Raw genomic sequence first — 54,098 nt, 5'->3', positions numbered from 1 at the left:
TATTCATTAGCTCAACTCATTAAAAAACTATGCTGATATGTTGTAGAATGTAGTTTCTGACCTTTTAACTAGTATAAATCAGTGTATAATTTCACATTGCTTGAATTTTGAGAATTGGGCATAGTTGAAATTTAATAATTTCACATTTGACACTATCTCTCACGTTAGGGGAAAGGTAAACTAATGTATCGATTTTCTAGCAAACGAAGATTACAAATATACAAACATACTTACAAGTAAATCCTTACCATATATGACACTTCAAAAACAATTATTTAGCACAACCCGATAAGATCAAAAGCTTACGTGCGATGGTCATTGCAAGACTCACATCAAAATGCAGCTAGTCAACACAAGATTCAAAAAGATCATTCAAAAGTGCAACTTCATCGATTTCTTCCTGCAACACAAACACTAAACACAATAATCTTCATGACTACTATTCAACAAATTCATATTGAATACAATCGATCCTTAAATTATTATCAATGAAAACTCAAGCATTTCACGATTTCCCAAACTCATGGAAAAATTAAAAATTGAAAGAGATAAAATGAGCCAAACCAACCAGACTACTATAGTAAAACCAAAAAAATACTATAATCATCCAAAAATAAAATTGAAAGTAACAAATTACAATCAAAAGAGAAATATTGGCACAAGTTCCCTTACCCCACCAAAATAGAAATAACATTGTCCTCAATGGGAAATAAAACAAATGAGTATGAGAGGAGAGGTAAAAGTCCCTTTGACAGGCTATGCTTGGGGAGTGCTCTCATCAGGAGTCTAAGGAGGAGTGGCATCATCCTGGGCATTAGTGCTCAACAAAGTGATTACTAGGGCATTAGTGCTGACACATCAACAAGAGGAATGGTGGAGTCTGAAGAGACTCCACTAGTGCCAACTACGGAGTCTACTCAAGGGATTTCTTCATCGTAGCCTGGACCATCGTCTTCTTTATATCCTGCAGCTTTGTCAGTGTCACTACAATCCGATGTTCATCCTCTACTCTCTTAATCTTCTCAACCAAATCAACGTCGACCCTCTCCTTCTCTCTATCAACACCATTATCAACAACTATAGCATCACTCACAGTCAGGTCATCTCCACTTGGCTACACGACCACACTCTGAGGAAGTTCACCACTAGGCATAGACGGAGGTACTAACTCGGGGACATCATGCAAAGAAACATTTCCCCAAATCATAGATATATTAGTAGACCTCAGCAGGTCTACATCAACCCTCATAGCAGCTATATCATCACTCATAAAAGATAGAACGTCTAAACTACCCTCAACCTTCTTCTCGGTTCTCAAACCTATCAATGAGGTCATCTAATTACACATCATTTGCCTCAATAGTAGGCTCGCACTGAGCCAACCTATCTCTCAAAAGGGCTAAATTAGACATAATTTCCTAATTAATCACTCTAGGCATCTCTGCCTCAACCCCGACGGCCCTCAAATCTACAGACCGAGCAAGATTATCCATTTGATAATTAAGGCATAGGTCAAGGGGGGATGGGAGATAGGAGCGGGGGCAAGTGCAGTAATAGCAAAAGTGGAAGTAGAGACTCGGTATTTCCAAAACCTCAAGTCAACTCTACGACTTCCTTTCTATGGATCGTAGATCTTCAAACGGTCCGCAGATTGGACTCGTAGACCACAACTTCACTGCCAAAACTAAACTTTTCCTTGTGAGTCCAACTTTTAAATTTTTGAGGTGTTACAATATATTTTTATGAATATCTGTTTTAAAGACTGATTTAGAAAGAGATTTGAACATTTGATTTTAGAAAGAAAAATTTTGAGTTTTGTCTCATAGATTTAAGCTTAGTCTCACGCTTTATTAAGATAGACATATAATTTATCTTCTATTTTTTTTTTATAAAAGGGTCCAAAATGGACCCCAAGAGTTTATTAGAGACGATTAAAAAGACAATAACAAAACTTATGGATTTAAGCCCACAAGCCCTAACACTTTAGCAAAGAAACTAAAAAGGAACTAAACAAAAAGAAAAGAAAAGACCAAATTAGAAATAGGAAATCAAAGATAAAAAGAAAATGATACTTCAGACCGAGGTCCACAATGGAGGTGAAGACCAAATGTTATGCATGAAGCCGTCGTAGCTCATCAGATTTAATCATTGGCAGATTTGCGGCAACAACAAGGTAATAATTGTGGTATCTCTCCAAATTTTCAGTTTGACAGTCATCAAGTAAATCAATATTTTTATAGCTAATCTCTTAAGTATATGATTCATTATTAGTATGTCATCTAGATATGTCATCAATGTTTATGTAGTATGACTTCTCAAATCATCAATGATCAGATCACAATATGACTTTAGATACAGTTTTTATGATATACTATGAGCATATATAAACTATTTTTTAAGGATTATTTAGCACCGGGAGAATGTGGGTTTAGAATATTCAAATCCAATAACTACATGCCACCGTTACATTTGAGTGTGCAACTTTGTCGGTCAACTTCCTTAGCCCTTTGAGGCTCAATTAGTGGATTCACATCAGAAAAATAAGGTATATACCTTGGTAAGGTATAGGGTAGTCTTCCCAACTGGTTAGCTGTTGGACGTCATGAGCTCATATGATGTATATCGATTGTAAGAAACTCCCCAAGAAAAGTAAAGTTATCTTATTTTCAGTACATTCTATGATTGCATGTATTCAGTTTTAAAGTTTTGTTTTTAAAGCACAATTGCATGTTTTACTATTCAATTGACTTTGTTTCATTCTATTTTAAGAATTCTTCAATTAGCTCAGTATGTTCAGTTTTACTAAATTGTTACATTCCATGTACTAACGTTATTCGACATTGCATCATATTATGATGCAGATTCAAGTGTTCAGAATCCTAGTATGGCAGATCAGTGAGCCAGAAGGTGATGAGTAGTTCTCTTTATTCGAGGACTCAAGTCAGTTGTATTCAATCTACTAATTAGTCTCAGTTTATTTCATAGTTATGCTTCCACTAAATCATTTTAGCTCTCATTTATGTCTATTTTTAGCTGATCATGACTTATGTCAGTACTAAGGGTGACTCTAAGTACCGTGTTACGACTAAGGGGTAGTCTCCAATCGTGACAATTAAATTTGTACCATAAAAAAATTTGTGATAACTATATTCGAATAACATGAGCATAAATTTTAGAGTGTAACCTACAAAATTTGCATGTCCTTAGTATCAATCGTCCCTCACATATTAATATATTGTTAGTACCTGTTACAAACTTAAAATCAAATCACATTTGGAATAAAAAAAAATATAATGTAGACTATCAATCATGCTTTTCATTTTAAGGTTCATTTATATGAAAATTTTATTATTTAGTAGTCTTAAAGCAAACTTGTATGCCATTGAGATAAGCTAAGATGTTAATATCTAAGATACATCTTCTATGTTGTTAAGAACCCATACATACAAATCTATTAACTAAGTTTTAAGTTATCAAATACGTCGTATACCTAAAAATTTGAATCATTAGTGGACTTTTTGTATTGACTTCTTTTAGGTGTTTCTAAGCATTTTATAAGCAATTTTGTAGTGTTTGGATTAAATGAAAAAAGTATTTTAAACATTTGTATTTTAGTTCAAGCAATAAAAATAAGCCAAAAATTATAATTCCATCTAAACAGGCTCTAAATTTACACTTGAATTAACAACCAAGGATAGTACTTTGAGACTAAAAATATTTAGCCATCAACAAAATTTTCATTTAATCTGAACACTAAAATTATTTCTGCCACCGGCTTCTTCTCTTCTTCGTGTCTTCCCCACCCCCATTTCTCTCTCTTCCTCATATCTCTCCCCCACCCCACCTCTCTCATCTTCTCCACACCCTTACACTTCCTCAAGCAATCAAGAATTAAATTTTATCCCTCCGTTTCTATCAAAGAAAATCAAATAGAATTTAAAATAAAAATTTAGAAAATCCAACTAAAGAACTAATAGCGATAATCTCTTAATTGGAGTAATTCTTAAATAAAATTTGTATTCCTTTGTTCCTTTTAAAAAGGAATCTAATTTTTGGTGTATATTTTACTTGTAAAAATATAATTTACAAAGAAAATAGGTGATGAAGTGGGATTTGGGTATTTTGAGTGTTGTTATGAATTTATAGTGGTTGTGTTTTATTTTTACTAAGAAGAGAGGAATAAATAGAAAAAATAGACAAGAATTTGCCAGCAAAAATGGTTGTGGCTATGGCGGAAGTAGAAGCGTAGATGCCTTCTTTGTTACTTTAGGAAATGGAAAGAAGAGGGGGTGCTTTTTCTATTTTCATTTAATTTTTACCTTCTCTTCTCTTTTCCTTTTTTGAAATTTTTTTCATTAATTTTAGTTAATTTTAAATGAAAATATATCAGCCCAATCTCTCAATATGCGTGATTCTTACGCACTTTGTCCAACTCAACATTTTATTGCCGCATGAAATTCGCCAATGGTCAGAGGGGTTTAAAATATAGTGTTTTAATAAGTTTAAGGGTTCAGTTGATAAAGTGATAAGTATGAGGGTTCAACTGACAAACGGAGCCAAGTACATGAGTTTCATATGTCATTCGGCGTTTATTGAAATATTGTTTTAAAATCTTTAAAACATTTTACATTTGATTTCTTATTAGACTGTATGTGTGAGTAGTTAACATTTTCTTCCACCAGGATTAGTGTGGGTGCCACTGACAGCCGGTCAGGGTCATGATAATAATTCTGTCTATTCTACATTTGAACTTGTAGATTAAATCTTTTAGTATTCTTTCCATTTTATTTCCTCTACTTTGGTCCATTCTACAATCAATATTTCTCGGTTGTTCGTATTCATAACACCATGTCTAAGAATTGAAATTAGAATATTATTTTTCTTTAAATTTACCTTGTCTTTTTGTTGGTCTTTGTCAAGGAAGTACAAAGATTATCCACTTAGTAAACTCATCGATATGATGAATTCACATATTACATATATTATGTGCTTTAGAAAGCTAAATTTATTTGACCCAATTATGAAAATTATTAAGAAAGAGTAAAAAAGGAAAAGAGAAAGATTAGTGAGTAGTTAAGGCTTAAATTTTAGCTAAGAGCAATGTGATTTTGATAGATACGACACATGTAGAAAAGATGAGACACATAAACCTCACGAAAAAATAAATTCTCTTTCCTCACAACTTTTTGCGAAAGAACATAATGTAGAGATAGATGACGTAATATAATAGGTGATGATGTCAAGACTAGACCTAGATGAAGAGGTTAATGATCAATGACTCCTATCTTGTTGAAAACTAAAGAGGAATCGACAGAGGCATATAAGGTATTTTACCACTTCTTTATTTGTGTTTTCGTAAGTATTTACCTGTTCAACAATACTGATTCTTCTTTCCTATATAATAATTTCATTAAAAAATATTTTTTTTTAAAATGCCACAAAGATTAAAGTTTACTTAAGATTGTAGTACGATAAACTACTTGTTTGAATGTCGTGTGTGGTTTTCTTCTTCTCTATTATCTTTATGAATATTATTTTGGAAAGAAAGTAGTAAAAAAGGTCTAGTACCTCAAATTCAAATTAAAATAAATATACACATCAAGAATTGTTATACCCTCTGAGTAACATTAGTATTGTTAGTTCCATGCTGGAATTGAAGGGTCTGGCTTAAGGTCACGATTTCGATAATGAATGAAGGTGAAATTACTAAATCGATAAGGGATGGTGGTAGCCTTAAAGTGATATGCCCCGGGCTACCCCCTAGACGTAACATGGTGCTTAGTGTCAAAAGTGACCCCATGCTAACTTATGACATGACATATCTATACAAGTTCAATTAAAACATGCACTGTGCGGAAGCTAAAAATAGTTTAATATCTGAAATAAGGAAATGCACAAAATATTTGAATATATAAAAATATATGAAGAGTATAGTCATGACTGAAAACAACACTAACAACTCAAGCTAAATCTAATCTATTCCTAAAAACCATTAACTTATCTGAGTTGTTGGAGAATGCTCCTAGCTAACTCTACCAAGTCTGAAACTGAAAAGTAAATACTGAAGAATAAGGCATGTCTATCATCCTTGAACTATGAGGACTCGCCACTAAAGCTACTGAGTACAAATTGGAAGTCGAGCTAAGCGCGGTCTGGATGTTGAGCGTCTGAACCTACATCATACAACGATGTAGCACAAAAGTATGTGTCAGTACTTGAGATGTACTAAGCATGCGAGATATGTGCTAAGTTGAACAATATAGAAACTTAACATCGAAATAGATATACTGAAGCATAACTGAAAGCTAAACTAAATTCAATAACCAAATACTAATCATGAAGATATAACATGTTAAACTGAATATTGAATACATAGTCAATGCAACATGAATCTCACTGTGGGAAATACAATTAACCGACATACCCCAAGTTGAGCTAACTATGAGGTCAACCTGTAACCCTGGATGGAAGGGTGTTCATACCTTGCCAAGAGTACAAACAAGTCTTACGTGGATCCACTAACTGATGTTCACAAGGGACAAGGGTGTCAAGCCTAATCTAATGGGTAACCCCTTTAGAACCCATGATGGTGTCGTAGTTCTAAGACTAAGGGATTTCTAATAAAGGTCTCAGCCTAAACTGACGGGTGAGCCATCATCCCTTAGTCTACTCGGTGCTAAGTTTATTACCAACTGAATATAAATCTAACAATGCAATTGTAATATTGGATATCTCAAAATACTGATAATTATTTGAGAATGAATCATACATATACTGAAAGATATGGCATTCGAATTCTGAAGCATGATTGTCTGACTAATCTGCCTAGCAAGTACAATTCATGAAATACGTATGAGTAACACAAGATAGGGTTTCTGAGTTTTATACATGGGACTATACTAATTCTTCACTAGACATGTCATTAATTTCATAGAAACTATAGCAACTCAATTACAATGAATCCCTAAGATTTAGGAACCCTATGTCTGAACAATTAATGGAAAAGCTGAAGAACTGACTAAATTCTATAGACCTAATAGGTGAAAGGAACCCACTAATGAAATCCCACATACCTGGTGAAGAAAACTACAGAGAAATCCTTTAGGCTATGGGGCTGAACTTGAAGGAGAGCTCGACTTGTTCTTAAGAGAAAATTGTCGCTTCATTCTCTTATTTTCTTTCTAAGTCTGATGATTTTAGGATTTTGAATAATTAATTAGACTTAGACAAAGTAAAACAACGTAGTTTAAGTACCAAATGCATAGGGGAAAAGACCAATACGACCCTGACTAAAAGCTAACAAGGTGATTGAGAAGAAGGGTTGCACGGGCCGTCTAAAGCATTATGACAAGTATAGTGGGTCATGGTGTTACCTTACCCGACAGGGCTTCACTAACACGAGCATAAGCTTTTACTCCGAGCTCAAAATTAGGCAAACTTGGTGGTGTTGGGAAGAGGACTCAAAAACCTTTAATTTTATAGGTCATGAGTCACCTAATTCATTTTGTTCTGAAAATATGATTGTTTAAAGTTGACCCAAAACTCAAAACCTGATAATTCCCTTTTTCTGACGACTTCACGGTCTGTGTGAAGCTTCATGGACCGTCTAGGCGTCTGTTATCCCTCACAGTAGCTTGGATGACTTTCTGTGTTGTAGAGTCCACTCACCTACAGATTAGTATAACAATATATGGTAAGAGTAAATGCAGTAAGTAAAAGACTCAAAGAGTTTTTATACTGGTTCGGAACACCAATGTGGTTCCTACTTCCAGTCTCCTTGGGTCTACAAGGGTTTTCTTAAGAGCTTGTTGAGAACCTGAGTGTTACAGAGTGTTACAATTGAGAGCCTTGTCTGATATGCAAATCAAATCTTCTTCTTTGACACAACCTCTACTTGGATAACCTACACTCAAATCTTACTTTCTCTTTTCTTTTCAATTGCTCACTGAAGTGTTTACAAAGTTTTATGAAAGATAAAAGAAAATTACAATATAAGCTCAAGTGAAGTGCGTACTGCAGAACTAAGTCTGAGAGAGGTTTAAATAGTCAATAGGAGTGTTCTGTTAAGGAAAACCCAAGGTGTTTTCTTTCAATCAAGGATTTGAGAGATTCCTTAATTGAGGTGGTTGTCTTAGTCGTGTCCATATTAGATATGTGCATGACCAAATCGCAATCCTTCCTTCAGTGATCTTGAGGCGATTTGCTAAGTCATGTCCAAATTAGATATGTGCATGATTGAATCACAATCCTCTATTCTGATATCTTCTCGATCTTTGGTTCTTGATTTTCTTTAGTAATGATTGGATAAGTTCTCCTTTGATTAAGTATCTTCTATTGATTTTGTACATCCTAGGCAGATGCTAGGATTAATGCATGGTCTTAGATATTTCTTGATTGATATGTTCCTTGCATGCTGGAATCTTGATTTAGATTTATTTGTTTTCCTTCTGTGAGTCGTACAGCACGTTGTTTTCCCTCTTGATGTAGTGTGTTTTGACTTCTTTCATTTTTTATTTCTTTGCCTTGATTGATGAACAGATTGTTATCCTAACCAGGTTCTAAGATTTTTGGCTATCTTGAATATATTATGTATCCCTTGATTTATGAAAATATTGTCTCTTTCCTTATTTAGGTGTTGTATGCTTGACTCATCTCCTTCTTTCTTTACCTGCAATAAGTCACAAGTCGGCTAAGTGTTTCATTATTAAAATTACCCGATCCTATGGGGCTAGCAATCTCCCCCTTTTTGATAATGACAACTAATTCACAATTTGTATAGACTTAAAGAGATAGTGAAACTTCCCTAATATATTTTATTCGTGTTTTTGTAGCTCCCCTTGCCTTTAAGCTATATAGCTCCCCCGGACTTGATTGCTTCATGTTTAAGAGACTTAGGACTATCCTCCCCCTTTGGCATAATCAAAAAGAAAGAGCAAGAGAGAACATAACAGAACAAGCAGTACCAATAAGGAAAAGAAATCAAATTAATTAAAAAGAGGTAATACCGACACAATTTCAGAGAAAACAAAATCTTTCTTCAAGCAAAGGTTTTGTAAAAATGTTAGCCAATTGATTTTCAGAATCAACAAATTCTAAAGAAAAATCTCCATTTTCAACATGATCTCGAATAAAAAATGATACTTAATATCAATATGTTTAGCCCTAGAATGATGCACAGTATATTTAGATAACCTAATAGCACTGGCATTATCGCAAAAAATAGGAACAACTTCATAAGAAAGATAATAATCAAGCAATTGATGCATCATCCATAATAATTGGGTACCACAGCTTCCAACAGCTAGATACTCGGACTCTGCAATAGATAGTGCAGTAGATAGTGCAGCTGAAGTTTGCTTCTTACTGTGCCAGGAGATCAAGGATTGTCCTAGAATTTGGCACGTTCCACTAGTACTTTTTCAATCATTTTTATCCAATTAAATCAAAATGAGATGAGTGAGGGTACCATAATCCCAATTTTGTAGTTCCGATAAGATAACGAATGATCCGTTTTACAGCAGTGAGATGAGATTCTTTTGGGGTCGATTGAAAGTGTTCACATTTACATACGCTATACATAATGTCTGGTCGATTGGCAGTTAGATAAAGTAGGGATCCGACTATCCCTCGATACATTTTTTCATCCACATTTTTTCCTAATGCATCTGTTTCGAGACAAGTGGATGGACTCATGGGAGTTCCGAACGCTTTTCCTTTTTCTAGTCCGAACCTCTTTATGAGTTCCTTCGTGTATTTGGTTTGACTGAAAAATGTTCCGTTTGTTGACTGTCTAATTTGTAATCCAAGAAAGAATGTGAGTTCTCCCATTAAGCTTATTTCGAATTCTCCCTTCATAAGATTAGTTAGGCTCTCACATAGAGAGGGGTCAGAACTTCCAAATATAATATCATCAACATAAATTTGAATAATGAGAATAAAAGAGCCAGATCTTTGTATAAAAAGAGTTGTATCAATTTTTCCTCTTTGAAAATTGTTATTGAGCAAAAAGTGTTTAATCTCTCATACCAAGCTTTGGGTGCTTGCTTGAGACCATAAAGCACTTTAGAAAGTTTGTAAACATAATAAGGACAGGAAGAGTTTTCAAAACCTGGGGGTTATTTGACGAAAACTTCTTCTTTGATAAAACCATTTAGAAAAGCACTTTTCACAACTATTTGATATAGTTTAAAACTCTTAAAAGATGCATATGCGAGAAAAATTCGAATAGATTCTAACCTTGCTATCGGAGCAAAAGTTTCATCATAAGCAATACCTTATTGTTGGGAGTATCCTTGAGCAACCAATCTTGCTTTGTTACGAATGACTTTTCCATTTTCATTTAGCTTATTTCAAAAGACCCACTTGGTTCCAATAATGGAACAATTTTTTTGCCTTTCAATGAGAGTCCATACCCGGTTTCTTTCAAACTGATCAAGTTCTTATTTTCATTGCTTGTTTCCATGATTCGTCTTCCATCACCTCATTTATATGTTTAGGTTCAATTTGAGAGACGAGTGCCATGGATGCTTGTTTTCTCAACAAAGCTCTGGTCTATATTGAGTAGGTTGGCTTGCCCGTGATGAAGTAATTTGGATAATTGGCGTTGTGTCTCCATTCTCTGGGAATGCCTGTCTTTTCGGCTGGACTAGTCAACTTCGGTTCTGGAGTAGTCGACTTCTCTATTGTAATTTTCTCAGAAAAGTTTGAGAATTTCTCAATGCTCAATAGAGAAGTAGATTCATCCTCTGTAGATTCTATTTCCTGCATCCTTGGGTTAGTGTTATCAAAAATGACATGAACAAATTCTTCAACACTTAAGGTTTGTTTATTAAAGACTCAAAATGCACGACTGACTAGTGCATAACCTAAGAATATATCTTCATCACTTCTTGGATCAAACTTACCCAAATTTGTCTTACCATTGTTCTGAATGAAGTATTTGCATCCGAAAGGATGAAAATAGCTAATATTTTACTTCTTACCTCTCCATAGCTCATATGGAGTTTTCTTTAAAATCGATCTGATAAGGCATCTGTTCAGAATATGGCATTTAGTACTTACTACTTCAGCCCAAAAGTGATCAGGAAGATTTCGATCAAGAAGCATGGTTCTGGCGGTGTCTTGTAACGAACGACTTTTCCTTTCTACCATGCCATTTTGCTGAGGTGATCTAGGAGATGAAAAAAATTGAGTGTAACCATTTTTATTACAGAATTCCTCAACAGTTTTATTTTCAAATTCTCCACCATGATCGCTATGAACTATGGAGATGAAGTATCCAGCTTCTCTTTGTACTTTTCTACAAAACACTTCAAAGTTAAAGAAAGCTTCATGTTTATGATATAAGAATATTACCCAAGTGAATCTTGAAAAGTCATCAACAATGACGAAAACGTATTTCATACCACCAATGCTAGAAGTTCGAGTGGGACCAAAAAGATGCATATGAAGAAGTTACAAAGGTTTAGTGGTACTTACGGTATCCTTGATCTTGAATGAAGAACAAGTTTGCTTACCAAGTTGACAAGCGTCACATATATGGTCCTTTTTCAAATTTTAATTTTGGAAGTCCAATGACTAGTTCAAGTCTGGACAATTTTTCTAAGGCATGCATGCTTGTGTGACCAAGTTTTCTCTGCCATAGCCAAGAATCATTTGATACTGAAGTTAGACATATAAGTGTTGGTAAGTCTACGTTGTTTAGAACATAGATATTATCAACATGATCTTCAACGATTGTGATGTCCTTAGTCGCATGTCTGATTGTGAAAGTTGTAGCATTGAATAAGACTTTAAATCTAACATCACATAGTTGACTGATGTTAAGCAGGTTATGTTTAAGTCCCTTCACCAGGTATACTTCTCATAGATCACATGTTGAGCTAAGAGTGATTTATCCAACTCCTACTACTTCTCTTTTTGCATTGTCACCGAACCGTACACATCCTCCATCGATTTTGTTCCGAGTTTTGAAATTTTCTTCCTTTCCACACATATGTCTGGAGCATCCACTGTCTATTACCCACATTCCCTTTTTGTAGGTTCTTTTGATTTGCTCCTGCAAAACAAGTAGATTAATTTCTTTTAGGTACCCAAGTATTTTTGGGTCCTTGAGGGTTAGAATTAACAATTTTTGGTCTCCAAATCCATTTTCCAGAAGAAAATTTCCTGCAGATAAAAAAATTTGTGACCAATGTCACCAAAAGTATAACAAGAGAAGTTAATAGAAGTTTCGGCATGATGAACTGGGGGGAAAGGTCTGTTAGATCCAATAGAGCCATGGTTAGGGGAATTTCTGAGGAGGTTAGATATGTTAGATCTAACTTCGCAATGACTAGGAGATTTTCTGATGCTATTCAGTTGCATCTTTACTTCCTCTAGTTCCTCTTCTAGAAAGTCGACTTCAATTTGACATGCTCCTAGAAGTATTTGCCAGTCCTTCTTTTCTTGAGCGATTTTGTTGTATTCATTGATTACTTTCTACAATTCGTCAGTACCCATATCCAGCGAGTTTTGTAAGTCATTACATTTTGAACAATTGAAAGTTATTGACTCACTTGTTTCGCCTAGTGCCATGAAACACATGTTGGCAATTTCATCATGATCATCTTCGGATGTTTCTCCTTGGATCCAAGCTCTGAGACATTTTGGATCTTCATTTCTCTGATTTTTTCTCCTTCTTCGTTCAGGGCAGTTCTATTTGATATGTCCTGGTTTTACACAATAGTAGCATCTATCATTATTTCTTTGATATTCAGTGTTCTTAATTATACTCCGATTGGGGCCTCTGCCTTCTTTATCTAAGCATTTGTCTAACTCCTCTATTTATAAAAGCCATTACTTCACTTTGATATTCATCAGCTTCTTCCTGGACTTCAGTTGTTCAGCAGTAAAGGTAACCATTTTCTTTTTGTCATCTTTATTGTATCTGTTAATATGAATCTGCTCGTATGCCATCAAGTTTCCACGAAGTTCATCATAGATCATTTTTGCAGATCTTCATCTTCAAGAATAGTTGCTTTAGTTTCCCAAGCCTTGGGAAGAATCCTGATGAGTTTATTGACTTGTAATCTGTTAGAGTATACCATTCCAAGAGATTTGAGTTCGCAAATAATTTTGCAGAACCTTGAGAACACGTCTTCCACATTCTCATTTTTTGCCATTTTGAATAAATCATATTCGTTGACTAGTGAACTGATCTGAGCTTCCTTAACTTTGTTGGCTCCTTCATACGTTACTTCAAGTTTGTCCAACATTTCTTTTGCAGTTTTGCATGTTGAGATTTTGTCATATTCTGCTCCACTAACTGCACAATACAACAAATTTATAGCTCTAGTGTTAGTTTGAATTACCTCTTGTTGTTCCTTTGTAACATCGAAAGATTATGGATCGAAAGGTTTGTCAGTAATGTCTTTTCCAGTGAGTCCGGGAATAGGCGTTGGACCCTTCTTTATTACGATACATGCATGTAGATCATTTGAAGTTATGAAGATTATGAACCTATCTTTTTAGTGAGAGTAATATTGACCATTGAAGTAGGGTGGGTGGTTTGAAGAATGTTAGTCTTGAAGTAGAGTGCCAGGAATTTGATAGTTTGCCATGTATCTTTGCTCACGTATGGTTAAACACTTTTTATTTGTGAGACCTTCTCTGATACCAATTGAAAGTCAAGAGGGGGGTGAATTAAAAAATTCCTTCAGTCGACTTTTTGTGCGTTGTAGAGTCGACTCACCTGCAAATTAGTATAACAATATATAGTAAAAGTAACTGCAATAAGTAAAAGACTTAGAGAGTTTTTATACTAGTTTGGAACACCAATGTGGTGCCTACATCCAGTCCCCTTAGGTTACAAGGGTTTCCTTAAGATCTTGTCGAGAACTTGGGTGTTATAGAGTGATACAATTGAGAGACTTGTCTGATATGCAAATCATATCTTCTTCTTTGACACAACCTCTACTTGTATAACCTACGCTTAGATTTTTCATTCTTTTTTCTTTTCAATTGTTCACTCAAGTGTGTACATAGTTTTATGAAAGATAAAAAAAAATTACAATATAAGCTCAAGTGAGGTGCGTACTGCACAACTAAGGTTGAGAGAGGTTTAAATAGTCAATAAGAGTGTTCTGTTAAGGAAAGCCCAAGGGTGTTTTCTTTCAATCAAGGATTTGAGAGGCTCCTTTATTGAGGCGATTGTCTTAGTTATGTCCATATTAGATATGTGTATGACCAAATCACAATCCTTCCTTCAGTGATCTTGAGACGATTTGTTGAGTCATGTCCATATTAGATATGTGCATGATTGAATTGCAATCCTTTATTCTGAGATCTTCTCGATCTTTGGTTCTTGATTTTATTTAGTCTTGATTGGATAAGTTTTCCTTTGATTTCGTATCTTACGTTGATTTGCTACATCCTAGGTAGATGCTAGGATTTATTCTTGGTCTTGGATATTTCTTGATTGATATGTTCCTTGAATGCTGGAATCTTGATTTAGATTTATTTGCTTTCCTTCTATGCGTTGTACAACACATTGCTTTCCCTCTTGATGTAGTGTGTTTTTACTTTTTTCCTTTTTGATTTCTTTGCTTTGATTGATGAACAAATTGTTATCCTAGTCAGGTGCTAGGATTTTAGCTATCTTTGAATATATTTTGTATCCCTTGATTTATGAAAACATTGTCTCTTTCCTTCTTTAGGTGTTGTATGCTTGGCTCATCTCTTTCCTTCTTTGCCTGCAATAAGTCACAAGTCGGTTAAGTGTTTCATTATTAAAATTACCCAATCCTATGGAGCTAACAAATTGGACTAATTTTTCGGTAAAACAAAAGGCTGAATTGCCACTTTGCATAATTTTCCGTAAAATGTTTAAACCGCTTCGTGAAAATATAAATATAACCAATGAAATAATAAAAGATCTTTTCTTCTCTTTGAATATATATATATATACACTATTCGAGTATTCAAGTCTTAGGTGATGAAAAGCTCGAGTAAAACAAAGAATTAATCAAAAAATATATCAAGACTTTGAATCAAATATTTGTGTTTTAGGATTGAAAATATATTATAATTGGCCTTTGGATAAACTACTCTTACAATTTAGTGTATGCACTCGAAAACATGGATATTACCGAATGATCATGGGTAATTTTATTGTGATAGTTCACACAGTTAATTTACCTAGTATATATATGTAAAAGATAATCCCTCATAGGAGGAATTCACTTTTTATCCACTTTATCTATTCATTTTGAACCCTCACACCTTCTCTTTGCCGTTCGTAGGAAACACCTATGACTTATACTGTTCTCAAGCCATGTCTTTGAAGTTGTACACCATGCAAGTCCGAAATCATACAACCTATTGCCCTTCTGATTTCTCTTGACCTACAATTGAAGTTGTTTAACACACCGTTTGAAATTCCTATGAACTCCCCAGTTATTTTGATTTACCAAAGAGCGGTTACCACTTGTAGGCTCCTTCACCAACTAGGCCAGGACATGACTTTAACGAGTGCATGAGCAGAGGCGGAGATAGAGTTGCCCCCTCTTTCGATCATGCCTATTTAATCTTTTGATTCCGACAATTCTTGCGCCCTATCTAAGGAACGATACAAAATGCCAGTGCAAATTCCTACTAAATATCCGAACTCCTCCTTAATCTCCCCTTTTTCTTTCCAACATCTTCCCTTAAACAAATGTTTCAGAGACAATAATAGAAGCTTGGTCACAAATGATGGAAATTCCAGATAAAAAACTAACATAAGTTTGGTATCGACCACTTCCGTAGAACAATATCCTTTTAAGAAAACCTCGCCATTTGAATTATTTTCCTATGAACAAATCTTATTAACCATACTGAAATCATGTGATGTTCGGATATCCTATAGTTGATGCACATGAAGAAGGAGATTAACCACGCATGTTTCAGAGAAAGATATAGAAATCGGGTCACAAATGATAGTAATCCTTGATTAAAAAAAAAAGGGGGTCATGAGAACTAGGATAATGAAAGTGGTGATGTGAAACTTAACCATTCAGAGGGTAAATATGAGCTCAAAATTAGATGATAGTAGCAAATATAACCAAAAAATATAATGAAACACAAATATAATCTCTTTCTAAAAATACAAGAACAAATATAACATTTTATTGTATTATATTAGAGAGAAGCCCTAAAATAGTCTCTCATCTTTGGGTTAAGACTCAAAGTCATCCTTGAGTTTTCACATGGAACACTAATTGTTCCTCATGTTTGCAATATTGGTGCACTTTTGGTCCTCCCCTAAACTTTTGCCTATTTTTTAACATTAATTTTGTTCATAATTTTATGTAAGGAATGTCCATCGTCTTTTTATATAGGAAAAACTACAAGATATGGCAAACATCAATATACATTTAAGAAAAGTAGTTATATTTGTTTTTTTTCATGTTATATGGTTATACTTACACAATAAATAGCAAAGTTACTTATAGACAAATAAACAGTTTTTTTTATTTAATATAAATAAATGTTAAATAGGAAAGTTATTATTACATGCCTAATTAATTATGTCATCCATGTTTTACGTGACCTTTTCCCATGTTTATCATCATCAATATTTTCTTTTTCATCAATATCTTTGTATCACATATTTTCTGATTTTATTCCCCCAAATTTCTTCCAATTCAAGATTTTTTGCATCATTCTAGGAGCGATTTTTGTGATTTGTATCCATCAAGTATCTTTTAATTACATTTTTATCTCATTCTTATGAATATTATATATCTATACATCTATATTTTCATAGGGTTTTGATTGAAGAATTTATTTTTCCATTACAATGGCTGAAATTTGTATTCCGAAGAGGGCTACGAGAGGTATACATTGATTTGATAAATTGTTGGATGAACTACCTTCTTTTGATTTGTGTATTACTCAACAACAAGCCAAAATTACAGGCTCTATTGCTGCAATAATGGAGAATGAAAGAAGAACAAAGAAGGTTAATGACCTTATAATTTTGAATTTACTTGAAAAATCCAAACATGCAAAATCAGTAAAGATGAAAGAAGGTTCAAAACCATAAAAAGTGAAAACTAATCTTTAAAAATGAAGAGAAGTCAACAATCTTGATTCAGTGGCGGAGTCAGGAATTTTGCCAAGGGTGTTCAAACTTTAAAAGAGTTGATAAAAATTTTTTTAGCGGAGTGGGTGCACAAATCATTTTTTTTTACTGATGAGTGAGTGCACCCAAATTTTAAAATTAAACTACATATCACTTAATAACTAAATCATACGGAAACTTAAAATTATAAAACTATCAATGGTATAAATCTAAACTAATGGACAAAAAAAAAAAATTTAAAAAAATTTAGCTACTAGATGAATATACTCCCTCTAGTTCATATTAAATGAATTGTTGAGACTTTTTCTGTGTTTCAAATAACTGAATGTTTCAAAGTTTGAGAGAATTATCAAAACTTTTTTCCATATTTACCTTTTGTTTTAGTAAGATTCTTAACTATTTTACATTTTCTAAAAAAATAGTTTAGAAATAATCAAAAGTATAATAATGGATAATAATCTTTAATTTTTTTTTTCTTGAGAGTGTGTGTACCTAATAATTCACTTAATACATGTCGAAAATATATAGAAAACAATAAAATCTTAATTATTAGATTAATCAATTTAAGGCTAGAAACATAAAGAAGATACGGGGTAGCTATTTCTTTTTTTTTTGTTTAAAAAGAGATTGTTAAAAAAACGCCGCAAGTGAGGATCTGTTTTTTTTTTCGTTTTAAAAGAGAGTGTGTTTAAAAAAACGCTGAACGTGAGGATCGAACTGCATACCTCTTACACATAAATGAGAAGAGTGTGTTTAAAAAAAAGGCTACAAGTGAGTATTGAACCGCAAACCTCTTACTCATAAATGAACACGCTTACCACTAGACCACTAGCCTTTGTCGTGTCTTAGATTGTTCAATTAATTATATATTCAGTTATTAGACAGTATTTTACCTATATACTTGGAATAATTTTCCGGTAAAGGGTGTTCGGCTGACCACCCTTTCATACCTGTAGCTCCGCCCCTGTCTTTATTCAAGTGGGAATGAAAAAAGAGTAATCTAGCAGGAACATGAGGCAAATGAGATTAAGATTTGTTTGCTTTATTTTTTAGTTTAAAATCATATATATACTTATATATCTTGGTACTTGTATTGTGTGACCTTGTCATTATGGATTTTCCTCTTGTATTGGAATAGTTAAACAAATTGAATTCGTATGTATATAGTTGTAAAAAATAAGTACATGAAGAACATGAGCAAAAAGAGATTGAGGGTTGTGTAATTGCCAATTGCGTATATAGTAGAATATTCATATGCATAGATACTCGTAATATAATATTGACAAAAGTTGAAGTGGTAATTTGTGAATACAAGTGTGTGTATATATATATATATATATAGTTGTAAAAAAAGTAGTACACAAGGAATATGAGGGAAAACAGATTGAGGTTTGTGTGATTAGCAATTCTGTATATACTAGAATATTTTTCTATGTAGGTACTTGTATTTTGTTATATAAACACAAATTGAAATGTTGATTTGTGAATACAATTATATCTGGATACATAAGTACTCTATCCAATTTAAAAGATTGATTAGGGAATACAAGTAAAGTTGGATATATTAATACTCTATTTTTATAATAAAATAAACACCAAATCTCAAGTATTACAGGAAAAAATTGACCAAAAAGAGATTGACATTTGTTGATTTTTCATTTTTTATATAGTTATTTACTTATAGAGTTTGATATCCATACATTGTGTTAATTTTCATTTTTCTTGCTTTTGAGTTGTCCAATGTATCCATCTTTTGTTTAACAACAATGTATTCATATGTATACTATATTGATGTATTCATTTTTATTTAACAACAGTGTATCCATTTTTTTAAATTGTTGTGATCTTTTGTTAAATTTCTATACTTTACATTGTTTGATATATTAATACATTAAGTTTTAATAAATACTTGTACGTTGGATATATTAAAACTTTAATTTTATATGCTAATTGTACAAAATACATTCTTCATTTGTAGGGAATCAAATTCTATGTGTTAGATCGTCCGATTGAAGCCCCACATATGCAGGTATACAAAAACCATAACATAGTTCATGATTTGAACGAGAAGCTTTCACATGTGTAGTTTAATAAATTTAAGAATACATGTTTTGATGTGAATACTCGTATGCATGAGTGTTGTGTTCAAAATCAAATCTTTAGGTGCTTAATGGTTTGCGAGTTGGAAGATAGTTCATCAGATACTTTGTTCATTTGTATAAATTAGACCATATTTCAATTCGGTATTCAAGAATTTGCCATCATATCTTACAAAAATGATATGAATACAACATTGATGGAGTTCACCTATTTAAAAATCAAAATACTTACATTCATTCACAAATACAATAAATTGCTCACATACAGTAACTCGAGTTAAGAAAACAAAAATTTACGAATACATTTATGATGCCTCAATAAGAAATATGAAGACAACAAGAAAATGGAGTATGATGCACCACAATTTCTGTTAAACTAATTAGAATATGATCGGATATTCCTTCATATAAGTAATTATTAGTTGTTAAGTTAATAATGGGAAATTGCTCATTTTATGGACATAATATAAAGACAATGTGTTATGTTACAAACAATTCCTTATTTAGTTCGTTGTAATTAAAGTTGTATAAATAGAAAAATAAAAACGTATACAAAAATATAGCTACAAAAAGATATAAATTGTAGTCATTTTTTGTAAATAGCATACTTATAGCTATTGAACTTCAATACCCTATAAATATAGTCATTTTTGTAAGTTGCTCTTTTATATATTTAGTAGAAATAATAACTCTATGTGAGAGAAGGTGAGAAGAAGAACATCTTGTTCTATTTAGTATAAATATTACTGCAGCTAAACTAAAAGCATTTTAACATATGACATTGCAAGAAAAGAAAAAGTTGTACTATTGCATGTGAAATCGTCGTGATGAACCTTTCGACTTTACCTGCAATACGATTTCTACTAAACAAAACAAGGTATTTTTCTTCTAACAATCTCTCACATGGAGTTATTATTTCTATTAAATATATAAAATGACGATTAAACATTTCATACATAAATTATGAATAAAATTAATGTTAACAAATAGGCAAAATTTTGAAGGGGGATCAAAAGTGCATCAATATTGCAAACATGAGGGACTATTAATGCTCAATGCAAAAACTCAAGGATAACTTTGAGTGTTAATCCAAAAATGAATAACTATTTTGGGCCTTTTCTCTATTATTTTCCATAAACATCTTAAAGAAAAAAAAAACGTTTCAAGGAAAATGTGGCAAAAGGGCAAAGAGCAGGTGGTCAATTAAGCAGGCTTCGAGAAAAAGCGAAGGACTCCTCCATAATCCGTAACTCACCGCCTTACTCCACTCTGCAGCCTCCCTATAACATTTCTTCTCTCTTCCGCCGCCATAATAGCAGGAGAAAAATGTTCAAGAAGGCAGTGGACGCCAAGTCTCACCAGCGACTTTCTGGCGCCGACCGGAAAAAGCTCCGTCGCACTATCAGAGACCGTTTCTCCAATGCCTCTGATGCTCTTCTCGACCTTATACTTCCTCCCAAAGTACCCCTTTTTTTCTTCAATTGTTTCGCTACATTATTCCTCATTTTAAACTTTATGTTTTGATTGAATTGCACTTAACAAAGTGTATTCTGTGGAGTTACTTAACTTTATCCTTGTGTATTGATGGGATCATACAGGCGGAGTTATCTGTTTCGAAATACCCAAATCGGGTACTCGTTTATGGCTTGGAGGGCGAATGTCCTATGTTCTTTGACGTAGATGGGCGAGGTCGTGATATTTTCCCTACAGGTACCATATATCTTTACTTATTCCTAACTATTTTTGGTCTGTTCGATAACTTTATCACTCGGTTACAACCAATTCTCAACCTTTAAATGGCCTACTTGTTGAGGCATGAGAGTAAAACTTAATAGCTACTACATGTTGTTTTTATTAGTGGATGCTGTTTCTTGTATTTTCATTTCTTTTCTCTTGATAAGTAAGTGATTTGCGATAGTTAATCCAAGCTCTATTGATGTTATTTAGAGTTTAGAGTTAGAAAAACAAACTATTTTATTGATAAATAGAACCGTTACAACTTTAATATGATAACAACATAGATGAAACTAAGGGCATCGAGATATCAAATGGGGATAATCCTAAACTTCAAGCTCTTCTATGGCGTTTATTTGAAGAATTCCGACATAATGAACCTGCAAAAAAAAGAAAGACAACAAATAAATTCCTAAACTTCATTTTATCATAACTTGGCCTAGATTAATTTATTGTGATCACTTTGACAAATAATATGCAGTTTTTTTGTGGGTGTTGGAACCCTCTATACGAGGGGATGATTACTAATTTTTTGGATTGACCCCGAGGGTCAAACTACTTAAGATTAATGCATATATGACTTAAATTTTATAAGATTTAGGTAGATACGGACTAAGGATATCCTTATGTGAGAAGGTACGTGGTCCCATAGTAGTAAGACTATCCGCTCCACAACGTTTATGCCAACTCTCTAAATTAGGGTTTTGAAGAGAATTTCGTGAAAAGTGCAAAGGTACATCACTGTACAGTGAGTGAGTGAGTGAGTGAGAGATTTCTAATTGGGGGAAGTATGAACAAATGTCAATTATGAAAAACAGTAATAATTGGCATGTAATGAAAAATGGTAATACGTAGGATAGTTTATGGAGAACTATTAGTAATAAAAGTAAATAAATGCGATAAAAATAAAACATATATATAAATATAGAAAATGCAGTTTTTCTATATAATGATATAGGAGGTAGCTTGCTTCCAAGACGGGCCCGACTGCGAGAAATCAAGAGATCTTTGCCGGTACTGACTTGGATCTCGGGTGACAGAATAAGGCGGCCAGGAGTAGACAATTATTGACACTAAACATATAAAGGATAGGGGGAAAGAATTTGGCATGTAGGCAATTAATTTAATGCAATGAAGTAAAGGGGAAAACGTAACATATGATAAACATGGCGAAAGAAAACTCAAGCTATAAGGCAGTTAAAGTAGAGGATATAATCATGGAGCTACAAATCTAAAAATCTAAGGAAACAAAATAAAGGGAAATAGGAAAGAGATTAAACATGGAATACGTAAATAAATAAACAAATAAAGCCACACACACAAAGAAAAAGTCGATCCCACACAAAACACGTTATGGTTAAAGCCTAAATTCTCTAGCAGATTCGCCATGTTGCCGCACTCAGTTTTTCAACGGGATTCAACCGTACTCATGGTATTGTTTACTCCTTTGTTTGGTAGGATTTTCAGCCTACGTTATTAGTTGAAGTTATACACCTACTCAGTATTATATGGTGTATAACTTCTTCTTTTTATCAAGGGTATTGTTGTATTCATTAGTATTAAGGACATACTGGAGACCTCCAAAAATTGAGTTACATCATTTCAAACAACAATAAACATCTGCTAGATTACCCCAAGGCCTAGCTTGAGTGGCAAAAGGTGGAGGATTTGTGACTTAGGTCGCAGGTTCAAGCCCCACACCATGCAAAGCGAAGCCCGGTATTTAAGTGGAGAAGGGTAGACGGGCGGGCCCATTATCTGCCGAGTTTAGAAGGTTGTGATTGGTCCAAAGGGCAGCGGGTCACAGACGGATTTCTCGGTTATCAAAAAAAAACCATCTACTATAATACATGTTTCCCATAAAGTTTGTAATTTGTGCATTTGATTCCATTTCATCTTCTTCACACCAACAATAAAAAGGTTGCCATACACAACAATTTGACCTTCTCAATAGGATTAGCCTTGTTTTCGAAGCCCCTACTGTTTCTCTCCTTCCATATAGACCACGACCACCATATACATGATGGTGTTATACTCCACCATTTTTTCTGAGTTTTACTTTCCCTTTCTAATTCAACAATTGTGTAAGTCTGCTGTGTATAACTAATACATAGCAAATTATGATATTACCAATACAACAATTTAAGGGCTATCATTACATGGATAAGCATGGCTAAAGGCAAAATTGTCATTAATACACCAAATCAAATAGTGGATAAGAAATTATCATAGCAAAACTAATTCCAACATTACTAATACATTCTATTAAGTATTATTCTTATGCACTCTACCCAACGACCCCTTAATGAGATGATCTATAATCACACAAAATCTAATGTTGGTTTTAGAATACTAGTTTCAAAAGCATTTCTTTCGTTAACTCCGATCCCGTTGGAGTAACACAATATGATGGATGCAAATGATTCATATAAGTGATTTGCCGACTAGTTGTGATCAATTGTTGTTGCACTTAAACTCATTCTGGTGTTTGCCGAGAGTCATTTTGGTGTATTAGAAACATTTGTATGTTAGTCTATGGGTAAGTGTTAGATTTTGAGAGCCTTTACTTTGAGACACCCTATTATCTCTTAGAAGACATCTTATTTTATTGTTGGGATCAAATTAGTTGGAATATAGTGGACTAAGGGGTTGTTTGGTGTGAGGGATAAGAATAAATAGTCCTGGGATGAAAAATTGGTGTCTTGTTTGGTTGCCATGTTTGGGATAACTTATCCCACCATTTATACCATAGTGATGGGATTAGTTATCCCATATACATGTTGGGATAAGTTATCCAGGATAACTAATTCCGCGATAACTTGTTCCCAACCAATCGACCCCTAACAGTATAGCAGATCCTAACCAGGTTGGTTTGAGTTGTAGTTTATTGATTAATTAATTGATCCTTAAAAACTACTCAATTGTGTTTGCTTTTTTTGCCAAGGGAGAGTGCCTTTGATTTTTTCAATTTTGAGTTTTAGTTTTATGAAGCAGTGATTTGGTACTCTCCCTTTTGCAGTATATTGGCTGCTTATAACTAGCTGGTGATTTGACATTTTCAAAAGTTTTAAGTAGGAAGGGCCTGTTAGGCATGTTTTCTATGCAGTAACTATGTGATTGATTGCTTCTTTGACAAGACAGAATTTTGTAAATTACCATCTTCCTTAATTAGACGTGCTTTTCATTTTGTTTCTTCTCCCTTCTGTGTGGTGAGTACAGTGTATGCTCTGTGGAGAGTCCCAGAACTTTTGCCTGCTTTTGTGCTGAAAGGGGGTGACGTTTCTCGTTTTATGCTCGGAGGGGCAGATTTAATGTTCCCTGGTATCAGGATACCTACTGAAGGGTTACCCTCATTTTCTTCTGGGGAGCCATGGGCAGTGAAGGTTCCTGGAAATCCTGCCGCAATAGCTGTAAGCTTATGGGACCTCAAGGTTTTATCTCTTAATTTAGATGACTAATCAGTTTGAACTATGCTGATTTTTTTTCCTCAGGTGGGGACAACTACCATGAGTAGTACAGAAGCTTTAAAAGCTGGTCTACGTGGAAAGGCCTTAAAAATATGTCATTACTATCGAGACACCCTTTGGTAGGAACTAAGGAGCCTTTTGCACATAAATTTTTTATTTCAGAACATTGCTTGGTTATGGAATGTAATGAGTTTTTGAAAATGAGCTTTTCAAAACTTGTGTAACTTCTTTTCAAGTGAAATGTGTGTCCAAATACAACATCAACTTCCAAATACTATTTTTCAACATCAACTTCATAAACTATTTTTTTTCAAATTTCAACTAATGCCATGTCCAAAGGCCTACTAAGAAAGTTAATGACGTTAGTTTAATCTGTACAACTTGTAGATGTCATCTTTTTCTGGATTTTTGGTCAGGGAATCTGCTGAAAATTGTCATGTACCAAATGCTGGTTTTCTAGAAGACGTCGTGTTTGAAGATCCTGCTCTTTTCTTGAGTGGTAGGGCATCTGATTCAAGTGAAGTTGATCCTTCAGTTGACCCAGGAAATATGATTAGCAATGAAGACATGAGAGAAGTGATTGATGCTGATACAGCTTCATCAGGTGTTGGTCAGCCTTCTACTACACAGAATGATGGAGCAGATGATATTACTGTGCAGCTTACTAATGATCTAAGTGAGTTGAAGGTTGCAGAAACTTCTGTAGATGAATCAAATATTGAGGGACAACATTCCTTGTGTGTTGAAGAGGTAGATGCACTCTTGGACAAGTGCCTTCTACAAGCATTACATACGACAATTAAAGAGAAAGACCTGCCCATCCCTGGAAGTACATTTTGGTACGATAGCTACCAAACTTTTATTGAAATCTACCTATCTGATACTAAAATAATTTGGTTTCATGTAATAAAATTAAAGAAAAAAGAGAATTTATTTTTTCAGGCAGTGAACTCAGAGTGATGCACTTCATTCTTCACCAGTTGGTACTAAATGTATTTACTTCGCGGATTTTTCAGCATGCTAAATTTCAAAAGAGTCTTTCTAATATTTCCAGTATTCTTGTCAATGGAAAAGCTTACAGTTACATGTTTGATGCAGATTCTTTTTTTCTATCAATACAATAAACAATTATTTTTTTAGGCGTATTTAACTAAACCATTGGACAGTATGCCTGATGTTATATTGAAGTGAGCTTGTGCAGAAAAAATGGAGATAACACTATTAGAATTTGTGAATGGTATTTTACATAAGGCTTCCATTGATTGCTCCCTTAGTTCCATTTTATGTGACACTTCTATCTTTTTAGTATATTCCAAAAAAATTGCACCTTTCTATACTTGGAAACAGTAACTTTAAACTTACAATTTTAGCCTTAATGACATGTTTTTATAGCCTCGAAATGTCATGTCATGTTTAAGACCACAAGTTTCAAAAGTCCCCTTTCTTTCTTGAACTCCATGCCCAGTTGAACAGTGCCAGATAAAATGAAACGAAGGAAGTACTAATGCTGAAAAAGCATAGAGATGTAGAGAACACCACTAGGATTTGTGAGGCATCTGTGTAATAAAACTCTAGACATATCTCTGTATAAAGATCTTGATCTTGATCTTGAGAGAACACTAGTCAGAGAAAAGCTACCAGTACATCCACTAGGCAATGTTCACTCTTCATGGCTGTTGTCGTGAAGAAACCAGAAGGTGGCCTAATAAATTAATACCTCCTCTTCTTGACTTTCTTTCTTGAGGTTCTCATTATGTTCCGTGCAACTATCTGTGACTTGTTGTGTTCCTTACTTAGATACTTACCAATGGCTTCATTTTTCTGGTGTAGGTCAAGTCACGTGCTACCTTGCAGGCCTCCAGGCATAACACTTGACATAAAGAAGTCATCTCACAAGAAATTGTCCAAGTGGCTTCAGGCTAAAGCCTCTGGTGGATTGGTAGCTTTCTACAGTTAATACGAAAGATGGAATTTTGATTATTTTTAAAACTGTTGCATAAAGTTGAAAAGTTGCTATTGCATTACATGGATGATTTGGTTGAATTCATTTAGACAGTTACATCTACACATCATAAGAGATGCAGCAAGTTGTTTTTGTGGTGTAGCCATATATTTGTGTGCACATAGTTGTATATATTGTGCTCTTCATGCTTAGTTAAAGGATGACACTGATATTGCCACTTTCCATGACATTGATGACTGGTGTAGTAGCACTCTTCATGGTTAGCTGCACTTCTGCTTAACTTCTCGTCAAATGCAGAGACTTATTAGTTGGTAGAGACTGTTCTTTTGCTGAAACGAACAAGTATCTGTAGAAACTTCCATCCTCTTTTTTTCCCACTGAAGTTGGGAGAGTGTGGAGAAAGATGTTAGTAAGAACTTTCAGCTTCTCTTTGATGGTGGCAGGTGCAAAATATTGAAGATAGTCCTGCAGCAACAAAAAGTAGGCAAGAGATTGTTGAAAATTTTCTATGGAAAAAAATGTCACCGCCGTTGCCAGAATATGGAATAGTGTATTTTGCATTTGCCTTCATACCTTTCTTGTTGATGCTATTCTGCATTTTGCTTTTTGGTATGACATCTGTCTTGTGAAGGTTTGCTTGCATGTAAGCCACATGTCAGGGTCTTATATATTCATTATTTTCATCCCGAAGCTAGTTCTCAGGCTTAAGTTCTCTGTGTCAATAAGTGTGCACGAAACTTGTTTCATGACTTGATGGCAAAATGTGTCCCCATTTCTTCCTCTGATGCTTCTTGCATCCATATTGTTTCGTTTCTGATTTTACCTTCGCATGGTGTTTCATATTATCTAATTGTTTTTCCAAACTTACCATTGGCATGCACAGATCTCAGTGAAAGAAGATAAACATAAGAAAGAGGTGATTCTGTTCTCTGTTAATCGAAATCATCCAGACTACATGTCCTACAAGCCAGAAAAGAAAAAAGTGGACAAGACCGGGCCTTCAACAAATAATGTTTCTTCTGAAGAACGGGTACAGGAGTCACTGGAAGTTTCTGAAATTTATAAACCAAGTGTGCATGTAAATCCTATTTTTGCTTCTGTTGGTGCTGAAACTAGTAGACTTTACACTGCATCTGAAGCCTCTGAAATAGTGTTCCAGTACGTTGAGAAAGAAAATCTTGTCAAGCCGTCGAATAAGTCCACTGTGACGTTAGATGCAACTCTATGCGATGCTTTATTTAAGGGAGCCATAAAAAAGGGATCAACTTATCCAACTGAAATTCATAAGAAGGATTTGGGGCAAACATTTATTGGTAGGATGCAAGCACATCATTGTGTGACTAGAGGAAACGATACAGTTGTTCGCAAAGGAGCCTTGAAGCCAATCCAGATAATGACAGAGCGGAGGCAAGGAAACAAGAAAGTGACTAAACTTTCTGGCATGGAGTCATTTCTGCTGGATGCAGAGACTTTGGCTTCAGAGCTGCAGAAGAAGTGTGCCAGTAGCACTACTGTGGCAGAACTTCCAGGTTTGTTTTGATACTCTAACAGCTGTATGTGACCCTCTTTTTAGACTATTCAGTGGTTATTGTATGGTGGCTCTCAAATGTGCTTTATGATGTCTTGTTTGACCTCCGTTGGTTTATACTTCATAGCACCAGTGACAACTATCTTCATTAGTTTTCTATGAATCTCATGGTGTGGCTTGCATTGCTTATTTTCTGCTCAGCTGTTCAGATTTAGCCTTGAACCTACAGGAATCTGCACTTGCTTAGAGGCTTTTTGAAAACTATTAAAAGATGCATCGTGTCACTCTTTTGATGACGATGAGCCATTACAACATTCTATGCTTATATATTCACTCAAGTGCTGTCTTTCAATTTTACGCTTACATGTATGTTGTCATAGTTAAAGGAGATGGTACTGTCTCATTTGAGACCATAGGAAGAGGATATCTTTTAGCAGAGATAGGAATCATTCCTGTTAAAAAGGGATAACACTTGTCTTTTTGCATCAATATGTGTGTGTAGTTTTTTGTTTCAATGTGTTAGTGTGTATAAACTAAGTGTTGTAGTCTTTGCTTAATTACCAGGACTATTTCCATGGTGAACTCATGGGAATAGATTGTTCTGAAGGAGTTTAGCACTTGAGTGTCAATTCGTCAAAAAATAGGACTTTGATAATTCAATAATTTATACTCTATATTTTTTCTGAAGTGGAGTTTAATACTATGCACGGGTAAAGTGAAAGACATGCCGAAGCAATTTCTATCATCCGCTGAAATTTTCCACTGTGTTGTGCTAGAAATACATGTAAGATAATAGTTGATTCAAAATGTTTTGTGATTGGATGCATAATTATTCGTTCACTTAATGACGTGAAATATTTGTGTGCTTTTGGTATCTGTATGTTTTTCTGATTTGTTATACAAATATTTGCATATGAACTTGGCTGTCAGTACGTTCACTTTTAAGGGGAGATATATCACCTGTATGTAACTTCTTAATTGTAGGTAAAAAAGGTGAAGAAGTTTTGGTTCAAGGAGGAGTTATTGATGATCTTGCAAGATACCTTGTTGAACAGTATGGTGTCCCAAAAAGATATATCGAAGTGCTTGATAAAACAAAGCGGTGAGTGTCAAGGTTATATTCCTATTACTGTTCAAGTTTATGTCAAGGTTACATGAACTTGATTTATGGGTCTTGATTAAAAAAAAAAATAACTTGTTTTATTGTTATCTTTAGGTAAGAAAATCGAAAAACTTGCATGGGTGTAATGAAGTTTGATGATCTGCTAGCGCTGTTAGATGTAAACCATACAAATGAGAAGTTGAAGTGAAAATAAAGTTTTTGTTTGATTAATCTTTCAGATACAACTGTAGGTATGTAACATCCATTGTTTATTGGCATGCTCTTTGCGCATGTGCCCCGTAATAATCTGTATACAGCATTATGAAAATCACATTTACAAATTAAACGATATTTTGCTGCTTTTTTTTTTTTTTTCTTAAACACAATGTTCTGTTTGAAATTTAAATGTTAGCTGGAATGTGAGGTCAATCAAGTACTAATATATTTCCTTCTTGTTATCTTGAGATCAGATAACACAAACCTATACAGAAAGAAATTAAGCGATAAGGTTGGAATAATAGTCAATTAATCTACTCAAATTATATTTTATTGAATTTGATGTGCAATTTTAAAGATATTGAACTTTACGTGCATATGATTGTAGGTGATGAGTATACATTACCAAAAAAGATAAATGGTTATAAGATATAGGCAGTCTATATATTCAATGGCAAAGTTTTTTGTTTTCCTGTTTGCTATGTTTTTATGTGGAATTCAGTTTGATCACTCTATCTCACTATGGCCACATAAACAAATATATTATAATATATCTGACTGGCCACACAAACATAGATTTTTTCTGATTAGGGATGATAGTTGCAAAGGCGAGGAGGATCTATTCCCTTCCTTTCATAAGTAGGGACTCATAGATTTTTTGAGGAAAGACAAGGAATTTTGAACCTAAGTCGGGCTCATCTTAAATCCATAACATCTTCCACCCTCTTAATCAAAGATATATTCACTATCAATAAAACATACTAATATATATTTACTAGTTTAAATTGATTCACTAAGCTAGTTGAAAACCTTAATCTACTATTATAGTCATAACTCATGAGATACACACTCTCCGTTCCCATTTATGTGACACTTTTTGAATTTTGAGATTCAAACAAGTTTATTTTTATCATAATATTTTCAATTGTCAATTGTAGCAACTTATGGTATTATTTTTATATAGTTTTCAAATATATAAATTTTATTTCAAAAAAATTGAAAAATTTATGGCCAAATTATGGCCAATTAAAATTGTTTTAACTCTTGAAATTCGAATTGTCCACGTAAATTAGAATATAGAGAGTATTATATTTAAAAAGAATATACACTTTTATATAAAATGAAGATAATGTTGTCATAATTGACATATTTTACGTAGGGAAAGAAACAGAGAACTATTTACATAACTATTTAAATGGAAAAGTTTTATACATAAACTGTCAGAAATATGAAACTAAAATATTAAATCAATAATGATTTTGTTATATACTGAATAATATTTCAGCCCCAAACAACGCAATAGTCTGCTCTCTCCCAACAGGAATACGAACACTGTCAACGTGATTGTATAGAACAAGAACTGGGGGTCTATGGTTGAAATAACTATATATATATATATATATTATATTAAAATGTTGTATGAATTTTTTATCCTTTATGAAAGAACTCTGCTTTAGACAAAATTGTATTTTCACCTTTTTTCCTTCAATTATATTAGTATTTTAATAATGTTAACTATTACCTATAATATAAATCTTCAATTAATCATAATAAACGGTCACGCCATAAATCCTAAACAAATTGGTCGTGACATCGTTCACATTAATCCTAATTATATGTCATCACATCCTTTACATTAATCCTTATTATATGATGAGAAGTTTAGTTATGAAGACCCTTAAAAAATATTGATTGAAATTTTTGTAAGGGGGTGGGTTGTGTTTTCACTTTTTTCCTAACATAATTTATTTTGGTAGAAGAAATAAAAATAGAGTACTAATTAAATACAAAGTCTGAGTTTCGGTGTCTATACAAGATCGAATGCGAATTCTCTTTATGCTCAACATTGTTGTTTGTTTGTTTGTTTTTTAATAACTCACTCTATCCTTAATTACTTGTCCACTTTTGAATTGGCACACCTATTAAGAAAGCAATTATTGACATAGTGTGTTTACCATTTTACCCTTATTAATTATGAAGTGGATGAATTAAAAACCTAAGATTTTCAAGTTGTACCATTTTCAAAGTAATTAATTGAGGGTATAATAGGTAAAAATATTTTGTCCTTTCTTGATCTGTCAAAATGGACAAGTAATTAGGGACAATTAAAAAAGGAAAAGTGGACAAGTAATTAGGGACAGAGGGAATATTTAATTTTATGTTTCTTCCGAATCCCTTTGTGGTAGCTTGGGAGAAGATTAAGAATTTAAGATGAATAATCTATGTTAGATTCATTATTGAAAATTTATTCTAACTATTTCTCTTTTTATGTAGTTTTTTATCCTCCAAAACATCGATGGAATCTACAATTGAAATCAATAATTGAATAAACTTTAAGATGAAGATCAGAGAGAAAATTGTCTGTTGGTCTTTAAGTTGACGAATAATAACGAGAGGCTTGTAGGACACTCCACCGCCTTCACATGACTAACAACCTCCGTCATGAGTAGATTGTTAGGTTTGCGGTTCCTAGTATGTTTGTTGACTCGGTCTCTTAACCTGTGTATCCTAATTCTTCATTTTTATGGCATGTTTCATCACGTTATATATCTTGATTAGTTACTTGTGTTGTACTTTCCTTTTAACCTCTCGTTTATGCTTGCATGGAGCTCAGTCGGCTTATGCCACTGAGTAGCTTACTTATGCACCCTGCAGATCATATTATGAGTTCTCGCCGTTAATTTGGATCTCATGCAAAGTAGTTTTGGTTCAGAGTCAATTTCAGAATTTTCGGCATGAGTTTCACATTTCTATTTTAACTCTGTCAAAAGGTCCTAATCGACTTATTGAGCTTGTGTCTCATTTACAATTCGATAATTGGAAAAGTCCAAATGTTAGCATGCAATAAAATAACAAAAAACCACCATTAATAGAGTTTGGGCAGCCTTTTCGGGGCAAGAATTACCTTGATACAATGCTTCTCACATTTCTCCAATCAATCCAACACGAAGCCACACTAAAATCCGAACCAATGCAACTGAAACCGCTTTAATCGAAGCTCCCTAACTCGATATATTGAAGTTGGAATATGAAAAAGAAAGTTGATTCACGATTGGTCTTTAATTAAAAAAACCAGTCAACAGACCTTCACGAAAGCAGAGCGAGGCCTACAAACGCGATGGTTCAGTTCTTTGACCCTCGTAAACACGATCGAGGATCCGCGATCGCAAAGATCAAAACCCTCAAGGCTCCACGAATGTGGCACGGGCTACGAGTACGTGGAGAGCAACACCTTAGGCCTCCGTGAACACAGTCTTATGCATGCGAACGTGGAGGCCAATTGTAACACCTCATATTCAAAAAGGGTAAGATTTCAGTTGTTGCAAGATCTGGTGCCAGAACTGACGGACGCCACCGACGGTCCATCGTCTGACACACGGACCGTAGGTAGGACCGTGGTTGGCCAAACAGATTTTCTAAAATGTTAAGTTTTCTGTAATTTTCGACGGTTCACCAGGACGATCCGTCATCCAATGCACGGGCCGTAGGTAGGTCTCGTAGGTGAGTCCCAGACTTAGAGAAATTCTAGGGTCAAAAGTTGAGACCTACGGTCGGGACCCACAACTCGTCGTTGGGACCACGGTTCGTGGGTAGGTCCCATCATTCGAGGTTCAAAAATTTGGTCTCTAAACTCCAAACGACGGCCAACCAGTACGGTTCGTGGTCTGACCAACGGACCGTAGGTTGTGCCATCGACACATATCGAAAGTTATTTTCTTAGGGGCTTTTTGGTCTTTTCTTAATTATGCTAGCCTAATACTATGTCTTTTTACCCTTCACCTAAAGCCATATATGTGTTTTAACCCCCAAATTTCCCCAATTGAAATCATTCTCTCAAATTCCTAAAAGAAGAACAAGTCTTCCTCTTAAATATTTCTCTCGCTAGAAGTTGAAGAAGAAAGATAGGGTTTGCAAGTCAAGTCTCTAATTCCACCATTGAAGTCAAGCTTTTGGCATTGAGGTATGATAGTTTTCATCCATGGAGCCCTTTTCTCCATAGAGTTCCCAACTTCTCCAATTTTCAAAGTTAGAAATCCCCAATTGAGTTAGAATTTTTCTTCTATATTATGGGTTCTCTTAATTGTTGATTTAATTGATTATTTTATGATCTTTCAAGTATGAATTGATACAATTTTATGATTTTATGATGAATCCCCCATGAACCCATGCATGTTCCATGTTTTCCAAGTTATGATGATATAATGTGGGTTGTGGAATTAAGAAAGATGAATTTTATGAAATCATGTATGTTCTCATGAAATTAAGGTAAATGTTTCAAGGATGCTTTAAGAGTGAAGTATCAATGGTGGTGTTGTTGTTGTTGTTGATGTGTTGTTGAACGGATTTCTCATACACACATGAAAGCATGATTGTGAAAGGTTTTCTCACATAATAAGGGTTCTTAAGGTTTAAAGGCTTTCTCACCTAAAATGAACCAATGATAAGGAGCTAATCTAATATTAAGGCAAGCGGCGATTACCCATGTCCTCCAAAGACTAGGCAAGAAGCTCGCTACATTGCATCTAAGGACCCTCTAAAGCGAGTGTTAGTGGGGGATGATATTTATGGGGATGCTGAGGCACATAAAATTGTGCAATTTCTTGGTATGGCACTTGTGGGTACATCTGGAGATCGATGGGAGCCTTTAAATAGGTTGTTGGGTCCTCCACCCAAGCCCTCCATTAAAGAAGCACCCAAGCTGGAGCTAAAAGCTCTGCCAGCCCACCTCAGGTATGCATTTTTGGGTGAAGATAAAACTTTACCAGTTATTTTGTCTGCAGCATTATCTGATGAGCAGGTGGAAGCAGCATTAATCATCCTGAAAAAGAGGAAAGTAGTTTTGGGGTGGCGAATGTATGACATCCATGGAATTAGTCCCGCGATGTGCATGCATAAGATATACATGGAAGGAGGGCATAAGCCGAGTGCACATCATCAGTGGAGACTAAACCCATTGATGAAGGATATGGTGAGAAAAGAGGTAATCAAGTGGTTGGATGTAGGGATTATGTATCCTATATCTGATAGCAAATGGGTAAGTCCAGTACAGTGTGTGCTTAAGAAGGGCAGAATGATGGTGGTTACTAATGAGAAAAATGAGTTAATCCCCACAAGAACAGTGACTGGGTGGCGGATCTGCATGGATTACAGAAAGTTGAATGACGCCACCAGAAAGAACCATTATCCGATACCTTTCATTGATCAAATGTTGGATAGGCTGGCAGGTTAGGAATACTATTGTTTTCTTGATAGTTATTCAGGGTTTAATCAGATCATCATTGCACCAAAAGATTAGGAGAAGACTACATTCACTTGCCCATATGGCACATATGCGTTCAAGCGCATGCCATTCGGCTTGTGCAATGCCCCAGCCATATTTCAGAGATGTATGATGGCAATATTTCATGATATGGTGGAGGATTTTGTTGAAGTGTTCATGGACGACTTCTCCATGTTTGGTGAGTCTTTTGAACTTTGCTTGACTAATCTTGACAGAGTTCTTGCCAGGTGTGAAGAAACAAGTCTAGTGCTAAACTGGGAGAAGTGTCACTTCCTAGTTCGAGAAGGCATTATATTGGGGGCACAAAATCTCCAAAAGTGGGCTGGAAGTTGACAAGTCTAAAGTGGAAGTTATTGAGAAGTTGTCACCTCCCATCACAGTAAAGGGAGTTAGAAGCTTCCTGGGACATACTGAGTTCTACAGGAGGTTCATCAAGGACTTCTCTAAGACTGCAAGACCTATGTGCAACCTGTTAGAGAAAGAGATGAAGTTTGTGTTTGATGAAAAGTGTTTGCAGGCATTTGAGCTGCTGAAAAAGAAGTTGATTGAAGCTCTTATTCTGAATGCTCCAAATTGGGAGCTTCTTTTTGAGCTCATGTATGATGCCAGTGGCATAGTTTTTGGGGCAGTACTTAGACAGAGAAAAGAAAAGATGTTCCATTCCATCTACTATGCGAGCAAGACACTTGATGCAGCTCAGTAGAATTACACTGTGACTGAAAAAAAGATGCTGGCATTAGTGTTCGTATTTGATAAGTTTAGATCATACTTGGTGGGAACCAAAGTTATAGTCTACATTGATCACGCTACAATCTGATACTTGTTTAACAAGAAGGATGCCAAGCCGAGGTTGATTAGGTGGATTCTGCTACTACAAGAGTTTGATCTTGAGATAAGGGATAGGAAGGGAACTAAGAACCAGATAGCTGATCATTTGTCCAGACTGGAGGATTCAATTCATGTGAAGAATGAGGGGCGGATTCGTGAAGAGTTTCCTGATGAGCAATTGCTTGCTTTGGACATTGCTCAAGTGCCTTGGTATGTTGATATTGTGAATCTTCTAGTGCGTGGTTTATTTCCACCTAGGGCCTCAACACATCAAAAGCAGAGGCAGAAGTATGATGCACGCTTCTATATATGGGATGAGACCTTCTTATTCAAGCAGGGACCTGACCAGATGATGAGAAGGTGTATAGCTGAGCAGAAGGCGACACAAATGTTGGAAAGTTGTCAATCTTCACCATATGGTGGACACCATGAAGGTGAACGAACTCCGCATAAGGTATTCCAATCTGGTTTCTTTTGGCCTAATCTGTTTAAAGATATTGCTTTGTTTGTGAAAGGTTGTGATCAATGTCAGAGGATGGGCCCCATTTCGAAGAGGCATGAGATGCCATTAAGCAATATACTGGAGGTTGAGATCTTTGATGTCTGGGGGATAGACTTTATGGGACCATTCACATCGTCCCGTGGTAATCAATACATCTTAGTCGCAGTGGACTACGAGTCTAAGTGGGTGGAGGCAGTTGCGCTACCATCCAATGATGCAAAAGTGGTTGTGAAGTTCATCCGGAAACACATCTTCACCAAGTTCGAAACTCCAAGGGCTATGATCAGTGATGGAGGTACGCATTTTGTTAATAATTCAGTGCATAATTTGTTAGCCAAATATGGAGTGAGACACAAGGTGGCTACAATATACCACCCCCAAACTAGTGGGCAAGTGGAAGTGTTGAATATGAAGGTCAAGCAGATCCTCCAAAAGACTGTAAATGTACAAAGAAAAGATTGGGCTGACAAGTTAGATGATGCTTTGTGGGAGTACCAAACTGCATAATAGACACCGATAAGGACTTCTCTTTATCGAATAGTGTTTGGAAAAGCTTGTCACCTACCAGCTGAGTTGGAGCATAAGGCATATTGGGCGATCAAGAAGCTAAATCTGGATGCTGAGTTAGCCGGTAGGAAGAGAATAACACAGCTGCACGAGTTGGAAGAATTTAGGCTCCACACCTATGAAAATGCTAAGTTGTATAAAGAGAAGACCAAGAGGTGGCATGACAAGCATACTGTGTCGCGCACCTTTGAGCCTAGTCAACTAGTGTTGGTATTCAATTCAAGGTTGAAGTTGTTCCCCGGAAAGCTTCGATCTAAGTGGAGTGGTCCTTTTGAAGTGGTGCGGATGACCCAACATGCAATTGTGGAGTTAAGAAACAAGGATAAGAGATGTACTTTCCTTGTGAAAGGTCAAACGGTCAAGCAGTATTTCGGAAGTGATATGGATCGTGAGCTTGAAGCGTTCACATTGAATGACGAATGAGTCATGAGATGAGTCGTGTCGCGACGTTAAATGAGGCGTTACACGGGAGACAACCTGTGAACCATTGTAATAGTTAGGATTTATTTGTTTTTATTTGGTTATTTTATTTCTTAGGAATTAGTAAAATAAAAAAATGATAATATATTAAGAAAAATACAAAAATATGCGTCGTGCCACGACCAAAACTAAGGCGCTGGATGGGAGGCAACCCATCATGTTTTTTTACTAATGGGTATTGAGCTGAAAATGTGCAGGAAAAAGAAGTTTCGCCTAAGGCAACTCCGTGCAGGGACCACGTCGCGAAGGTGAGGCAACATTTTGCCTCGCTAGGTCCAATGCAGAGAGGTCTGTAATGGGACCGCGTCGCGGAGGGGGCCTCAAATTTTGGTTTCGACAGTACCTACTGTTCACGTCAAGAAAAAAGGCTACTTTGTGCTAGCCGCGCATAGCGGAGCAAGGGTTAACTATTGGCCTCTCCTGGAATTAAATTTCCAGTGGACTCCGTGTCTGCCCTGTGTCGCTCCCCCAGGTAAGTAAATTTTAACTTTCATTAATTAAAATACCCTGACCCATACCCCTTATAACCCCTAAGTCTTCACTAAATCCCTAATTATGTCCCTTAAATCACGATTTCTTCCCCCATTCTCCCATTCGTTCAATTTTCCAACCTTCATCCGTAAAGCGGAGTCGAGGCAACCTTCTTCCCTGTCCATTTTCCCCGATCTCATAACTGTGTTCTGAGTTTTTCTTGCGTGATGTTTCTATTATTGCTCTAGATATCTGTTGTTTTAGGAAGTTGGGGTGGGAAATTGTTTGAAGTTGATGGGTTGTGGTGTGAGGGCAGTTTTTCATGTGTCTTTAGGTGATTTCGAATTCTTGAGTAGTTATCACTTAAGGTTTTTTTGGGGTTGCCTGTCTGGAACTAGTTAGAGGAGTAGGTGAATTGGGGAATGTATAAGCATGTTGTCTAATGGAACTGTTTTATGCTTAGGTTGGGATTGGTTGTTTCTTGGCATGTTGGTGATTTCGAAGTCTTGAGTAGAATTACCTAATTGTTATGTACCTATGGACTTGAAGGATTTGTGAGAGTTGGAATTGCTTTTTCATGCTCTTACTTGAATTTTGTGCTAGTATGATGGTTGGTTAATTGTGTCTGTAAGTCATAACTGGGTAGTGTCGGCTAAGGGTCTATAGTGTCGAATTCTTGAGTAGTATTATGTTGGTGTTGAATATGTGAATGGTAAGTGTGTTTTGACGGTATTGGCTGGGCGATATTGTGCATTCATGGGTCTAGATTATTTGTCTGAAGTCTTGAGTAACACTATTTAATTGTTGCGTGGTTATAACTGATATTGTAATGCCCATTCGGTTTGATGAACGTGATGATTACTTAAGTATGTTGTTGGTCATTTTTGGGAAGTTTGAGTACCTAAGATGGCACTGCATTGAGATAAGTGTGGGGTGGTGTGCGCACACCACCCATATTTTTCTCATTATTCTATAGTCATTGGGCCTGCACTTTGTCTATGTTTGCAAGTCATCATGTCAAGTTCACAACGACCCGGCAAGGAAGTGGCCACGTCAAGCCAGAAGAAACGCACCCGAAGTGGGAATGTCCCACTTGCACCTCCAGTCCCCAAGGGCCAAACTAGGCGAACCAAAGAAGGGAAGGCTTGGTATAAAAAGCACACCGAGGCCACTTACTTCTCTGATGTTTGTATTGATAGGGATAGACTGTCGCATGAGTTCCCCCAGATCCTGAGGCGAATTAGAGAGCTTGGCATGAAATTCATCTTTGCTGACCCAAAAGAGTGCAACTTGCACATGGTCCGGGAGTTTTACACCAATTGGGAGCCCGAGCCACGGTCCCACTATATGATAGTGCGTGGTAGGAATGTACCCATCACTCCTACAGGTATAAATGACATACTGGGTACACCACAGGACACAGACCCACTTGTGCTGACAGGGTTGATCATACGCCCTCCATACCAATCCATCCGACACACTCTGTGTAGCCCACGGTCCATGGCTCAATGGACTAAGCATAGTGGGAAGAGATATCATCAATCTTTTCCCTACGCCCACATGCTTCGGGAGACAAGTGTTTGGCTAAAGGTGGTTATGAACTGTCTAATACCGGGCCTACATTACACTGATATCACTCGTGATCGGGTGTGCCGGGTATATGCATTGATGACAGGCATGGAGCTGAACATTGGAGCCATTATGAAATCTTCTATGCGGAAGTCCCGGGTTCACAAAGGGCACAAGTATGCTTTTGATGGTCTGATTACCAAACTGTGTCGTGCTGCAGGTGTCCCTGAGAAGAATGTAGACTACATGGCCCCCCTATATCTAGCACCGGTAGACATTACTCGGACCAAGGGGCCTGACACTGAGTTTGGCCCGACTCTCACCACGGCTGAACGCCATAGGAGAGATGAGCTTATCATGGCGAGGATGTACGGCCTAGAGATGTTAAGACACCAAAATGACTGCCATGCTTCTACTGATATGCAGCTGGGCGAGGTCGAGAGACGCTACCCTCTGAATGACCATGCCAGGGCACTACTTGGCATTGGTCCTAAGTTTCGGGAGCCGATCGAGAATAATATTCCGATTGATGAGGAGAATATGCGTACTGGCTTAGATGTGGGTTCTGACTCTGAGGAGGAGATAGACCCCGCACAGTCGGATAATGAGGTCGACGGGGGAGATGTGATGGAAGACTGATCAGGGAGTGTTTTCACCTTACCTTGTGAACTATTCTGATATTTTTTTGGAAAAGCACTAGGGACAGTGCTATTGTATAAGTGTGGGGTGAGGGTGACAAACATATTTGATCTGTACATATATTTCTATTGTTGAACATTGTTTGAGTCTGTTTTGTCTTTGGTTTATTTTATTTTGGGTTCCTTGGAGGTTGTTTTCGGTTCTTTAGCCAAGGATAGTCCCTTTAAACCGTACAAAATATAAAAAAAATAATTATTTATAGAATTGAGTATGTAGTCATAGTTGAGTCAAGTTGCCCAATGATAGATGGATGACGACCGTCTTAAGGGCAATTTCGTCACTGAGTCTTAGGTTTGGTTGTGCTGAAGCTGAAATTCTGAAAGGAATATGTATGAAAAGCATGGTTGAAATTGATGTATAAATGCAGTTGAATTCTTGTACATGATTTGAATGTGCAACTTAAGCTTAATCTGAACCTTATGCATGATATGATTGTGTGTTGTGACTGATCTCTTTACTATTTATCTTTAAACGTAGAATATCCCGACTTCGCTAGCCAGAACGAAATGGATATATGAGCGATCGATTACGAGAGCTCGATCGATCAGACCGGGAAGAAGAGAAAGAAGGTCAATCTCCGAAAATTAGCTCGCACCTATCTTTGATGAAAGAAGCAGCAATTTTAGGTAGAAAGAACAGCCAGTGTCAGAGAGATGACTTCTGAGTATAACGTGTGCCATGAGCGGTGAGTTTTGGATGATATCCATGAATGCATCTGAGTCTAGAACTTACCCAGGTTGTTATTGAAGCGAAATACAAGTGTTATTATGCTTAAAAGATGATAACAGACTTTCTATGAATTGCCTTGAATTGTTGCCTGTTCAGAAAGAATATCCCTAGTATAGCCCAATTAAGCCTTATTAGCCTTGATTTTGTTCTAACCCACATAATGAAGCTGAATCCCTTTTTATTGATACCGTTAGCTTTGATCCCAAATACTTAATGCACTGTATTAGGAGGAAAAGTTAAAATAGCGGAAAGAGTAAATAGGGTGGAATTGTGTAGTTAGTTGGGGAAGAGTGAAAAGAAGAGGGAATTGTATACCTCATGAGAATGAATCTGAGATTGGCCCTGGTCCTTTGGACATTGTGCACTTTGACTGTAACACCTCGAAAACTAGACCTAGAAAAAAATTTCAGAAATATACCTGAAGCAGTGAACTACGGCAGGGTTCACGGACCGTGATAGGGTCCACGGTCTGTAAACCTGCCCGTGGTCTTGACTTGGAAGTCACCAGGCCCAGACATCAGACCACGAGCACCTTCACGGTCCGTGGTCTTGATGATGGGCCGTGGTGGCACACGTAGAATCGAGACAGTGAACCTCCTTAGCCAACCCCTTAGACCGCCACGCCTAAGTGAGGACCATGAGAACCTTCACGGTCCGTAGTCCTTCACACAGCCCGTGGGAAGGGGTCCGTAGAGCCTTACCAGTAAGCCCCCTAGCCAGTCCCTCCAGACCACAGCCTAAGTGGAGACCACAGACACTTTCACGGTTCGTGGTCCTTCACATGGGCCGTGGTAGGGCTCGTGGACTCAGACCCTCAGCTAGTAGTCACCAAGTCCAGACCACGACCAACTTCACGGTCTGTGGTCCCTTTCACGGTTCGTGAAGGTGGCCATGGTCAAACCGTCTGCAGTTTAAGTCAGGGTTATTTCGGTATTTTCATTATTCGTTGGACACCTAAACTACGTCGTTTTAATCCTAAATTTTGTGGTTTTAGTCAGTTTAAGCCTAGAAACATAACTAGAATTTACCTTAGTCAAAATCATTAATCAAAACTTAGAAAATTAGAAGTGTAAGAAGAGAAAGAGGCAACCAACCCTAGTTCAAGAACGCAACAAGTTTCCTCCGGTTCCTGCCTTGAAATCGAAGGATTTCTCCGTGGAATTCGTCACCATGTATGTGGGATTTCACTAGTGGGTTCTTTTCGCCCATTAGGTCCCTAGTTTTCAGTTAGTTTCTTGATTCCCTTATTATGACTAGACTTAGGGTTTCTTGGAAGTTAGAATTATTGGGTTCTTAGCTGTTGGATTGATCCAAATCAGATCAGTACGTTTATATTTAGTTTAATGCATGAATTCCAGAACCCTAGCTATGTATTTCTTTAGTTCTTGAATTACACATGCTAGGTCAAATATTTCAGTTATTCAGTTATACATGCCTCAGTTATTAATGCATCAATATCAGTTTAATTGTTGCATTCTCAGTTTGCATGTTCAGTTCGAGCTATCCAATAACTTACATAAATTCAGTCATAATGTGTTAATTATTTAATCCATTGGGAGTAGCATAATACCGAGTTGGACTAGAGTTTAGCGTACCCAAATAGTCCCAGAACTACTAGCCACATAGGTTGTAAGTCCCCTCTGTGGGCATCATTTCAGTGATCACGCCAGCATGCCTCTATACCTCTGTGTAGGTAAGCTTAAGAGGAGAAACGAGCACGAAAATGGAGAATGGGGAATACAGAAGATTAAAGGCAAAAAGAAGCATGGAAGAAAGAGAAAGAAAAGATGATCAAGGCACTGTCGTATCCTCTCCACGTCGCGGAGAAAGGGTCTTAAATTAACTCGCGAGAATCAATAGTAGGCAGAGCCCACCGTGTACTCTCCGCGACGCGGAGAAGGGTTGTTATTTTATTTGTGAAAGTTGAGTTAGAGGCAGATCACTTCGTGGAGTGTCCGCGTCGCGGAGAAGGCTATTGTACCTGGAATCAAATCTTTAAAACCTCTCCATGTCGCGCCCTTTGCTCCAGTTTTTGGCCGTTTCAACTTTTAGTATAAATAGGTCATTATTTTATTTTATTAATTATTCTTTTTTTGGGTTTGAAAGAACGACAACTTAGGAGAACGTTTTCACCATTTTTAGGGTTCTTTCCTAAACTCTTTTCCTTTCGATCTTTGTATGTTATTTGAACATTGTTTGATTGATTCTTGGATTATGAGTAGCTAAATACCTTGGTTCTAGGGTCGTGGCTACAGGATGATTGTAATCTATTGATTTTGTTATTGGGTTAATGTCAATTATCATATAAATCTTTCTTATGTTCTTGCTTTCCATATTTCGTGACTAATCACCATTGAAATAAATATATTGTCCAAATTTAACTCGGGAGAGGAATAAGAGGATAGAACGTGGGACATAAGGAGCATGATTAATTCTAAATAACTAGGGTTAATTTGTATCTAGGATAGGGATATACCTAGAAACCATACTTGGATCACCATACTGGAAGAAATCGTAATGCTCGGTACTTAATCCATCATATGCCCGCTCAACGATGTAGTTAAGGTATTATTTATCGTAGGCGATTAGAGGTCGGGAGATCATGATCATACATTTAACCCTGTGCTTCATTGATTCAATAGTTGATAATTACCCATATAAATGATTTTGATTGCATGATTCCTGATAAAAGTTGCAGCCCTAAACTTTACCCAATCACTGTTTTTAAACCCTTGAAATTGAATCGCTTTTGTTACATTTTGTTATAATCTTAGAAGTAGAAATTAAATCACTTTGCAAATCTGGAATACCCTTGTGTTTAGCTGAAAGTTAGAGAAGTTAAGTAATTCCAAGCGTAAGTCCCTGTGGGTACGATACCTGGCTCTTAAAAAGAGCCACTTTAATACTTGAACGACCACGTGCACTTGCATGTGCGATTTGGACGCAACAAACATCCCAGAAACTAGTAGGCAAAACTAAACCGTGATGTTAGGGTTAGAGTCGTAAATTTAGCTTCCCATACTTAAAATGAAAGGTTGAAGGTTAGGACATCAAGGTACAACTCCTCAAGGACCAACCAAGGGTCCTTAAAGAGGACCCAAAATCTGCCCCAAAATAGTCCATTCACAACAGGGACCCACGCCCCTTGGGTGAGGGGTCGTAGGTCAGGGTCACAAAAGATGAGTTGAATACCACCACCCACGGAAGAACAGCATGCCCCGTGGTCCACTCACGACCCATGGTCGTGGTCTCGTGGGTGAGGCAGTGACTATGTTTTAAACGGTTAAGTGGGGGCATTATGGAACTTTTCAGAATTAATTAGGGGTTAAGTGGTGTCATTTTAACCTTACTTATACCACCTATATAAAGACTTTATACCCTTAATTTAGTGATTTCAAATCATTATTTCAACTCACCAAAAGAAACCCAATTCTCTTCGAGAAATCCTTTTTCTAGAAAGAAAAAGAAGCGCTCAAGCTAGGTCAAGTCTTCAATCTTCCAAGCTTTGTGAGGGATTTGTATCCAAGGTATGATAGCTTATTCATCCATAGATTCTTCCATCTATGGATCCCCTTATAATTCCCCCAATTGTGAAGATGAACCCCAATTCTAGTTAGGGTTTCTTCCTATATTGTGGGTATTGTGGTATGTTGATCCAATTGAGTGGATATTGATTGTTTATGATTGAATTAGTAGTGAATCATGTTATTATGATGAAATTACATGTTTTCCATGTCTAACCCTAATCTAATTGATGAAATTGAAGTAAGTGGTTTTATGCCTTCAAAGGGAAAATTGAGGATTTAGAGATAATCTTCTAAGATTGATGATAGGTATTGGAGAATGATTGAGATTAGATCTTATAGATATGAATTGAATGAAGTTAAAGTATACATGATGATCTATGACTAGTATTGATTGAGATTGGGGCTATATGATGAATTATGACTAGAATTGCTTGAGAGTAAAGCATGTATGAGGAATTATGAGTAGACTTGTCTTAAGAACTAGGCATGTATGATGTTTATGAGATTTAATACTTTGAGGGCAAAGCATGAATGATGACTAATGACTACTAGGGCTTTTAGTAAGGCTTGTAAGATGAACTTTGTATGTTAAGGCTTTGAGAGTAAAGCTAAGATGCATGTTGATTTGAATATGGTATTATTGTGGAAGGACTTTACCCACATGACCTAGATTATGAGTGTATGAGATTATGCATGTTCTTATGGAATCTATGTAAATGTTATGAGTACACTTTGAGGGTGAAGTGTTAATGAGTAGGTTGTTGTTGTGGGCTGATTGAAAGGTTATTCTCATGAACTCATAATGAACTTAATGTGAAAGGTTTTCTCACATAATGAAGGTTCTAAGGTTGAAAGACTTTTCTCACCTAATTGAATCTAAGAGTAAAAGTGATCATGGATGGTGATAGTTGCTCATGCATGGTCTAAAGAGTTATTCTAATGAATTAACGTGGGTTGAATGTCAAGGACATCTCTCCATGAGATATGAGTTAAAGTAAAGACTTAATAAGCTATCTTGTGGGATTTATGCCTAGCACCGAGTGGATATTGAAATGAGATGGAAGCTTTTACCTAGTTGAGTCCGGCTTCCAACATGGGAACTCTCACCAAGTAGAGTCAGGGTTTATCCATGTATATCTTATGAGATGGAGTCCCTCACCAATTGGAGTCCGGGTTTCCTAGTAGAAATCTTTGTATCCCATAACTACGTGCCCCATAGGAAAGTTAGCTAGTGGATCCAACTAAGCTAACAAACCGGTTCTACCTTAGGCAAGTAGACCAACCCTTGACGGTGTGGGTAACATCGAAAGGGATCATGTGATAGCTCACATGATTTCATGTCGGTCAAGGCTATATCCCAACTAGAACAAGATTAATTATGAACTAAGACATGTTTGAATAAGCATCTCCTAGAGTTCAAACCTAATGAACTAAGACATGCTTGAAGAAGCCTCTCATAGAGTTTGAAATTAATAATGAACTAAGACATGCTTGAGAAATCATCTCCAAGTGTTCAAAAATAATGAACTAAGACATGCTTGAGAAAACATCTCCAAGTGTTCAAATATAATGAACTAAAGATATGCTTAAGGAAGTATCTCCTAGTTTTCAAGGGTAATAAGATAAATGATTAACTAAAATATGCTTAAAGAAGTATCTCGTAGTGCTAAGAGTCTTTAAAGATGATGTTGGCTTGCATCAAAAGTGATGAATATGAATGAGGTCCTAAAGTGACTTGCTTAGCATGGGTGGAATTATAGGGTCTTATCCATGCATTGTACAAGTTTGCCTTGAGGTGACTTATGAAGTGTTTCTCTTATATGTTGTATGCTTATCTTGGATTGTTGCTATAGTCCTTGATATGTTTGACTAAAGATGAATGTTCCCTTGTCTATGAAAAATAGGCTAAGGATGAGATCCAAAAATGGTAAGTATGATTATGATGACCTAAAAGTGATACTTAGTATGGGTGAGATTATGGGGTCTTATCCATGCAGTGCACAAGTATGACTTGAGGTTACTTGAGAAATAATTATTTCATGTTATGAAGCTAAAAGTAATGGCTTTGCTTATGAATATGATGTATCTTCTATGTTTATGGATTCTGCCTTATGTTGACTGATGCTTATATTATGTCTATATTGGAGATCATGCTTATGTCTTATGTTGACTAACACTTATGTTATGCTCTTATGATGTTATGCTAGCAATCATATTTAGTACATTTTGTACTAACGGATACTCTTGCCTACATTCTTATCAAATATAGGATCCGACGATCTTGAGTTCCATTATTATGGCTAGGTTCTTAGTAGAAGCAAGGAGTTGAAGACTTGGTGAGTCCTCATAGCATCAAGGATTTGCCCACCTTTCTTTTATGTATTTTATTTTCATGTTAGAACTATTGTATGGGTTGTGTCCCAAGAGTTATTCAAAGTTTTTTAGATGGTTTGAGACAATGTTAAAGACTTCCGCTTTGCTTTTATAAAGACTTCGATTGTATGGGAAAAGTTTTAAAATTTCCGCACTTTTCTATTATCTTATGTTATGATATGTTAAGTGGCTTACATTGAGTCCTTCGAAGTTCTTTGTGTCATGTTACATCTAGGGTGTACCCCTGGGTCGTGACAGTTTTGAACTTTTTAGCATGTGTTTCTAAATTGCTCCTTGCAAATTACAATTGTTTTATGTGATTTTATGCATGGCTATCATACTTGGTACTTTATTGTACTAACGCATACTCTTACCTACATTTCTCCAAATGTAAGGTCTGACATTCAGGGTTCTCACTTTCGTGGCTAGAGGTTATTGGAGAGATTTCAAGTTTGGTGAGTCCTCATGCTTCAAGAACTGGAATTTTATAGCTTTGAGTCATTTCTTATTTTCAGACTTAGTACGTGACGTCAGGGTTACGTCCCGATCACTCTTGATGTATTAGATGGCAGATGAGACTTTGTTGACTTCCGCTTTACTTCGATAAAACTCTTAAACTTGAAATGTTTTCTCTTTATCTCCTATATTCTATTTTCTTGTATGATGAATGTTAAGTGTCTTGTATGAGGCCTCTCGGGGTCCTATACACCATGTTACGCTTAGGGGGTATCCTATTGGCTACTGTGATTGTGGTTCAAGGCGCACAACCGCAAAGAAGAACCTGGGGATGCACCAGTTGATGAGATCGTTGGTTTTTCCCTAACATAAAATCCTTGATGGGGTGCTCGGTAGTGGCGGATTTAGGATTTTAAGGTCGTGGGTGCTCTCTTAGCTACAATAGTGATGACAAAATTCTCTATGGGACTTCAAAATATAAAATGTAAACAGAAGAAGAAGTCAAAGACATACATACATATATATATATATATATATATACACACACGGAATATTTTTGCCGTTTACCTAGCTCCTGCCTCGCTTAGCTACCAATCAAAAAAATGTAAGTGCATAAATTTAACACTTATTATTAAAAAAAATATATATATATATATATTTGAACATGATAGCAAAAACAACCCATAAGAAAAACTACAATAAGTACTATTTTAAATAAAGGAAAGTTTATTTTGTATAAACTCTATTTTAGAGAAAATAGCAAAACACGGCTAGTGAAAGAGAAAAAATACAATCAACCTAGGGAGTAAGTAGAAACAAAAAAAGAAAATCTAAGTGAATAGAATACTCCCTTTATCCTATATTAGATGGACATTTTCTCTTTTACATGGTAATTAAGAAAACATTAATAAATTGATCAATTTTACTATTTTGCCCTTTGTTCCTATTAATTAGTTGTCTCTTGAAAAAAGAAACATTAGATCTTCAATATTTGTTTAAGCTTTCAAAGGTCATATCAATTGTAGGGGTAAAATAGAAAAACAATAAATAATTTTATCCTTTTAAAAAGTGATCAAGTAATATGGGATAAATATTTTAAGTAAAATGTTCATCTGATATGGGACAGAGGGAGTAATAAATAAGGAGAGACGAATTATTTTTTAAAATTAAAAAAATATGTTGATTGGAAATCGAACCCAAACACAAAAATAATAAATAAAAAGGAGAGAAGAGTTGGTTTTTAAAATTTTAAAAACGTGTTAGGAATCAAACCCAGACGGGCGCAAGCGCAAAGCTCACTATTGACATTAAGCACTCGCAGACAAACACTACACTAATGAAACTACTTATCATGTGGTTGCTCGTTGTTTCATTACATATTGTTCCTCTTAATTTCTATATAAATATACATAATTCGTTACAAGGTTAATGGGTGCTCGAGCTTCCGGAAGTTCCCAAGTGGATCTGTTCCTAGTGCTTGGGATTCGTTCGGAACCTCGTGTGCACAAATGAAATATGTTACCTCACCGAATTCAGCATTTAGAACTCAACGGAGGTGTCAAAACGTCCAACCGAGGTCATCTCGACGAAAAGTAGGTTTTATGCCCAAGGTACATTTTAAGCCAAATTCCAAAAGGGGGCTTGTGTAAAAGATACGTCTCAATCTCTGTTCTATTCATTATCTGAATAATTAATATATATACATATACATGAGTTTCTTGGAGAGTAGGACTACAAGGTTGTCATAGTTAAGGACTCTTAATCTAAAAATAATTGCACGACTTCTTTTAAGTTGATTCCTAACAATCAGCAAATATATGAAAATAGACTTTCACTTAAACTCCTACGTGACATTATCCTTACACTCTCCCTCAAGTTGAGCAAGGAGTGGAACAACTGACAACTCGCTCCTCAAATTCAAAAAACGTACCTTGGACAAAGGCTTGGTAAGAGCATCGGCGACTTGATCATGTGTGCTCACATATCTGACTGATAAGGTCTTTGCACGAACGTTGTCATAGACAAAATGAATTGAAAGGACTTCAGATTTAAAACGAAGGAAATAAATCCATGTATATTTGCTAAAGTGATCAACAAAAAGCACATAATATCGATGTCCTTCATTGGAAGGAACTGGAGCAGGACCCCAAACATCTGAACAAACTAAATCTAAAGTCCAGGAGGCTTGAAAACTAGACTCATGAAAAGGAACTTTATGACTTTTACTAACAGCACATGTAGAACATAAATCGGAAGATTTCAAAGAGGGGACAATGACGCTAGACGACAAAGTTTGACAAACAGTAGGAAAGGATGTATGAGCCAAACGAGCATGCCAAACTCCCAAGGAAGCAGGTGCAGATGACTTCATCACAGGAAGAGAATACAATCCTTCTTCACTGGGGCTTGTGTGCAATATGTCCCTCGTCATCAAGTCCTTAATAAAAAATGAAAAGGAAAAAAATCATCTGAAACTTGGTTAGATTTAGCAAAAGAACTAATAGACAATAAATTTTGAGCAGCAGTTGGAACATGTAGAATGTCATCAAGATTGATTTTTTTGTCAGATATAACAACTGAACTTTTACCGATGTGAGAAATAGGAATTTTGGAACCATTACCTATAGTAACTTCCTCAGGACCTTGGTATTCGGAATGAATACCCAAGTTACCAAGATCAGCTGTAAGATGATGTGTGGTGCCACTATCCATGAACCAATTTGTGGAGAAGGAGTTCTTGCTAAATTGGAAACAGGTTGTCTAGACACTTTATCGCCATTGTTAATCCTAGGAGATGGATACACACATGCAATATGACCTTTACCTTCACAGTTATGATAAATAATTCCAGACATATCTGAAGCTTGAGGTGGAGCAGAATTGGTGTGAATCAAGTTATGAGACCCACGATTTTGAGACGATTGTAAATCTTGATTCGAGAAGCGCCCACGACCTCGGCCTCTACCACGTCCACGGGTGGTAGAAAAGGAACTCTGAGTATATTGTGTTGTAGGTGCAATGACAGTAAGGGCTTCATCCCTTTTTAGTTGTCGTTCTTCATTCAACAACAATCCATACAATGCATCAAAATTAATTCCCTCTTGACGTGATTCAAGTGATCTGGTAAACGGACGATAGGAAGGTCCTAGTCCAGCAAGAACAAATTCTACCAGATCATCATTGGAAACTGGATGTTGCAGTGCAACTGACTTATCTGATATTCCATTTGCCTTTTGTACATACGACTCAATACTGACATTGTCACGACACAAAGAGTGCAACTACATTTTGAGTTCACGAATGTATTGCCTTAATCCTGAAGCATACACAGCAACAAGTTTGTCCCAAGCTGCACGAGCAGTCGCCGCTCCGACCAACTGAGGTAGGATACTTTCTGATACAGAAACAACTATCTAGCTTAGAACAAGTTGGTCTTGACGTAACCAAATCGTATACGCCGGATTGGGTTTGGTATTGGTATCGTCCAGAAATTGTGTTGGCGTTTGTGTAGTACCATCAAATGTGATGATTCAAGCCACATGCATATATCATAGGCATAAAATGTGTCTTCCACAACAAAAATTTTGAAGATGTGAGTTTCACAGACAATTGATGTACAAGGTTTGGAGCAGGCAAGACGGTAGATAGGCTAGGTATTAGGGAAGAGCTACTGGTTTCACCCATCGAGAAATTGTTGGTTTATCTCGGTTTTCTTTGTGTGAAAAAAATGGGTTGGTTTAACCTCTAATGACTTCTGATACCATGTAAAAGATGCGTCTCAATCTCTGTTTTATTCATTATCTGGATAATTAATATATATACATATACATGAGTTTCTTGGAGAGTATGACTCCAAGGTTGTCATAGTTAAGGACTCCTAATCTAAAAACAATTGCACGACTTCTTTTAAGTTGATTCCTAAGAATCATCAAATATATACAAATAGACTTTCACTTAAACTCCTACGTGGCATTATCCTTACAGCTTGGAATGAGCCCGGAAGTTTCGGGATCCGCACGGAAGATCATTCTAAACCAAACATGACGTTTCAAAGCTAATGAAACCGTCAAAATGTCATTCTGAGGCCTTCTTCCTGGAGTTTTGATTGAAATCAACCGTTCAAATTCCAGAAGTTTCAAAACACAGAAACTTGCACAAACCTCAAACGAACGACCCGACAATCAAACTATCAGTCTCAATAAGTTATAAATGACTTGGGATAGCTACATAAAAGCTCTAAACACTAAAAAAAATAAAAATAGAAAACTGAGAAAATAACCTGGAGGATCATTAAAATTATTTTTGCTACAACACCATCTACATCATTTTGATATGTTACTGGATGAACACCTACAACCAGTAATAGCTACTCATGCCAACAAACAATATAATAAACTACCACCTGATATTGACTAAAAAAACTTAAGAAATTTGTAGAGTATTTCAAGCACCTCTCAATCTTACATTAAATAAATTTTATTTTACATAGGAATTAAAATATTTAGATGTTTTATTATGACCACCAAGAAGAATAGGCAACTAAGCCTAATTAACGAACGAGACAATTTTAATAATAGAAAACTAATATTAAAATGTTCACACTAACAAGAGATTTATATTTTCATTCTTTTGAATCGTTCTTATTACATGGTAACATTTTGTATGATATAGTAACATTTTGTATGATATATCTAATTGTTATTGTCCATTTCTTCAAACAATATACCGACTTTCATACTCTAGAGCCACGGGTCAATGTCACAATCACAATAAAAAGATAAGCAATTAATATCTAAAAGTAAATCATAAAGAATAGTATGCATAAATATGGTAAATACATACAATTCTTCTTTTGATTAATTTTTTATTACTATTCAAAATATTTTTCTTCCAGTGTTCTACTTGCCTAAATTATTATTAGTATGATATTAATTAGGGGAATTTCCACATATAATCATTCAAAAATAATTTAATTATGCTTCATAGCTATAGTTTTCTAATTACGATTCTTAGCTACATGTTAGAAGGATGAGAGAGGCGAGAGAGATTGGGAGAGGGAGGAGAGAGGCGAGCAAGAGGGGACAAAGAGTGGAGAGAGGCGAATTGTATATATTTATATGTAATACATGTATATATGTCAAGTAATTGTATTTATGTAACTGGTATACATATGTATTTGTATATCTAGCGAGCGAGATTGAGAGAGGGAGGAGAGAGGCAAGCGAGATTGGGAGACGGAGCAGAGAGGCTAGCGCAAGAGGGCAGAGAGTGGAGAGAGGCAAATTGTATATGTATATGTATATTTGTCACATAATTGTATATATGTAACCAGTATACATATGTATTTGTGTATATGGCGAGCGAGATTGCAGAGTGAGGAGAGAGGCGAGTGATATTGGGAGAGGGAGGAGATAGGCGAGCGAGATTGGACAGAGAGTGGAGAGAGGCCGGTTGTATTTGTATATATGTCATACAATTGTATATATATGTGTATAATTTGTATTTGTATATGTATAAGCGACATAATTACAGCTAAAATTAAGTTGTGAGCAGTAAATAATTCAAACTTTAAATATATTAGCTAATTAGCTAATTAACTAGTATATGTTTGTTTATCCGCGTAATTTTCCCTATTAATAAATGTGATTTTTATAGTTGATATTAATAGTTTTCATGGTTCTTCTTCTTTTATCTTTCAAATTAATTTTAACTTAAAAATTATAGCATAAATCGATTGAAATTTATCCAAATTAAATTTACAAATATTTACTTTTTTGATTGCTAATTAAATTAAAGTTAGCATCTCAATATTATTCAAAGTTTAACTACTTTTAAACCGTAAATAAAATTTAAATACAAATAGTTAACACATACGAAAAAGGGGTTAAAATAAAATCATGAAAGGGGAAGGAAAGAGTTTTAACTGGGGGAAAGGAGATTATTAAATATTATCAAAATTTTGAACTACGAAGATAGAGAGAATTGAATGGCCAAAAATACATGTGTGATACGAGTTCTTTAACTATTTTGGATTTTCTTTCTTCATTTTGTAAAAATCTTGAGCCACTTACCCCCTAACACACAAGAAAGGTAGAAAATAATAAAATTATGTCCTACTCTCATGCCTGTTTGATAGGAAGGAAAATGTTTTTCATGAAAAATGTTGAAAAATATTTTATTAAAAAATCAGTAAGAAATTCACTTATTTTCTAGTAATTGATAAGTAAGCAAAAAATTATTATCCCAAAATCATTTATATGTAATCTAGCAAAATACTACGTGAGTAAAATTGGATGAGTTGAGAGGAGAAAATGAACTCAGATTGTTACTTACCATACTGTTTTTTTCTATTTTCATTAGGCAAGTCATTTCCGTATTTTTAAAGAGTTTGTTTTCTTAAAAAATATGTTTTTAAAAATATTTTTTACCAATCAAATATAGAAAAATTAGAAAATATTTTTGAAAAAAAAATGTTCTTCTTACCAAACACTAGTGTCTATGTGATGTAACCACCTCATCTCCAACCATACAAGTATTCCTTTTCTCTAAGGCCTTTGATTTGTTTAGTGCACTTTTTGCTACTCCTTTATGTAAGATTCTTTTCTTTATTTATTGGCAAACACAAAATTTTGGCAAAATGTGAAGCTCATCCTAGTAGGATTGTTCTCTTTGAAGTTGATGTCTTTGTAGGTATCTGATGCTTCAATCGACATATTGTTTCCCATTACAAAGGGATGAGAGAAGGGGTGGTGGGAATCCAACCCATGTTTCTAAACTAAAAAAATATAAGTTTTGATCCTCCCTTAAAAACTATTATTATATAGGGATAAGGGTCTGAAAAATACCCCAACTTTGGTTGAATTTGCTGTTGCGATACTAAACTTTCATAAGGACCTATTACCTCCATAGACTATTTAAAACCATATTTTTTACCCCCTGAACGATTTAATAGTGTATTTTAAAGGTATATATGTGCCCACGTGGACACATTACTATTTATAATTTTGCATTATTTTTTATGTCCACGTGGACAAATATATATGTTTAAAATACGGTATTAAATAGTCTAGGGAGGTAATAGGTCCTCATGAAAGTTTAGTATCGCAACAGCAAATCCGACCAAAGTTGGGGTATTATTCAGACCCTTATCCCTAAATAAAATAAGAAACTTTATTTCTTTGCAATAAGTTTTAAAGTACAAGAAGAATAAAACTACATTTACAAAAAAAAACGAAATATTGATTTTATTATTGAATATTTGTGAGTATAATTTTGTTGTCTCCTTAATTTTACTTTCCGAATATTATATTTTTCATGATTTAAGAATTGTTAGTAGCATATTTTTCAAATATATGATGACTTGGACCTTCTTATAATATATTTGATAGTTAAGAATGTCAGGC

General features: G+C 35.6%; 1 protein-coding gene across 2 annotated transcripts; it reads left to right on the top strand.

Annotated features, from left to right (window-relative positions):
* Nucleotides 1-20,372: 20,372 nt before the first annotated feature.
* On the top strand, nucleotides 20,373-29,455 carry LOC125840639 (uncharacterized). 2 transcript variants are annotated; one of them, XM_049519613.1, is made up of 9 exons: nucleotides 20,433-20,664; nucleotides 20,802-20,913; nucleotides 24,157-24,347; nucleotides 24,429-24,523; nucleotides 24,821-25,243; nucleotides 26,235-26,343; nucleotides 27,251-27,896; nucleotides 28,880-28,997; nucleotides 29,112-29,455. In XM_049519613.1, the coding sequence occupies exons 1-9, from the start codon at nucleotides 20,530-20,532 to the stop codon at nucleotides 29,113-29,115; spliced, it is 1,833 nt and encodes a 610-aa protein (XP_049375570.1). In that variant the 5' UTR covers nucleotides 20,433-20,529; the 3' UTR covers nucleotides 29,116-29,455. The 2 variants fall into 2 exon arrangements, with proteins under 2 accessions (XP_049375571.1, XP_049375570.1); XM_049519614.1 differs by lacking the exon at nucleotides 29,112-29,455 and having other exon boundaries at nucleotides 20,373-20,664; nucleotides 28,880-29,019.
* The last annotated feature ends 24,643 nt before the right edge of the window (nucleotides 29,456-54,098 follow it).

This window comes from Solanum verrucosum, unplaced genomic scaffold, assembly GCF_900185275.1.
Source record: "Solanum verrucosum unplaced genomic scaffold, falcon-dt-bn FXZP01000176.1, whole genome shotgun sequence".
Lineage (NCBI taxonomy): Eukaryota > Viridiplantae > Streptophyta > Magnoliopsida > Solanales > Solanaceae > Solanum > Solanum verrucosum.
The sequence above is the reverse complement of the archived record's forward strand: the minus strand, read 5'-3'. Positions and strand labels throughout refer to the sequence as shown.

Bases quoted from the DNA above. Each gene is read 5' to 3' on its own strand.
- LOC125840639 (XM_049519613.1), top strand. From the start codon at position 20,530: ATGTTCAAGAAGGCAGTGGACGCCAAGTCTCACCAGCGACTTTCTGGC. The intron at 24,348-24,428 runs GTAAGCTTATGG...TTTTTTCCTCAG, and splicing joins GAAATCCTGCCGCAATAGCT to GTGGGGACAACTACCATGAG. The intron at 25,244-26,234 runs GTACGATAGCTA...TTTCTGGTGTAG, and splicing joins ATCCCTGGAAGTACATTTTG to GTCAAGTCACGTGCTACCTT.